The following is a 72,089-nucleotide window of genomic DNA, read 5'->3' on the forward strand; positions in this document are numbered from 1 at the left end:
GGCCAGCCATTTCGGATAGTATACGTCGCGGATCATGCTATTGGACAAAAGTTTATCCACCTCTTTCTCTAAGGCCTCGGCTTTCACCGAGTCGAGCGGGCGTCTCTTTTCAGACGGGGCATGTCCGGGTTGACATTGAGTACATGGGTGATGACATGAGGGCTGATGCCGGTCATGTCTTCTTGGCGCCATGCGAAAATGTCGATGGCGCCCTTCAGTGTTTTTATTATTTTATCTTTTTCCTCCGGATCTAGGCTTCTCCCTATCCGGAGTACTTTGGTGGAGTCGTCGTCGCACACTGGTATCTCTTCGACGTCCTCCATTGGTTCTACGACCCTTTCGGATCCTATGCGAGGATCCAGCTCGTCTTCTTCAGCCTTCTCTATTTCGGGGGGTCCCCGGACCATGAGTACTGGCAAGTGGGTGGCAACATTGTAACATTGCCTGGCCTCTCCTTGATTTCCCCTCACCGTTCCGACTCCGGCTTCCTGGGTAGGGAATTTTAGGCATAGGTGTCGGATTGAAGTTATTGCACCAAAGTCGACGAGGGCCGGTCGGCCTAAGATTGCGTTGTAGGCTGTTGGACAGTCTACCACCACAAAGGTGCAATACTTGAATGTGCTTTGGGGGGTATCCGGGCACAGGGTAACTGGGAGCCTGACTTTTCCCATCGGGATTAGCGTTGTCCCGTTAAACCCTGTGAGTTGCGATCCACTAGGAGAGAGGTCCCGGTCGGTCAATCCTATCGCAGTGAAGGCCTCTTTAAAGAGCAAGTTCACGGAACTTCCATTGTCAATCAGGACCCTAGCCACTACTTTATTTTCAATGGGGGTCTCTATGACCAGCGGGTCGTGATGAGGAAAACGCACCGCCTTGGCGTCTTCTTCCGTGAACGTTATGGGCTGGTCCATTAGCCGAGGCCTTTGAGCTGGGAGTTGAGTGACCTCCCACACCTCACTGTGTCTTGCGGCCTCGGCATATCTCTTCCGCTCCTTTCGAGTGTTTCCTCCGATATGGGGACCTCCGGAGATCATGGCTACCCGTCCATTAGGCCGGGCGGTAGTCCGGTATATGCCGGGCGTCACTGCGGAGCACGGAGGCAATACTCCCGCCGTACCCCCGGTGTTCCCGAAGGCATGCCCCCCGCCACCTCGCCCCGGTTAAGGTGGGGTAACCTATTTTTGATCCACTCATAGCAGGTGGCCCAAACGGATCGGCATTCTCAATCTCATCTTTGAGATTTTTACACTCATTGGTGCCGTGGCCAATGTCGTTGTGGTACTCGCACCTTTTACTCGGATCTCTCCGGGAGCTGTCTCTGTACAATGGCTGGGGTCTCCGGTAGTGCGTATTCTGCCTTGTGGCAAAATAGACACGTTCCTGAGAGTCCGTGAGCTCTGTGTACTGGGTGTATTGGGGTGTGTACCCCTTCTTTTGGCGCTTCTCTCCCGTTCGGGTGCTGCCCTTGGAAGACCTTTTGCTTCTCGACCCTTGGGTAGGGCCTGTCAAGCTAGCGGTTGGGGCAGCCTGTGAAGGAGCACGTCCATTCACCCCGGACGGGTTGCCGTAATGGGAAGATGCCGGGGGCAAAGCTTGGCCCTGGCTGTATCCGGGAGTAGCTAGAAAACTGTATGCCACTTACCGGAGGGGTCGCGGTCGGGACAGTACCCGAGGGCGACACTCCTGGCATGTATCCTGCTATCCCGGTGGGATAATAGCCTCCGTAAGCCACGATCTGGGCTTCTTCGAGGTTAATATATTTTTGGACTCGCTTCTGGAAGTCCTGAAGGCTAGCAGCGCGTTCTTGCTGTAATTCGTTCCAGAAGGGAGTCCCAGTGCGGATTCCTGCTTGGAGAAGCGCAAGCTGTTGTCCGTCGTCGACCTTCTTGGTCTTTGAGGCTTCCTCTCGGAACCTCTTGATATAATTCTTCAAGGTCTCGGTGGGTAGTTGCTTGATGTTGGTCAAGGCACTAACCTCCAAGTTGACCTTCCTGGCGGCAACAAATTGTCTCCGGAAGTTGGTTTGGAGTTTGTTCCAACATCCCACCGATCCTGGTTCCAATTTCTTGAACCATTCCTCTGCCGATCCGCTCAGAGTGAGGGGGAAGCATAGGCATTTGGCGTCATTGCTGACCCGCATGACCGTCATGACTCGCTGAATCGTGACAAGTGATCACCGGGCCTGAGTTCCCGCATATGCCGCCATCTCGGGCATCTTGAAGTTTTTAGGGAGCTCCGCCTCCAGGATATGCTTGGCACAAGGCTCCCGGTCCTCACTGTCCGAGTCGGAGTCATCTCCCTTCTGCCTCCGGGAGACTCGGGCAATATCTTTTCGAAGTATGGCAAGCTCTGCCATAATCCCTTCGTTTACAGTACCCGAGGAGACCGGCGGTCCGTATCTTTTGGTCAAGGTGATCCCGGAGGTCACCTTGATTCCCATTGATTTGATTTCTCGGTATCGGTGGGTGGACATCTCTCGTCCTCCTCTTCCTCTACCCCCGGTTCCCGGTGCACGGAAACGCTTTTCCGGTCCCCTCGATCCTGAGGGCCAAGACTCCCTCTTTGGGGCTTGCCCCTCTGCGGACCTTTCCCTTTAGGGAAATCCGAGCGGACCTTTCGCGGATCCTGCGCCTTTTTCTTTCGACCAGGGGCAGAAGTAGGGTTTTTTGCTTGGTTTTCCTCAGCATGGTGCCTTATAGGGCTAGGTTCCCTAGGCCTTTGCTGCTGGGAATTAGGCGAAGACGTCGCTGGCTCCCCGTCGAGTCCAGCGGCCATCGCCTTGGGATGCACGTGAATACCAGCTGCCTCCATGGCTTTCTGCATGGCTAGCATCACCTCATGCATCTTTTGATTTTGCACTTTCTGAGCTTCGATCTCAGCTTCGTGATCGATAGCTTTTTGTCTGAGGAGCACCAGCTCTTGGTAGCTTCCATCATCGTAAGCGTACTCGTCGAGGTGTTCCTCGTGGTTTTCATCTGGAACTTCTTCCTCGGACTCCTCTGCTGCCCTTGAGGCTACATCTTCCTCATTGGGATCTTGAGCGTCTTCTAGAGGGCGAGGATGACGTGTAGCTCTTGTCTCCACCATTATCGTGAAGTTAAATGCTTGTTGTGAAGCAGCTTTCCTCAGCTCTCAATGAAAGCACCAAAATGTTGACCGAGGTTTTCGGCAACTGTTAAAATATATTTATGATAATGAGCTGTAAGAAAGCGAGATGAAGACTTTTTACGTGGTTGGGGCGTTAATGAGCCTTAGTCCACGAGCCACTGCTATTAATGGATGTATTTAATACAGATTCTACACTTGAGAGAATGTTTTTCTCTTTAATACAGAGAATGTTCTTGGTGAGTTTTTGTTCTCTTCTTGCTCTTTTGCAACCAAGATCCTCCGACCCCATTAAATGAGCTTTGAGGGGGTATTTATAGTGTTTTGGTGGGGTAATCCCTAGAATTGTTCTTACACATGTGTCTGTAAGTATCCATAAAGTTGGGCATTTCCGATGAATATACCATGGGTGATGCATGGTCAAATCCCTAGGTGCTATAGGGCTTTTATGGAGAATGTCCTTTTTGTCTTATGATTGATGTGACTCTTCGCAGAATAGCCGTCGCTAGACTTAAATGATCATTACTGTAGCGCTGCTGTTTGGGGGTTGTGCCGTCAGACTTTATTGCGTGTTACAGTCCCAACACGCTTCCTCCCATGCAGCATTAAATGCGACTTGATTTCTCGGGAGAGACCTGACACATCCCGGAGAGCCTTCACGTCAGACGGCCTGTGAGTAACTTGTACTCCGGGTGTCTCCTCCGGGACCCATGTTAATAGCGCTTCCGGGTGGCATAAAGACTTAGCAAATCCTTCCAAGTTATCTGATCCACGTGTCCCCTCTTGACTGGTCCACGTATTTTGGGCGAATTTTGGAGCAACACTTTGAATTCCACTATCGAGTCAAGTTAACGGGCTTGACTAACCCTTACAACCGAGAATTTTTCACCAAGGTATTTCTAAACCTCTTACAATAGTTTTACACCGCCAAGGACTAACAACCTCAATCTCGAATTGTTAAAGTTCCAATCTCACTCTAACCGATTTATTTACAATATAGGTGCCAACTTCACCTCAATAATAATATAAATGTGTGTTTTTAATTAGAAGCCAACTCACTCTACAAAAGTGAAGAGCCTAGAGTGATTAGCAAGCACACTTAGATAAAATAAATACAAATTTTGGCTCAAAGTGTGTGAAAAATGTTTTGTTGGATTTTAAACATGGGAGCCTGTAAAATTACTTAAATATGTTTGGTATATGGATTAAATGCTCAATCAACCTCAACTTTTGAGTGAAAAATGAGTTTATATAGTGTTGGAGTGAAATATAATCGCTTATAGCTGTTAGCACAATTTTCTAGGTGTAATCTATCGTGATCCAAAATACCGGATGGGAATCGAAATTCTAGAGTGGTTACAACCAGAATTCCAGAAGGCTTATAGGGGCAAATTTTCCATTTTTTGCATATTTTTTTTCTCGTTTATCCAATTGCAAAAAGTCTAATTACATTATCTTATTTTAATGAAATGTGATCTTAAAAATCAATTTAAAAAATTTATATATCATTTTTATGAAATAACTTGTCGCACAAATTAGTGAGCCAAATTTATACTTAAAAAATGTTAAGTGTTGACATGTAAATCACTGTACGAGACTATGAAAGGTGAACAATGTTCATGGAGTCTTGTCTTGAGTTCCTTGAGTCTTAGAATCCACTTCGGGCCACTTTCAAGAATTTTAGTAAAATTACCATTTTGCCCTTGGAATTAATTTTGCCTTAAAAAGCTTAATTATCTTTAATTTTTGTTACAAAATCATCAACTCATTAGTGACAAATAATAATAATAATAATATATTTGTTAATCATTAAAATAAGGAGACTTAAGAGTTTGGGTCAACATTGGCCAGTCCAAAATTAATGTATCGCCTCTAGACAAATGTATAAAAGACCAAAGCTAAGATCAGAAAGGCCACTTGAAGCTTCAAATGATTTTCCAAATCTCAGAGCTGGTCTAGTGAGAGAGTAGAAAGCAGAGAGAGAGAGAGAGAGAGAAGTCCATTCAAGAGTTTCATTGGTGCATGTATAGAAAAAAAGAAAGAGAGGAAGTCATACAGAGAGAAAATCAAAAGAAAACAAAGAGAGAAAACGAAAAACATAACCAATCAACTTGTGATTTGGTATCTGTGGTGAATTTAAACATTGTAATACCTGGATTTGTTAGAAATGAAGACCAGACTACTATGAGGTAGCTTGACGGAGACGTAGCCATTGTTAGGTGAACTCTGAGATTATTGTGGACATTGTCCCACATGAAATAAATGGTAAAGTATTGAGCCATATATAAGAACATGGGCTACTCCTCCTATTACCAATTGGGTTTGAGATGGAACCTCATGATTTTCAACATGGTATCAGAGCAAAAACAAAAAAAAAAATCTCTAGCAACTATCCAACCCAAAAAAAAACCTGATTGAAATAGAACCAAAAAAAAAGAGCCACCAAAAATCCAAAAAAAAACTGATCCAAGAGGCAAAAGTAAAAAAAATGCCACTTGTGATTGGGGGATAGTGAGCGAAAAAAAAAAGAGCAACCAAAAATCCAAAAATACCAATCCAAAAAGTAGAGCAAAAGAGCTACTTGTGATCAGGGATAGTGAGCCAAAAAAGAATCGTTTATGATCGAGTTGTCCAAGATGGTGAGCATATAAAATAGCCACCATCTTGAGGGGGGATGTTAGATAGTCCCACATCGCTAATGTGTGGAAAGGTAATAGAATATATAAGAGGAATGAGCTACTCCTCACATTGCCCAATTGGTTTTGAGATAGAACCTCATTCATCTTATCCCAAATTCTAACATGGTACCAGAACCATATCCCTCGCGGGCAAGTGATCCTATCCAATCCGCACCTATACAGATAGTGACCTTGTCCACTCTGATACGGTTCAAGATTGATGAGAAAAAAAATAGTAAAGTATTGAGCCATATAAAAGAACATGGGCTACTCCTCCTATTACCAATTGGTTTTAAAATGGAACCTCATGATTCTCAACAGAGGTCAAATCTGGTGCCTTCTTCTCTTTTACTTGTTGTTTGTTTTCTGTAAACTCTAAATCTCATCTTTTCTAGTGTTGTGTGTGTGTTTGTGCTTAATCTGATAGATCATATAAAAACTTTGTGTTAGAAACCCTAGGTTGTGTTTCTTTGAGAGAGAAAGAGGAAGAGACGAAAGAGAAGACTCAAATAAGTCTAGATCCTGCTGATTAGGTTTCTTTTGGGATTAGTGTGAGAGTTGGGTTTGGCTTTGAGCTCCACTTAGGTTTAGTTTGGGCCTACCATTTACTCTCATGACGCATAGACTAAGTGAAATATTGCAAAAAGGCCAAAATCCCTATATTGGGTATTAATGAATTTTGAGTGGTGTTAGGCAGCTGCAGATTTCTAACAGTTTGTAAACAATTTATTCCTTTGCTAGGATACTGAGATACAGTTGTGATCGATATTCAAATATTAGAATTAGTCTTAGAGACAAAGGTATATACTTTTAGGCTCAATCCTGCGACGTACACTTTCATTAAATATATGTCCGGTATGTACAGAACGCAACATTCATGGCATAATTAACACGTCAGCCAAATAACATTCAATCATAATCAATTGCAGCATTGCATCTTTAGACAAATTACACATTGAAGTTGATACTTCTAGCTGAGCTAGGCTAGGCCGACTCGCAGCTAATATTTAATCAAATAAAAAGTACCTAAAATTGACAAAATTGTCACATTGTGACTAGCGTTAACCACCTGTACCTTTCATCATCAAAAATATCTCAAATGGAGGGATTAAAAAGCACCAAAAGGTTCGTACATTGCTATAAAAACATCATAGTAAAGTTAGTAACTAAGTAAGAAGAAATAGAAATATATATATGTGAGATATATCTCACAGAATTGCAGACAATCTCTCTTCATGGATGCACCATTCTACTACTACCTTTTCCTGTTCATTTCTCTTTATTTCCTAAAATTTTATTTGCTTCAGAAGAACAAGGGACTCCCACCAAGCCCTGCTTTTTCCTTACCGATTATAGGTCACCTCTACCTTTTAAAGAAACCTCTCCACCGAACACTTGCCAAGTTAAGCCACCAATACGGTCCCGTTATACACATCCAGTTCGGTTCCCGTCCCGTCGTGCTCATATCTTCCCCTTCAGCCGCAGAGGAATGCTTCACCAAAAACGACGTCACTTTCTCTAACCGTCCTACTTTGTTGGCAGGAAAACACCTCGGCTATAACTATTCTACACTGACCTGGGCCTCTTATGGTCCCCACTGGCGAAACTTGAGGCGCATAGCTTCCATCGAGTTATTGTCGTCGAACAGACTCAACATGTTTAGTGGGGTGCGCTTATCTGAGACAAGGTCGTCGGTTCGCCAACTCTTTCGAGGCTGTCAAGACGATAAATTTCAGAACATTGAAATGAAGTCAACATTTTTCGAGTTGACTCTTAATATTGTTATGAGAATGATTGCAGGAAAGAGATACTACGGGGAGAATGCAGCCGAAGTGGAAGGGAGTCAGTTCAAAGAAATTGTGACCGAGACGTTTCGCTTGAGCGGGGCCACTAACATTGGAGACTTTGTTCCTGTTTTGAACTATTTTGGATTAAGCGGACTGGATACGAAGTTGGTGTCGTTACAGAGTAAGAGGGATAAGTTCATGCAGGATTTGATTGAACATCATAGAAAAACAAATACAAATTCTGGTTCTGAAGAGAGAACCATGATTGATGTTTTATTATCACTACAAGAAACTGAACCCGGATATTACACTGACGAGTTCATAAGAGGCATGCTGCTAGTGAGTCTGTTTTATTTGGACTTTACTCTGTTTTTTTTCTTGTCCCTCTATTCTTGTAATCTTACTAATATCATTAGTGTCAGGTAATGCTATCGGCAGGTACAGATACTTCTGCCGGAACCATGGAATGGGCAATGAGCCTCTTGCTCAACAACCCAGAGGCCCTTCTCAAAGCCCATGCCGAAATTGAGGCGAATATCGGTCAAAACAGGTTGATAGAAGAGTCGGATCTTCTCAAACTTCCGTACCTCCGGGGCGTTATATATGAGACCCTTCGACTATGCCCAGCTGATCCACTTTTGGTTCCGCACGAGTCCTCGGAGGAGTGCACCGTTGGGGGATTTCGCGTCCTACGTGGCACGATGCTGTTGGTGAACATGTGGGCCATACAACATGACCCCAAAATTTGGGACGAGCCAGAAAAGTTTAAGCCGGAGAGATTCCAAGTTGAGGGAGTGGACGGGTTTCATTTCAAATTTCTGCCATTTGGAGCGGGAAGGAGGGGTTGTCCCGGCGAGAGCTTGGCGATGCGTGTAGTTGGTTTGGCAGTAGGATCGTTTATTCAGTGCTTTCAGTGGGAGAGAAGTGGCGAGGAGTTGGTTGATATGACTGAAGGAGCTGGGCTCACAATGCCTAAAGCGCAACCCTTATTCGCAAAGTACAGACCGCGCCCAACTATGATGGGCCTTCTTTTCAAGCTCTAGAGTCCAAGATAGACTCTCTTTCCAATATAATTTATAGGAATGAAAATGAGAATTAGAATAGAAATGGAATAGAATAAAATTTAAAATGCATAAAAAATTGATAAGAAAAATTATTAAATTTTTTAAATTCTTGCATTGGAATGGTCTTTCCTTTCATTTCAAAATGGTATAGTCATTCCACCAAAATGGTAGAAAGGCCAATCTGTTGGAATGATATTCCAATTCCTTAAATTGCAACCAAACAAAAGAATAGAATAAAAATTGTTTCCTTTCCTTTTTATTCCATTTTATTGCCTCCAACCAAACGCCACCTTAGGAAAATAAAGGGCATCAAAGTTACTTAAGATTTTGTGAGGTGTACTATTATTATTGCTGTAATTTAATATCAGGTCTCACTTATTTTAATTTAATAAAGATTATAAAAAACCGCTAACTAGTTATAGGGTGTCATCTTATAGTGGTACTAGGCACCTTAGTGCCCCATTAAGAGCATTAATATTAGGTACTAGTGGTGCCTAACGCCTTATAGAGTAGTGCTTTACGATTGATTAGCAATATCTCTTTAATGTTATTATATTATATTATATTATATATGATCCAATACTTAATTGCACCAATAGCTATTGGTGTAATTTAATATCAGGTTTCACTTATTTTTATTTAATAAAAATTATAGATAATTGTTAACCAATTATAGAGTGTCATCTCATAGGGGTACTAGGCACCTTGGTGCCCATAGCAATTGGGTATCAGTGATGCCTAGCACCTTCTACAGGTGGCGTTGTACGAGTAGTTAGCGATATCCCTTCAATGTTTTTATATTAAATTATATGTGATCTGATACTTAATTGCATCAATTTGATAGCAAGAACAGTACTAGGCAGCACTGGTGCTTTTTGACATTTCTCTTGCTAGTAGGTACTTTAAGGTGTCCAATACTATACCACTATAGTCTGTTAAAAGTGATTAACAATTTTTTATATTATTTATTTAATTAAAATATATGAGTTCTAATGATAAATTACATTAATAATAATATGTCACATCTTGTATACTTAATACCTTAAGGTACCTAGCATTCCAAAGCACCAAATGAATTTCAATACAAGTTTCCAACACAGTGGCGTGTAAAAAGTACAATTCAAGAAAGAGCATTGATATTAGGTACCAGTAATGCACATCACCTTCTATAGGTAGTACCCTATGATTGGTTAGCGATATTCTCTAAAAACTATTTTCTTAAAGTATATGTGAACAATACTTAATTATATCAATAACAGTATGATACTAATGAGAGTATTAAGTATCAGTGACGCCTTTTAGCAAATTCTCTTCAAGAAATCAACAAAACTAAGTTCAAATAAAGAATTTCTTTTTAAAAAATAAAATCTCCTACAAAGAGTTCCATTATTGTATAGGGTTTAATAATTTTATTGTGCCTCATGCCTTCTCTCAATTCAATAATTTAATGTATGCCCTTTTTGAAAAAAATATAATAATCAATAAACGTATGCTATGACAATTTCATTTTATATTACTTTTAAATAAGCAAATATTATTTTGGAGCATGTGTTTTATAAAAATTATTGATTGAGCTCTCTAATTTATTAAATGACAATTTATACCTTGTATTTTCAAAAGTGGTACATGTTGACCTCACTTCTAGCCAACGCTAATGAGTCTTAATTAAAACAATTAGATTGAATAAGTAGTAGAAAGAAAAGAATAATGAATAAAGAAAATACCAGGATTTGTAGAAGTTTGGCCCCGTGATAGTAGTAATAACCTACTCCCCTTTTAGTTGTATTAACTTGTGAGACAAAGAATGAAGTATTACTTCTCGAAAGCTCTTACAAAGATCTTTGAGTAATTTACTCTTAGATCGTAATTTTTCTCTTGAGTGTTTCGTCTGATTAGTTTCGTGTCCCTGAATAGTGCAATGAGACTACTATTTATAGGGTCTAATTACATAGAAATGGTTTTCCTTAATCTATAAGAAATAAAATAGGAAACTAGCATATTTTTATAATTACAATGAAGAAATTAGGCAAATCTAGGTTAATTGCCTTAATTCTCTGAAGATACAAATTAATCCCACAAAAGTATGGATTGCTTCATGATATGCAAGTTTGAAGCGTATCGATTACTGCTGGAATTAGCAACTCACATTTCATGACCGGTGCATGCAAGTTGATCACACGATCGAGCTAGTCGGATGTCCACCAACGACTCTGCTTGGACATCTTGCTATTTATGTACAACTTGGACTTTCATATCAATCTTTACAGGCTGCTAGGAGTAAAACCATCTGCCCAGGTTGAGAATTGTAAGACATGTGTCATCTAGTCAGGTGCCACGTCATAGTGTAAAAATTAGAATAACATTTGCCCCCAAGTCTACAGGACCTTCTTGGTCGCACGTGGACTTCATTTAGGTAGGAAGTTGTCTAGATGGGTGACGCGTGTCCTGGTTGTTGAAGTTGATCCGATGTGACTTGAATGAGAGTCTCTTCAGTGTTTGGGCATTAAATGCCTCTTGGAAGTTGTACCTTGAGTCACGCACTGACGGTTGAGGGGTACAACATGCATGACATCTGTCATTCATAATGAGTACTTAATGTACACTTTTGGGTGGAAAATATAAATTTTGAATATTGAATGAATCAATTTTCTCTTTTAGGTGCCTGTAAAAGGGGTTTAAACCTTCGTGGGAACCATTTTAGCTTTTTTTATTCTCGGAGAACTGGAGCAAGAATTTTTCTTCATATTTTACTCTCAAATCTTTAAAAAAAGTTGCTGGAAAGTATATTGATGTTACCCTCCAAGCATATCAAAAGAGCTTCGAACAGTGAATAAGTTACTTTCCCTTTACTTTATGCAATATTCATTTAATGTATGCATTATTTTCTAGATTTCTTGCTGCAAATTTATATGTTCTTGAACTGTTCTTGACTAATTATAGCATAGATGAAATTAAGGCTTGAAATTTTGACTAACCTTCGATTATAACTTCTGACTCTCTTAATGCATATCAATTTTGACCTAAAATCATTCATTTCCACCTATTCACGGAATTCTAAAGATTTCCAGGTATCTTTCAAGGGTTTGAACTGTTGGAATTATTTTACCAGGATCTTAGATCTACTCACAAGTATGTTTATTAACATCCTAAATAAGAACTTTCTAAAACGATGAAATTAAACACATATAAAGTTAAGAAACCTTACATTGGGTGCAGCGGAACATAATGACTCCTTCCGTTCAGATATCTAGCCCTTGATTCCTTTCTGTAGCAGAGCATTATCAATATCTGAACCTGGATCTCTTTCTCTAATTCTTTAGTGCTGAAACTCCTTCTTGCTGAAAGTCTTTCTTCACGATCTTCCTCACTATGGTTGAGGTATCACTTGCTGTGTGTGGGCACTACTCATACACTAATAATTTCGAAATCTCAATGAGGAAGAGAGAGAGAGAGTGGGTTCGGCCAAAGATAGGGAGAGAGAAGGCTCAGTTTTTTCTCTGAAGGAAAAATAGAAAATTTAAGTGTAATTTTCCTGAAGCCTTCACTATCTATTTATAGCATTCCACTAGGGTTAGGTTTGAATTATTTGGCATTAAAATAATGAAAATATCAAAGGTAAATTTCTATAAAAGTGGCCGGCCCTATACTAGTGGATTTGGGCCTCACTTTTTGCAATTTTGCAGTTTTATCTTTTCTGCATCTGATTTTCTCAAAAACGTCAATTTTCTAATTCAACCATTTAAATGTCAATTCTAACTATTTAATAACTATAAATAATTATTAAATAATATTGTCATTTATTTATTAATTGAACCATACAAAGTATCATAATTAACAAATATGCCCCTATTAACTCTTTCTTTAAAATTTCGCCCTTACTTAGTGAAAATTTCACAAATAGACGTAGTCTAAATTGAGAATTATAATTGATTAATCAAAACCAATTATATCAGTCTTACAAGCAATATTATCTCAACTAGTGCGGGGACCATGGGTCTATATAACCGAGCTTCCAATAAGTAGATCAAGAATTTAGCACTAAAATTCACTAACTTATTAATTCTTCGTTGAATCCACGCATAGAACTTAGAATTGCACTCTCAGTATATAGAATGCTCTATATGTTCCACCATATAGACGCATCATTAGTTATCCATTGTTATAATCCTAATGTGATCAATGATCCTCTATATGAATGATCTACACTGTAAAGGGATTAGATTACCGTTACACCCTACAATGTATTTAATCCTTAAAACACTTGACCCCGTATAAATGATATTTCAGCTTATGTGAAATGAGTACTCCACCATTTATGTTCGTTTGGTCAAGCTCGAAGGAGATCATCCTTTGCTTACTATTCGCCAGATAGAAGCTATAGATTCCATGTTTATGCTAGCGCTCCCACTCAATTGCACTACTGTGTTCCCAAAATGTACGTATCACCCTGACCTAAAAGTAGGCTTAACTAACAAATCAAAGAACACGAATAGCCTTTCAAGATTGAGCCTAATCATAACAGGATTAAGAACATTTGATCTAGGATCAACTAGGCGATATTGACTTGAATAGATATTACGGTAAATTTATTAAATTAAGTCAAAGTTCAATATCGGTCCCTTCCGATGCATACTCCATGCATCCAACCTAAGCTTTACTTTAACCAATGCTCTGGAAAGAACATAGCACTTCTCCAAATGCAAGTAAACTCTGTTGTAGATTATCATATCAGTAAAACCCTATGTCTGATAAATCTAGGAAACTTTATTCACATAGTCATGTTTACTTTCCAATGTGTTGACAACACAATAAACAGGATCAAGTATGTGAAAAGGGTTTCAGATGAATTTATACATTATGTACATATAATCATGAAATAAATCATGTGAACCATGCAACATTAAATGTTAGTTCTGATCTATATTAATAAGTAAATCTGATTATATTGAAATGAGTTTTATTTAGGGCATAAAACCCAATATGAACTTCTGGGTTTGGGAATTCTATTTTTAAATGAAATCCCTTCTTTTTGTCTTTAATCTTGCCTTGTCGGCATATAAAATCTATTTTTCATCTTTTGATCCGTCTAACTCTAACTTTCTTGTCTCCCATCTTTTTGTAGATGAATCCTGGTGATTTCTAGGGAGGCAAGCACCATATCGACCAAGACTTTCTCCAACTCTTGTACAAAGATCATCCTCAACTCCGTGCAAGTTCATCTTCATCTAGTGATAACCTTTTAAATTCTAGCTTTGAATATTGGGAAGTGAGTAGTGTGTACACACTGTCTCCAGAGCCCGAGGTGCAACATCACTAGTACCCAGACCAAATACGTGGAGAAGGGTATGAGCAATTCATCTGGGAGTTAAAGAAAGGTTGAAGGTGTTATCTGCTTGCTTCTTGGATGCACAGGGTCCAGCCCGCGGTTGCTGACACTCTACCCGAAGCCCGCCCAGATCTATCTACTAAGGGAACTACTGTTACTAAATTTTCCATAACTACTGCTAGGCATACAACTAAATTGAACTTGGATAAGTGTTGTGAAAATTACTCTATGCAAGTGCACACAATTGTCAACAAGTAATAAAGTGATAAGTTGAGTATCGTCTCCATAGGGATTGAAAATTAGAAATTAGTTTATAAAACTAATTACTCACAAATTGGTTTCAACAAAATAATAAAGTGATGAGAATATGTAAAAATTAACAAACACAAACTATGAGAAGAAAACAAGCTAGATTTATTAAATTAGACTAAAAATACAATGTTGATAAAATGGTGTAAATGAGTATTATTGTAAATTGATAATGTCAATTAGGAATTTAAAATGTCATAATTATTTTTTCAAAGTGTTTATGTTATGATTCTATAAATTAACTAACATATTCTTACGCCCATGTAATTTTAATAATACTAATTTAAGCACAATTCTTTCAAGTCATACAATGTAAATAACATATTCTTATGTCATTTACAAACCACATTTTTTTAAAGTGATATTCATGCATCATTCAAGTAATTTTACTAACTCTATTTTTTCCAAAATCAAGATCAGCTTGCAACTTACTAACGATGATCAAGTAAAAATAAGCTATTACACAATAAGCACTCTTAAATTAACAAAATCATTTCACTAAACATAGCAACAAATATCAAATCACAATTTCTAGTCAGTAAAATAATTTTAGCAAGAAAAAAAAATTAACTCATAATAGATTGTGCAAAAATTACAAAATTTAAAAGAAAAAAGATATAGAAATCAAAACTCATTTTAGAGTTGTCACAAGACTATTTTTTTTCTCCAAATTTCTCCTTTTCTTCCTCTTGATTTTGCCAATCCCAAAATTAAAATGCAAAACTAAAATCCTAAATAACACTCAAATATTCATTCATTATTTGAGTATTTAAGTATTTGAGTGTTATCACACATATTATCAAAAAAAATAAATAAATAAATAACACTCAAATAAACTTTTTCTTTTTTTCTTCTTCTTTTTTTTTTATTTTGATCTCTGTTTCTCAAGGTTTGAGTAGCAGCTGCCCCTTCTCTCCAAGTCACGCCTTCCTTTCCTAAAATCTTAGCATGCGTTTTTTCTCCAAATTCATTAAAAAATGTTCCATATATATATCTATTCTATATAAAGTGTGCCTATATAACTAAAATTTTTGGTTTTTGAGAAATTTATGGGTGACTTTTAATTTTTATTTAATAAAATAATAAAATATTATTTATATATAATAAAATAATAATAAAACAAATCCCATTAATATTTGAACTAATATTTGAGTGACTTTTAATTTTTATTGAATAAAATAATAAAATATTATTTATATATAATAAAATAATAATAAAACAAATTGTATTAATATTTGAACTGATATTTGATGCTAAATATTCGAGAATCACAACACATTTAAAAAAAAAAAAACAACTCGGGATTTGATACTCTGAGACTCTCAATTAAAAAAAGAAAAAAAAAAGTAATATGCTCATCAAATTTGTATTTATTTTTAAACATGGTGAAAAAATGAATTATCTTTCATATTATTCAACAGAGTAAAACAAGTTTTATATTGGTTTACTATTCAACAACCTTGTCAAGAATTCTTGTAAGTTGTAACCACAAAATTGCCAGGTCAAACCAACACTTTCATTGCAATATTCACAGACTAACTACAAAATTATTTCATAGCATTTACAGAACCGCACACCCCCAATCATCTTTAATATGGACATATCAGAAGCCAGATCATTAACCTAAATTGGTTAGTTCTATTATGTTTTGGAACAAATCGTCTATAATATAAAAAACCCATCATACTTGTATCTTGAAACATTCTTCAGGAACCACGATTTTAAAACACAATTGTTACCTCCTTAAGGTCAACCCACTCCCAAGTCTCATTTGTTGTATTTATATCATAGACCAAAGCATGCCGGCCCTGTAAATAATAAGAAAACCAAACGTGGTTTAAATCTCAAGGCAATAGAGCCTTTTTCGTTAAATCTCAAAGATACATAAATATACAAGATAAAAAAGTCAATCTAAGAAGTGGGTGCCACGTTAAAGCTAAGGAAACATTAAGCAACTGTTAGGCTTGTTTTACAATTTATGGTGTTTTAAAAGAACATATCGAAACAGAAACACATAAAAAAACCTCCACATCATTTAATTTTTTTTAAGGTAGTGTTCAACTAGGAGATTTAACGAGTTTCGCCCCTTCGCTAATGGCTTCTAAGAGTTCAAATTTCAGTATTGTATAAATCTTCAATTTGTTCTATTTCTTATATTAAATGAAATTTTGCTACTTTTTTTTTTTAATTTACAACTTTATTGTTTATATATTATTAGGGACATTCATGGAAATTAGGGTTTCTTTGAAATATACAATTAATGAGCATTACTTTTTGATCATAGTGTATTTTCCATGGCTGAAAACCTCAATAATCTCTATCATTTGATATCAAATAAAATAAAATTATCATGATGTATACATTATGGTTATTTAATGAGTAATTAGTGTGTTGAAATTGTCAAGCTGATATTTAAAATTGTTTATAATTGAATTGTTTCTTTGTCAAAATTAATATTAAGTATATTTATATGTTTATAAGTTTATCTATTTTCTCTTAGATCAATTATGCTCATATAGCAATAGAATCATACTCATATAGACATGTTATTTTCATTTTGTAATTTAGATCTTCTTAGTCATTATTTAGTTCACTTAAACCTTTTCCGATTATGCTAACTGAAGTTTTGTTTCTTTTAAGTACTTCATTACAAAGATCTCTATTACATATATTGTTTATTTTTGACTATGAGGAGGTGGATTTCTTTATTGGGAAACATATAGCGTGACAAATTATTGTTCATATATTTAATAATTCTTTTTGATTAATGAGATTCATATATATAAATGTGTATATTGAATTCTTTATTCAAATAATTATTTTTGATTTTTACGTGATTATTTATTGTTCTTTATTCAAATAATCTCACCTAATAACTAATAATGTTTTTTCTTTAATTTTTTATTGTATCACTTTCAAATAACATAGAAAAAAACTAGCATAAAATTTAGTATACGTGCCTCGCACGTAGTTTTTGCTAGTATATATATATATATAGGAGGTTTCAATGGTTATATTAAATATGTAACCATGATGGTTACATTTATTTTTAGTCATTGGATCATTATTAGACGGTTATGATTAATTTTAAAATTTACAAAAAATAATTAATAAATTTACTGTAACATGATATTAACCTGATTTGATTTATTTTTTTTAAAATAAAAAAAAATTATATTAATTTCTAAAAAAGTTTTATTAAATATTTTAATTAAAAAATTAATTTATTTAAGCCTAAAAATAGAAAGTTGACCTGCTAATGATGAGAGTAGGTTATAAAAAAAGTGTAACCATAATGGTTACATTAATCATTTATATATATATCTAATAATATTCACTACATGTTATAAATATTAATAATTATGTGGATGTCCAAATCTTTTATTTATTACCATGAATTGTAATCAACATTCCTCTTTTCCTTAGTTTCCCTTTTTCTTAGTTTCTTAATATCTCACTCTTGTATTTGTATAAATAGGGGTTCACCCCATTGGAATAAACAACTCAGAAATTCTCATTCACTTTCTCTTTCTCTCTTCATTTTCTTCTTCTTTCTTCTCATCTACTTTATATTATTTTATATTATTTTATAACACGTTATCAGCACGAGTCTCTGCCCAAGCTTCAAGCACGAGTCTCTGCCCAAGCTTCAAGCATGAGTCTCTGCCTAAGACCCAATGTAAGTATTTTGTTAAAATTCTTGAATTGTTTCAAAGTCACGATACACTAAATATATATTTATATATATACTTATCTGACTGAAACAATTTCAAGAATCCTTTGGTTTTCTTTTTTCTTTTTATCTATATATATCTATATATTATATATATGTATATGTTTTTATATATTTATTATTGATTCATATATATATACATATTATGTTCTTATCATTCATAATATTTACAATATATGTTTGTCTATGATATGATAAAGAAAATCTATATAAATTATACATATATCCTGAAGATTATGTATCCTCGATAAAATATTGCATATATCTTAAAGATTATGCATCATCGATAAAATATTGCATATATCCTGAAGATTATGCATCCTCGATAAAATATTGCATATATCCTGATGATTATGCGTCCTCAATAAAATCTTGCATATATCCTGAAGATTATGCAAACGTAATATCCATTATATAGTTGATGGATATATAATGAAAGAGATGAATACATATTTATATATATGTTCTTGTATTCTTTGAGGACAATGAAAAGTAATTTAATATCGATATAGATTTTGACAAACATTTCCAGAAGTAAATGTTTTATATTTGTCAAAAAAAAAATGATTGTATTTATGTGAATACAACTAAAGAATCATTAAAAATGATTATTATTGATGCAATTTTATAGTAGGTTTTGAATACCTAAAAAGAATATTAAGAAAATTGCATTGAAACATCAAAGTATAAGAATAACAGTGAGCATGACTAATGTTATTTAAATACATGAGACATGTATTTATTGTTCATCATTCCCTGCAGAGAATGATACGAATTGAAGTCAACTACTTTTAAAGATTGTTTGTATTAGTCATGTTATTATACACTGTTATTGCTTGCAATGTTGAAAATTATTGCATGTGACATATATTAAAGATCAAATTTTGCATACATCTTGGAGATTATGCAAAAATTGTATTCATATATTCTTTGAAATATTGTTAAAGAAATTGCTGAGTAATTTCTTTTTATATATGAACAAGTAATAAATTTTTAAGAAATTTATAATAATGTTCTACTTGTTCAACGTCATTCCCCGAAGTGAATGTAATGATTTTAAATAATCAATGGCATTGTTTGCTACTCAAATATTTCCAGAAGAAATTGGAAATAACCAAAAGATGAGATACCACACACAATCAAAGTGCATGAAATCTATATATCATGTGTGGAATTGAATAATAGTGGTCGCGTACCTGTAGTACGGACACACTTATAGTCAAGATAAAAGTATACTTGATTATTTAATAGAATGTGAATTGTACAAACTTATTGTACATTTAGAATATTTAAATATCATTACCTAAAGAGAATGAATAGACATAAAATTCTATTTCAAAGAATATAGATTTCACATATATTGGTAATGCCAGAAGCAAATTAATATATACATATTTTATTATTTCTTGAAATCAATAGTTTTAAACTATTGTTGGTACATGATATGTAAATATATAGTTACCATATAATTCAGTTTGCATATTCCCAAAAGTGGATATATAATTTACTAATATTTGTTAGTGATCCAATATAATCAAAGTGATAAAGAATCACAAAATGATTAGTTGAAAAGCTTCCTGAAGAAGTCTTACATACAATTGCTACTTTGAGCAGTAAAATGTCTTTGTATGTACCTAGATGTGTAACTTTTATCTAGTTATGAAAGTGATAATAAATAACTTATTATATGTACTTGTTGTACATTTAAATATATAATATATCAAGTCATGATAATTAGACTGATGAATAGTCTATTAATAAATTAGACGACTTGTTAAAAAGATATCAGGAAAAATGAATGATACGTTATGGTTATATCTATTTGACCATTACAATAACATGATGAAGTTGTCATGTATCTTTTAAATTATACACATCATTGAATTGATGATAGTGATTCCTGAAGAGTGTATATGTTTTGGAGAATAATATAATTATATTATTCGTGTATATAAAAATGAAACTTGTAATGATTATGTTGTAATGAATTTACATTACATTTTGAAAGTTTCATTGAAATACAAATTATAGTGAACCTGAAGTTCATGAATTGAATTATTTTGACATGATCAATCATATGCAATAAATTGTCAAAGAATTTGACTAAATTTTGTTGAAGAACCAGAAGATTCTTTTCATTGTTATTTATAAGGCTCAAAAGAAGAATGTGCATATATTTGCACATAGAAAATATTTAAATTATATTTTCTTAACAATCTTGAGCCATTGTTAGATTTTTATTGCATAGTTTCTTATCGATGTGATAAGATTATATAATCATGCATTTACAAAATGTGTAAATTTATGTATTTCTAATTATACACGTATGACTCATTCTTAGAAATGAATTAAGTTCACAAGGATTGAACTTGAAACTGAAGTTTATTGAACCTAAAGTTCAATGTCATATAGTATATATGAGTTTAAACAAATATTGATTCATTGTGATATACTGAAATCCCTACAGGTATATTAATATTATTAGATATCACAATTTTTAAAAATTCTCTCGATCAGGGGGAGAGAAGCAGTTGGGATGATGATAATTTTTGAAAAATGATCCTTGCACAAAGTATATAAGAACAATATAGTTCAAAATGATATATACCAACTGCAAATCAATATTATTCAAAGTTGAGATAGAATGAGTTGAAAACGCCTGAAGCGTAAATGAACAATGTAGAAATTATTAATAAATGTTCATTTGATTTGCCCTGAAGTTGTTAAATCTAGAGGTACTCATGGAGATACCTTAATGTTATAAAGTATTAAAATGATAACCGTGATGAAAAAGGTACTCGAAAAGACTCCCAAGAGAAGTTAGACATAACACATTTGATCATAATTGAATCCCTGAAGTGATTCTATATAGGTACCTATAAATGATAAACATATTTGAAAATATGTAATTTAAAGAGATCTCTATAAGTTATGTCAATATGGGAGGAAATTATCATATAATGAAATTTTTGTCGACAATAGATGTTGAATGTTTGCATATGCAATAAACTAACATGAGATAGCAAGGATCATGGTATTAGATTTGTCGAGAATTATCGACATACATTTTGATTTTTGGCCAAAATATTATGACGCAAATTGTGCAAGTTTACTCGCATAAAGTGAAGTAAGACCTGTAGGGTGTGCAAATAAATATTTCTAATGAGAAATTTGCATATATATATTTGTACATAATGAATTGCTGTACAAAGTTTGCATAGACATGAGATTGATTGAAGTAAGGCTTAAATATTGAGAAAATATAATCATGATTTGATTATAGCCTGGAATATATTTTATGAGGATTTATAAGCGTCACATAAATGTTGCAACAAAAGGTTATTTATTTGGAGCTCCTAATATAGTGAGAATTTTAAATAAGCCTTATCTAAAAATTCTAGAAGAATTTAATACATGTCTTAAGTGATATAAATTCAAAGTCGCGCGCACTATATGACAAAGATCTTTGTATGAAATAAAGACATGTAAGTAAATTATTATTTGAAAAATACCTATGGTTGTCTATGCAATATAAATACGTAAATTATACGTTGTGATAGACTCTTGAAGAGTTTTTGATTAATAAGAACAAACTTTTATTTCTTTTGTATTTCGAGAAATATTAATGTATAAAGTTTGTTCATTAGTATTGAAGTCCTGAAGTACTTCATATGTATCAAGAATTATAGATATATGATCATTTGATATGGAAATTAAGATCATAAAACAAGATGGAATAAATATGTGGTCTTGGAGTACCATCATTGTCACAAATGAAAATTTGTAGTACCATTAATGTGTTATGTTCATATCTACTTGAAATTTTAAATTTTCGTATGAACAAAGTTGTGTACACACATGAATGATACAATTAGTTGGATAAAGACTAATGTTCCACGAACCCCTCATCCATAATTTAGAAGTCCATACATACTCTGGAAGAGTTATAGAAAATATATGATCAAAGATTATACATGGTGATATTTTAAAAGTGATAACAATAATCTTATGAGATTTATTATCACCAAAAGAATTATGGATCATATGTGCATGAGTGGGAGACATATTTATATTGCACTCTTTTTCCCTTAGCTCAGGTTTTGTCCCACTGGGTTTTCCTGGCAAGGTTTTTAACGAGGCAACTTGCAAATAGTTATGAATATGAAATATATATTGTACTCTTTTTTCCCTTAGCTCAGATTTTGTCCCACTGGGTTTTTCTGGCAAGGTTTTTAACGAGGCAACTATAAATCATGTTAACATACTTGCATTTTATGAAGCAAGTAGAGAATGTGTGTGAGTGAGATCATTGGCATAGCATATTCGGGAAACATATGGATTGCACTCAATAAAGAAGTATCAACCCAAGCAATTCTCTATGGATAATACTGCTTGCATCGTTCAACTAAAAGGAGGTACATTGAAGGAGATAGAGTTAGAACACATTTCACGAAATTCTTCTTTATACGCTTCAAGAAAATGCATATTGGTGTTCAACATATTCAATCAAGTGTCAATCTTACAAACTTATTCACAAAGTTATTACCAACATCAACATTTGAGAAGATGGCAGACAAGATCGAAATTTGTCGATAAGAAGATCTCCACAAATGCCTAAATGAGGGGGAGGGAGTTAGTTTACACTATACTCTTTTTCCTTTGACCAAGTTTTTAGCAAGATTTTTAATAAGGCAGCTATTATGGACATCCAAGGGGGAGTGTTATAAATATTAATAATTATGTGGATGTCCAAATCTTTTATTTATTACCATGAATTGTAATCAACATTCCTCTTTTCCTTAGTTTTCCTTTTTCTTAGTTTCTTAATATCTCACTCTTGTATTTGTATAAATAGGGGTTCACCCCATTGGAATAAACAACTCAGAAATTCTCATTCACTTTCTCTTTCTCTCTTCATTTTCTTCTTCTTTCTTCTCATCTACTTTATATTATTTTATATTATTTTATAACACTACAAATATTTTATAGATCAACGCTGGCTTGTATTGACCAGGATAAGAAGCACCATCTAAATTCAGGCCGCAATATTGCTAAGTCAGTCGCCCTCTAAAATGTTTTATCCAAACAAATCAAATTAAACTGCAGCACTTACAACAATTATTTTGCGTTGACTTTTGAGATAGATAGAATGTTTTCACTGAAAATATAACACATAAAATATATTCTTATAAAAAAGAAAATATTTGTTTGACCATTTTCATGTCAAACCTTCTGATCAAATCAACATGGAATAATAATTGAGACGTACGATTTATTTGAAAATTTATTACGAAGATTTTCAAACCAAATTATTTTTATTGATCTCATGATATATCAACTGAGCTCCCATGTCTATAAATTCTTATATATTTACACAATTTTTCATATAAATCATAAGTTTAAGTAGTTGAATCTCGAGAGAAGAGAAGAAACAGAACAGTGATCTATTATCAAAATGATAATGTTTCTCTCCTGGATCGTGTTTATAGCCATATATGCCTTCACCAACAATTTCCTTGGCAAAATAAAGAACCTTCCACCAAGCCCTTTCCCAGTTCTCCCCATTATTGGCCATCTCTACCTTATCATAAAGAAACCCTTAGTCCATCGAGCTCTCTCCAAGATATCAGATCGATATGGTCCGGTACTTCTCCTCAAGTTCGGCTCTCGTCCAGTTCTCCTGATTTCTTCGCCTTCAGCAGCAGAGGAGTGTCTAGCTAAGAACGACGTCGTATTCGCTAACCGTCCACGTTTGCTGGCCGGCAAACACTTAGGATACAACTACACCAGCCTTGTCTGGGCTTCCTATGGAGATCACTGGCGAAACCTCCGAAGAATATCAAGCAACGAAATCCTGTCCTCCCATCGCCTCCAAATGTTATCTCACATACGATCCGAAGAGGTCTCCTCGCTCATCCGCCGCCTTGTGCGCTCAGCTCAACAAGATCCAAGGGTGGAAATAAAGTCGCTCTTGTTTGAGCTTATGCTTAACATAATGATGAGAATGATTGCCGGCAAGCGTTACTACGGCGATAATAATGTCGAAATGGTTGATGAAGAAGCTCATAAGTTTCAGGAGATAGTTAGGGAAACGCTACGTTTAGGGGGCACGACAAATGTCAGTGACTTTTTACCACTGTTCAGGTCAGTTTTGAGTAGAAAGTACGAAAAAGGCTTGATTGAGGTACAGAAGAAGAGAGATAGTTTCATGCAGAGTCTTATAGATGAGAATAGAACAAGTATAGCATTAGCAGCCTCTCGACAAACCTCTCTCCCTAAAGACCACAAGAAGAAGAACATGATCGAAGTTTTACTGTCGCTTCAAGAATCGGACCCTGAGTATTACACAGATGAAATAATCAGAGGACTCATGCTGGTACAATAATAATTAAAAATTATATTCTATAATTCCCATTTCCAGCATATTAACTTTTTAAAATAAAATAAAACAATGGAAACTATAATGAAATGATTTTGTAGGCTTTATTATCAGCGGGAACAGATACTACAGCTGGAATCATGGAGTGGGCCATGTCCCTAATGCTGAATCACCCGGAAGTGTTGAAAAAAGCCCGTAATGAATTGGAGTATTGTATTGGACATGATCGTCTAGTGGAAGAGTCAGATTTGGGGAAGCTTCCATATCTTCATCGTATCATAAAGGAGACACTACGACTGTATCCAGTGGGTGCATTACTACCCCATGAATCATCGGAGGAGTGCATAATAGGTGGATATCGTGTACCACGTGGCACCATGTTATTGGTAAATTTATGGGCCATCCAACATGACCCCAAAGTATGGGATGAGCCCACAAAATTTAAGCCGGACAGATTTGAAGAAGGTGATCAGGGAGTGAGAGAGGGGTTCAAATTAGTACCTTTTGGGTCAGGGAGGAGGGGCTGCCCTGGTGAGACCTTAGCCATGCGTATGGTTGCACTAACTTTGGCTTCCCTCATTCAGTGTTTTGATTGGGAGATGGTTGATCATGAGGCCAAGATTGATATGACAGAAAAGCTAGGTCTCAGCTTGTCAAAAGCTCATTCCTCACTACTCAACTGCCGACCACGTCCTACCATGTCCAACATTCTTTCTCATATATAGATTGATTGTTCTTTACTTGTTAATCTTCTATATAGATATAGATATAAATAATAATAAAAGAAAAAACAAATAATGTCTATTTTGAAGTTAAGAAAACTCAAAAATAAATTATATTGGCCAGTTTGGCACAGCTGTGCTGTGGGAAAAAATAACTGTAGTTGTGTTGTAAGAAAAAACTTTTAAAGTACTGTGAGTTGTTAAGATCTATTATAATGATAATGATAATGTTATAGTTCATTATACTCACAAATATATAAAAACTTATTTTATATAATGTTTTATTCTTTTATATATTTTTAATTTTTTTAAATATAAATTTATATGAATTTGATAAAAATAATTTATAGTATTTGTTTATTATGTTTTATCAAATGTAAAAAAAAAAAATAGAAATTCAAATATATAAGAAAAATTCTAGGTTGATGTTGTTTGTTAATATTAAAATAAAATATAAATTATTTTTTTTTAAAAAAAATAAGAGATTTAATAATTATTTATTTTATTATAATGTTTACTTTAATCTTTTTTATTTTTTTAATATGTAATAAATAAGTAAATATGATTTTAGTACAAAAAAAATTATTATAGTCTTTTAATTAAAACAACTTTTTTTAAAAGTTGGGTTGGAGCAATTTCAGTTTTTAGTTGTAGCTTCTCTAAAAATTCTTCAAAAAGCTATTTTTTGACTGTTTGCCAAACACATTTTTTCATAGCTTTCTCAAAAAGCAGCTTTTAACTTTTTCAAAAGCTCTGCCAAACGGGTCGTCTTATAATAATAACTAATAAATAATCGTCGTTTTACGGCAGATATTTATTTATTTTTATTAAATTATATATATGATATAAATTGTGTATTTTATTAAATAATAACTATACAATAAAAGTTGTATCAAATTTTAACATTATTGATAGGGCTGAGCATGGGTTGGGTTGGCCGGATTGAGAGTATTTTAAGGGAAATTTACAAAAATACTCAAATTTGGGTTAACTTTTACAAAAATACTGTCACACAAAAAAGTTTTAAAAATATTGTGTTTTTATAAAACATCAGTAGAACACAAAACAGAACAACTAAAAAATACCAGTAGAATACCAGTAAAAACTTAACACAGTATACTACAGAATGAAACTTATTAAAAAACACAGTAAAAAGTAAAAAATACCGTCTGGCAGTATTTTTGTAAAAAAATGGCAAAAGTTAGTATACTATGTAAATTTTCCTATTTTAATGACCCAACCCAATGACATCGGCCTAGAAATTTTCAACTCATTCACATCCTAAATTTTTTATAACCCAACCCATTTTTTCTTTTACGGGTTGGGTTGGGTTGGGTTATAACCCTTATCCCATAATTAAAAAAAATCAGATTTCAACATTATCAAAATCATATATAAATTAAAAGAAAAATTAAAAATTCTAACATAAACATATCCATCCAAAATTACAAATCATTCAAGATCAAATATTACAGTTATCTATCATCTAAAATCTGAAAACTATTAAGATTGTCCAAAACAAACTCAAACAAAATAAAATCAGTTTAGATATCAGCCTCACTCAATAATCTCATTGTCAATTGTTGATGATTTCTTGACCTTAGATTTTTTGTTCTGCAATTATAAGAACACAGTGTTAGTCAAATTATTATGAATAAAAAAACATAATAATTATTATAAATAAATAAAGAAAAACATAATAATTAAAAAAAAAAAAAACATATTCAATATTCATCAAGGAAATGAAAAAAAAAAAACAGATTATAATAATAATAGCAACTAATAAAAAATTTGTTTGCTATATACTAAAGATCATAGTAAAAAATAATAGTATAAAAAATAACCAAATCCATGAAATCACAAATAGAAAAAAACAGTACAAAAGAAAAAATTATAATACATTTATTTGCAACTACCAAAATTTTTACGCTAATTGCTATATGCTCAAAATCATAGCAAAAAATAACCAACGAACTCCAATGTCTGGCCAACCATGAAGATTCTTACCAAATAGAAAGAAATGAGCTCCGGTTCCTTCAACACGAAAAAAAAAGAAAGAAAAGAGAAGACAAAAGAAAACTTACTTGCTGTTATCTCCGACAAGGCAAGCAACGATGTGGTCGTTTGTGTGTGCGAATAGGGCCACTAGAGATGGCGGAAGGGTGGAGGATCGGAGCCGTTTGGGAATGGAATCACAATCACAACTAGTTTCTTTTTTTTTTTGTAAGAAAGAATAGGGGGCAGCAGTGTGCTAGGGTTTTCTCATGTATGTATGACATATGAATATTAGAGAGGGGAGATAGTAGTGCTTATTTAGGCCTTAGGGTTTGAACTGATTTTGTTAATTCCATTTTTGGCATATTCAATTGACAAAAATATTTTATTATTCTTTGTATATTTCGGCTGGCATATATTGATATAGTTTCCCTATTTGTGTAAATCTAAACTTGGAAGGAAAGTTGACTAGCTTTCCTATTTATGGAAATTGAGGTAAAAATGGTAAGTTTTGATTACACATTGATTCTTTGCTAACCAGCTGTTATTCTGATCTTGTGTTGAGTTTCCCATTTTCTAAGATCAGGTTTCTTGAAGAGAAAACCGGAGCTAAACTTTCCTTTTCTATAAAAGGAAAGTTGTAATTACTGCCCACGATTCTGTAGGTACAGAAACGGAAATTCCTGGACTGATTGAAGAATTATTTTAGAGAAGTTTCTAGTGGATTGAGGTCTTGTTCAGACCGAATGTAAGCTGTCTATGAGATGTATATTCATTATAAATACATCTTATAGCTGCTAGGTTTTGTATCTCTTTCATACACTTAGAATTGCTTTCATATCTTAAGGAAAGAGTGTCTTTGTTTAGTACCTCTCTTGGTACCTCTCTTGTATCTTTTGAATTCCATTCATATCTTTAAAAAAGAGAGTCTTTGATTTGTAGAGAAGAGTTGTTCTACTCTTACTCTGTTTATTTGTTGTTTGTATTGTCTTGAGTCTGTATTCAAGTCTACAACGAAGAAGAACATCAGTGCACCTTCGGGAGAAGGGTATTTACAAGCTTTCGGGAGATTGCTTTTGAAGTCTTGCATCAGGAGGATACAAGCACACAACCTTCGGGAGATGGTTGTATAGGCTTTCGGGAGATAGCCTTTAAGCCTTGAATCGGGAGGATTCAAGCACTCTTCAAGGTGATCGAAGGGAGTTCGAGCACTTGGAGTTTTATCAAGATTCGGTTAGTAGGTGGAATACATCAAGCTTACGGCATACAATAAGAGGGAGTCTATTTATGCATAAGTCAATTACTTTGTATTTTTGATACCGATCTAATGAATCTTATCTCTGGGCGTGGTCCCGTGGACTAGTAACAATCTGAAAGGATTGTTGAAACCACGTACAAAAATCTTGTGTGTTTTTACTTTTATGCACTGTTTGTTTTTCTGGGTTTCTCTGGAGTTACAGAGTTGCATTCTGTAACTACTGAAAACTGTTTTCAGTACCAGTTTTATTATTCCGCATTTAATTAAATAATCAAACTGGGAATATTAAAATACGGAATTTCAATTGGTATCAGAGAAAGTCACTAAATTCTTAGTGAGATCTTGAGGTTATTCCGTTTAACTTGTTTTGTGTGAGATGTCTTTGTTTGCAGAAGGAAGTTCCATCTCTAGACCTCCTCTATTGAATGAGTCGAATTATCCTTATTGGAAGGTCAGGATGAGAGCTTTCATCAAATCTCAAGATGAGAAAGCATGGAGAGCTATTCTTACAGGGTGGTCTCAACCTACTGAAAATGATGAAAAAGGTAATACTCAGGTAAAATCTGAACTCAGTTGGACCACTGAAGATGAAAAACTGTCTGGTTATAATAATAAGGCTTTACATGCTATTTTTAATGGTGTTGGTGAAGGTTTTATTAAATTAATCTCATCTTGTGAATCTGCAAAAGAAGCATGGGAAATCCTTCAAATTCAATTTGAAGGTACTGCTGATGTAAAGAGATCACGATTTACCATGCTTCAAACTAGATTTGATGAATTGAGAATGTCGAATACTTGAAACTTTAAATGATTTCTATGAAAGATTATACGACATCTCTAATGAGTTTTTTGCCTTGGGAGAAAAACTAGATGAATCTGTCTTGGTTCGAAAAATTGTTCGAGTTCTTCCCGACGGAGTTTGATACAAAATTGCTTGCAATGGAAGAGGCGAAAGATTTTGGCAAAATGAAGGTTGAGGAACTCATGGGATCTTTAAGAACCTTTGAGTTGAATCAACAAATCAAGAAAAAGAGTAAGCAAAATCTCTCGAATGAGAAAAGCAAAGGTATTGCCTTTAATGCTTCTGAAAATATTGTTTCTGATGATGAAAATGATGATGAAATGGTTCTATTGGCAAAAAATTTCCAAAAATTCATGAAATCTGGTGGAAATAAAAAGTTCTTTTCAAAGAACCCAAAAGGTAACATTTCTGGTAACATTCCCTCTAAACCTTTTCCATCTAACAATAAAAAAGGTATTAAATGCAGAGAATGTGAAGGTTTTGGTCACACTCAATCTGAATGTGCTAATACCTTAAAGAAAAATAAAAAGGGATTGAATGTTACTTGGAGTGATGATTCTGAGAGTAGTGAGGATGAAAAAGAAAAAGTTGTCCTAACAAGTGTTTTGTCAAGAAATTTGCAGGAAAAAGGAAAAAGCATTTGCTTGAACATCCTGATCAATGACAACAAGGAAGAATCCAGATCCGAATCAGATGAGTCAGAAATTGATGAGGATTCCATGATTGAATCCTACAAGGTAATGTTTGGTAAGTGGTTGGAAACTAATGCTGAAAATCGCTCCCTGGTTAAAGATAATAAAATTTTGTGTAACAACATTAATGAGTTGGAAGATAAACTCAAATGTTGTGAATCTGAATTGTCTTTAAAAGAGTCAAAAATTATTTCTTTAACCAAGGAAATTGATAACATTAAAAAGAATGTTAAAATGTTAAATCCAGGTTCCACCATCTTTGAAAAAATTCAAAAATCTGGCCAAACCAATCATGCTGGGCTGGGTTATGTTCCAAATCAACCTGTGTCTAATACCACTAACCAGGTTCCACCATCTTTGAAAAAATTCAAAAATCTGGCCAAACCAATCATGCTGGGCTGGGTTATGTTCCAAATCAACCTGTGTCTAATACCACTAATAGTTTTGTTTCTGGAAGAACTGTTTCTACCTCGCAGGTTTCTGTCTCGACAGCAAAGCACTCTGTTGTTACAGAAAAGAAGCAGCACGGTAAGTTTGACAATTTCAAAGGGAAAGGAAGACGTTTCATTCCTATTTGCCATTTTTGTGGAGTAAAAGGTCACATTCGACCTAAATGCATAACCATGCATAACATGTTTAAATCTAATTACATTGGAAATAAACATGTTTTACAAAAACAAAAATGGGTTGTCAAAAACAAATGCTTGGTAGGTTCTACTTGTTTTAAAACTGTTGCTTCTAACATGTGGTATTTTGATAGTGGTTGTTCCAAACACATGACAGGTGAAAAAGAATTTCTTGTGAACATAAGACCAATGCACTGTGGAGAAGTTACATTTGGTAACGGTCTTACTGGTAAAGTCATAGGAATGGGAACTCTCAAGTTCGAAGGGCTTCCTAAACTAAAAAATGTCATGTTGGTTGAAGGACTAAAAGCTAATCTACTTAGCATTAGTCAGATTTGTGATCAGGGTTATACTGTGAGCTTTGATAGCAATCATTGCTATGTATATAATATTCTTGATGAAATTGTGTTACAAGGGCTGCGATCTAGTGATAATTGTTATACTTTCACTACGCATGCCACTTGTCATTCTGTCATTGAAAATGTTACTGACCTATGGCATGAAAAACTTGGTCACATTCACTTTAAAAATCTGAAAAAATTATCTGTTTCAGGGATTGTTCGAGGATTACCTAAATTAGGTAAAGAGTCATTGGGAAAATGTGGTCCATGCCAGTTAGGTAAGCAACTGAAAATTTCTCACAAGAGTGTCCCAGATGTGAATACTTCTAGAGTTCTCGAACTCTTGCACATGGACTTAATGGGTCCAATCCAGGTAGAAAGCTTAAATGGTAAAAGGTATATTTTTGTTTGTGTTGATGATTTTTCTCGATTCTCATGGGTGGATTTTTTGAGAGAAAAATCTTATACTTTTGAAGCTTTCCAAACTCTGTGTTTGAAATTACGAGTTGAAAAAGATTGTAACATTGGCAAAATTGTTAGGATTAGGAGTGATCATGGTAAGGAATTTGAAAATACCATATATGATGAATTTTGTAAAGCTAACGGTATTTCTCATGAATTTTCTGCTCCTAAAACTCCTCCACAAAATGGAGTGGTTGAAAGAAAGAATCGTACTCTAACAGAAATGGCTAGAGTAATGTTGAATAGCAAGAAGCTCACAAAGCGCCTTTGGGCCGAAGCCATTAACACTGCTTGCTATACCATCAACAGAGTATTCTTGCGCCCATGTACTCACAAAACACCATATGAAATCTGGAAAGGTAAGAAACCAAATGTAAGTCACTTTCATGTGTTCGGATGTAAGTGTTATATTTTACGAGATCGTGATTACATTGGTAAATTTGATTCTAAAAGTGATGAAGGTGTTTTCTTAGGATATTCCACAAATAGTAGGGCATATCGTGTGTATAACATGCGAACCCAAACTGTTATGGAATCTGCTAATGTTGTTGTTGATGATCTAAAAGATTTTTCTGAGTTTTCCACAGAAGAACAGATTGAAGATTTGCTTGAAAAGCTCGTCTTGAGGAAAAGGAACCCGACGAAGTTTCGAAGCGATCGTCGAGGTTACTTGTGCGGGGAATGCATTGCTACGTAAAATCCAACAACAAAAGAATCCGAGTATCCTTTAAATTCAATCAACGATCCAATACAGAGGGAACCATCCTCCGGGGTTAAAAAGAATCATCCTTCGCATCTCATCCTTGGAAACTTGGATGAGAGCATGGTTACAAGAAGAAAATATGCCAATATAATTCAATTTTTATGTTTTATTTCTTCTTTAGAACCTAAATCTGTAAAAGAAGCTTTAATGGATGAAGATTGGTTTTTAGCTATGCAGGATGAGCTTCATCAGTTTGTTCGAAACAAAGTTTGGAAAATGATTCCAAGACCACCGTTTGTGAACATCATTGGAACCAAGTGGATCTTCAAAAATAAGAGTGATGAGTTTGGCACTATCATTCGAAACAAGGCAAGGTTGGTTGCCCAAGAAGGATACACTCAAGTTGAGGGTGTTGACTTTGATGAAACATTTGCTCCAGTAGCTAGACTGGAATCAATCAGGTTACTTCTTTCCATAGCTTGCATTCTTGGTATTAAATTGTATCAAATGGATGTCAAATCCGCTTTTTTGAATGGGTACATTAAAAGAAGAAGTGTATGTGGAACAACCTAAAGGGTTTGAGGATCCACATTTTCTGATCATGTTTATAAGTTAGACAAGGCATTGTATGGTCTAAAACAAGCACCACGTGCTTGGTATGAGCGTCTAACTGAATTCTTGCTTTCTCATGATTACAAGAGAGGAAATGTTGATAAAACACTTTTCATCAAAAACATTAATTCTGATGTGATTGTTTCTCAAATATATGTTGATGATATTGTGTTTGGCTCTACCTCTAACTCTGAAGTGCAGGTTTTTGTTTCCCAAATGCAAAAGGAGTTCGAAATGAGTATGGTAGGTGAACTCACTTATTTTCTCGGTCTTCAAGTGAAGCAATCAGATGAGGGAACTTTTGTCACTCAAAGCAAGTATGCAAAGAATTTGGTGAAAAAGTTTGGGCTTGAGAAAGCCAAACATACCAACACTCCCATGAGCACAACTTTGAAATTAAGCAAAGATGAACAAGGAGTAAAGGTAGATCAAACTTTGTATCGAAGTATGATAGGAAGTTTGCTTTATCTTACTGCTAGTCGTCCTGATATTTGCTATAGTGTTGGTGTTTGTGCACGTTATCAGGCTAATCCCATGGAATCCCATCTTTCTGCTGTGAAAAGAATCATTCGCTATGTAAATAGCACTATTGATTTTGGGATTTGGTTTTCAAAAGACACTAATTCTAACCTTGTTTGCTTTAGTGATGCTGATTGGGCGAGTAATGCCGATGATAGAAAAAGTACTAGTGGTGGATGTTTCTATCTTGGAAACAATTTGGTTTCATGGCATAGCAAGAAGCAAAACTCAATCTCTCCGTCCACAAAGCAGGCTGAGTACATTGCTGCGGGTAGTTGTTGTACCCAATTGTTGTGGATGAAACAAATGATGGCAGATTATGGGTTTGATTTGAAAACTTTAACCATTTTTTGTGATAACACTAGTGCTATAAACATTTCTAAGAATCCTGTTCAACACTCTCGCACTAAGCACATAGACATTCGTCATCACTTTATTAGAGAGCTTGTGGAAAATAAAATTCTTGTCTTAGAATATGTTGAAACTAGCAAACAAATTGCAGATATTTTTACTAAAGCTCTTGACTCGGTCCGATTTATTTCTCTAAGGAAATCCTTAGGGGTTTGTACTGTTTAATGCTTTTATTTTTCCATAGTCCTTGATATTTGAGTTGTCTTAGAGTTCATAATGTCTTGTCTTTGTCCTAGAAGAAAATTTCAACCTTATAAGAATTTCAGTCATTATTTTATTGCTAATGTTGTAATATTATGATGTCATACAGGTTTGTCAGGAAAATTGTCCACTCCTCACAGGAATATTCAGGTTCATCAAACAGTGTTATGTAAGCTACCATTTTCGAATGTTGTTGTTCAAAAACTGTGTGTTCAAGCTCCATCGGGTGAATAGAGCTACCTATCTCAATGTGTGAAAGCCATCTCTGAGTAAGTTGGAACTATGTAATTAGGAGTTATGTAGAAGATACGCTACCATTGAAAAGGGCTACCATTGAGGTAGTGTGACAGCGTCTCCTATGGGTACAATTTATCAGAAAAAGTCTTTTTGACAAATTGGGCAATGTTCCCTGCTTACACTTTCACACACTAATGCTTGACACAGTTTGTGGTAAAATTTGTTTATTCTCGAAAATGGTGTTATAAAGCTATTACATACTGTTTGATGTGCTTTAATATTCTTGGTGATGGAGTCAATTTTTCCTGTGAACCGGTATGACCTCATTCTATTACTTCATTAGTTTGATAAAATAATTTCTGATTATTCTTATGAGTTTGATTTTTTTCATCAGGGACAAAGACAAATGGACATTGTGAATTCTAGTTGCAAAAATATCAAGGTTATTTTATTTTTCTGTCTTTTAATAAAAAAAATAAAAAAAAATAAATAAATAATAATAAAAAAAAAGGGTTCGTGATCGAGTTGTCAAGTGAGCTTTGTTAAAAATTTTTGTTATTTTTTGTTATGTTTCATTATGTTCTTAGACACAATTTTTGCTCTTAAGTGGTGATTAGTGCTTTTTGTGTCTTGGTGTGTTCTCTTGTTCATTATTTGCATTTTTTCTTTGGGGGGCATTTTTTGAAAAAATAAAAGAAAAAGGGGGGCATATTGTTTTTTCGAATTCATTTTCGAATCCTTGTATATATTTTTTCATTTATTTTTTTTTTATTTTATGGAAACATGTTTTAATTGTATTTATTTATTTAGAATGTTTCCTTTATTTGTGGAGATTTGGTCTTATTTTGGAGTTTTTAGGAAACTTGTACTTAAATAATTAAATATTTTTTGTTTCCTTTTTGGTGGCAATTTCGGATTTGGTGGGGTTTTTATTTCTTAGATTTTGTGGGGATATTTGGTTTCCTTTTTCCATTTAAGGAAACATTGACCATTTTTTGAAAAACCTTTTTTGGTTTCTTTTTTTCTTTCCACACGTGAGTCAAAGGTAAGGAAGTTACTTTTCTTTTCAGTTTTTTTCTGATTTTGGGTAAGTAAAATCAAATGTTATATATGCTCAACTACCCACTCACCCACGATCACCACTCACTCTTCTCTTTCCATTTTTTTTCTCTCAAAGGTCTAACATTTTTCAAAGTGTAAGAGTGTTTGTGTTCTAGGGTTTCAGAGAAAAAATGGCCAAAACTAAGAATGCCCAACCGTCCAAGAAGCCCTCTCGTGGCTTTGCCTCTGCATCTCCGATCTCCCCTCCTGCGTCGCCTGCACCAGCAACCGGAGTTCCTAGTTCGTCATCTGCTCCGATGAAATCTGCCAGAAAGTCGAAGACCAAAGCTTGAAAGTCGACTTACAACCTTGCTTCCCTTGGTGTTACTGTTGAACCTGCTGCTGCTTCTGCTTCTACAGAAATGGGTGAATTCAACTTGTGTTTGGGGAGAATAGCGACAAGCCAAGCCTTGCTTCTCAGGAAGATGGACAACATCATGAAATACTTCCGACCCAATGATGATGAATAAGTGGTTCAATTCTCTATCTCTTGCTTTTTATTTGTGAATGCTTAAACTACTATGACCTTGTTCATGGTTTTTTCTATCTTTGGCTCCTTGATAGACAAAAAGGGGGAGTAGTACTTATTTTTTTGGATTATGTGTTACAACTCTGGATCCTTGTATTTAGGGGGAGTTGTATTGTTTGTGGTTTTGCACTTTTCCGTTTAAAAAGTTGCTGTGTTCTTCGGTTTGCAAGCTTTTCCGTCCAAAAAAAAAGTTCTATGTTTTATGTGTTAGAGAGCTTTCATGCAGGGGGAGTATTTTATATACTCTTGTATCTTTAAAAAGCTATTTGCTTTGGTTTCTAACACTTGATGCAGGTTTTCTCATAATAAAATGTTTTGTCAATCAAAGTGCCAAAGGGGGAGATTGTTAATTCCATTTTTGGCATATTCAATTGACAAAAATATTTTATTATTCTTTGTATATTTCGGCTGGCATATATTGATATAGTTTCCCTATTTGTGTAAATCTAAACTTGGAAGGAAAGTTGACTAGCTTTCCTATTTATGGAAATTGAGGTAAAAATGGTAAGTTTTGATTACACATTGATTCTTTGCTAACCAGCTGTTATTCTGATCTTGTGTTGAGTTTCCCATTTTCTAAGATCAGGTTTCTTGAAGAGAAAACCGGAGCTAAACTTTCCTTTTCTATAAAAGGAAAGTTGTAATTACTGCCCACGATTCTGTAGGTACAGAAACGGAAATTCTTGGACTGATTGAAGAATTATTTTAGGGAAGTTTCTAGTGGGTTGAGGTCTTGTTCAGACCGAATGTAAGCTGTCTATGAGATGTATATTCATTATAAATACATCTTATAGCTGCTAGGTTTTGTATCTCTTTCATACACTTAGAATTGCTTTCATATCTTAAGGAAAGAGTGTCTTTGTTTAGTACCTCTCTTGGTACCTCTCTTGTATCTTTTGAATTCCATTCATATCTTTAGAAAAGAGAGTCTTTGATTTGTAGAGAAGAGTTCTTCTACTCTTACTCTGTTTATTTGTTGTTTGTATTGTCTTGAGTCTGTATTCAAGTCTACAACGAAGAAGAACATCAGTGCACCTTCGGGAGAAGGGTATTTACAAGCTTTCGGGAGATTGCTTTTGAAGTCTTGCATCGGGAGGATACAAGCACACAACCTTCGGGAGATGGTTGTATAGGCTTTTGGGAGATAGCCTTTAAGCCTTGAATCGGGAGGATTCAAGCACTCTTCAAGGTGATCGAAGGGAGTTCGAGCACTTGGAGTTTTATCAAGATTCGGTTAGTAGGTGGAATACATCAAGCTTACGGCATACAATAAGAGGGAGTCTATTTATGCATAAGTCAATTACTTTGTATTTTTGATACCGATCTAATGAATCTTATCTCTGGGCGTGGCCCCGTGGACTAGTAACAATCTGAAAGGATTGTTGAAACCACGTACAAAAATCTTGTGTGTTTTTACTTTTATGCACTGTTTGTTTTTCTGGGTTTCTCTGGAGTTACAGAGTTGCATTCTGTAACTACTGAAAACTGTTTTCAGTACCAGTTTTATTATTCCGCATTTAATTAATCATTTAATTAAATAATCAAACTGGGAATATTAAAATACGGAATTTCAGATTTATTTTTCTAAAAACCTTATTGGGCCGGCCCGGGTTGAGTTGTTTGGGTTACATTGTATACAGCCTATTACCAACCCAAGTAACACGGGTTAAGAAACTTTTGACCCATTTAATTTATGCCCAAGAAAAATAAGGTTGTTTCGGCCCAAATTCGAGTTGGATCGGCCGGTTTGGTCAGCCCAACGGGTTAAATGCTCACCCATTAATTTTTCATGGATTAATTGCGGCAAAACCTCTAATATTTTCATTTTACTTACACTTAACCCCAAAAATTCAATTTTTGGCGGTAAAACCCTCAATACTTGTATTATGTTAGCAATTTAACAATTCTATCTATTTTAAGTGTTAAGTGCCATGTTGGACTGTCCACGTGTATATATACGTGGAAACAATGTACACATGACACAATTTAATTGATCCATATAAAAAACTAGTCAACAGGTTGCGCTTCGCGTGCGGTTGTATTTGTTTAGTGATTATTTTTTTGTAAAAATATTTGTTTTAAAAGATAATAAATTTATATAGAGAAATCTAAAGAATTCTAAAAAAAATTATTATACAATTTCTTATATAAAAAAAATACAAAGAAATATCTTCAAATGTACTATAAAAAAATTTGAAATTAAACAATTCTCACACAAAAATAGAGATCTAAAACAAAAAGAAGATAATAAATCTATAGAAAACGCATTATATAATTTCTAAACAATTATTATTTCTGGATTTCACTTGTATTCACTACTATATTTAAAATTGATGTCATCATCGTATCACTTGTAGTCATCATTAATATCATAAGTTCGCTCTACATAAATTATTCTTTATGTATTTTTGGATAATTAGTTAATATTAATTGTATATATTTCCTCTGATTAGGTAGATTAATATTTTTTTTAATATATATAATTATTTATTAGTTATTATGATTATGCAAAAAAATTTAAAATTTTTAATTAATTGGTGATCTTTTAATTAAATAAAATAGAATGAAAAAATAAAAAAAAATATGAGAATTAATAAGGAAATAATTTAAAGTTAAAAAATAAAGAGAAATAAGGAGACAGTTGATAGAAGATATATATATATATATAAAAAAAAAGATAATTAAAGAGAGAATTTAAAGTAAAATAAAAATAAATAAAAAGAATAAATATATAAATAAATGAAAATATTGGAAGCAAATTTAAATAGATAGCTATATAAATATCTAAGGAATTCAAATGATATATTTATTAAAAATGAGAAAATAGATTAAATCAGTAAACTTGATCATGAAACTATAGAATAAATATAATTATATTTATATAATTTTATTATATATAGTTATGAAAAAAATTGTTATAAACAAATTACATGTATATTTAAATTAATATTATTGATAAATAATTAAGTTTATTACTATATAAACTTTTAATTCATATCTAGTGTACTTGTAAATTTAAGTTAAAAAATTCTATATAATTCTTATTTTATTCTTAAAAAATTAGATATTATATACATTATTATTTTTTAATTGTTAATTGTATAATATCAATTTATATATCATTAACTTATTGTTATGTTTTTTGAATAACTTATTATTATCTTTTGATCAATAAATATTTTACTGAAATTTAAATGAAGATATTTTTATTTTAAATTTAAAATAACAAAAAAGTAAAATAATTGAAGCTAAATCAATCATGTAATCATAAATTGAATGCATATAAAAATTTCTCATTAGAAATAAAAGAATAATAAAAGGAGATTTATATATAATACATGGTTATGTTAAAATACACATTACTCATAGATAAAACAATAATGATATCTTATGATAACATTATCATAAAATTATATTGAGAGGGAAGAAAAAAATTCATATGCCCACCCATCAATGAAAATTAGTTTGTAGAAAGAAATGTATATTTGAATTTATATATATATATATATATTTATATATATAAATGATAGTAATTATGTATGGTAATATATGTGTGATAAAGTAAAACTTACAATATATTTATATGTATAATTTTTTGAATAATTAATTTATGCTAGATATTTTTGTATTTTGTAAGATATTTATTAAAAAAATAGTAAAATACGAATTGATAATTTATGCTTTAATAAAAAATTTAAAAAAAATAAAACCTACCATATATATATATAACGTTTTTAGTTTAATTATAACTTTATTTTAATATTTATAAACTTAATAAAAAATTAAAAAATAAAAAATAAAAAAAAATAAGTTGAGAACAAATGCTAGATATTTTAGTATTTTATAAAATATTTATTAAAAAATAGTAATGTACATATTGATAATTTATGTTTTAATAATAAGAAATTTACCATCAGCATATATATATATATACTAGTATATTGTTACGTGTGATGCACGTATACTATGTTTTATATTAAATATTATATTATGAGTTCGGAAGGAAATAAATGAATCAAAAATAAATAATATTTAATTTAGAGAGATTTAAATAATAAATTTAAATTAAACTTTTATGTCCAGTAAAAACATATTGGAAACAATAATAATAAGGTTATAATATATGTTGCATTTGTTCCAGTTCTTAAAATAATAGCAGCAAGAACATCTTTGATCTGGAAAAACAAATATTACAAAATTAATAATAATAATAAGGTTATAATATATGTTGCATTTGTTAATTGATAATTGCATTCTGTTTTAGGTGAAATTGAGAGAGAGAGACTTTTGTTGTGTTTACTGTATGGGTGATGAATGGGTTAATCGTAAAGATTGTTTAATTTTTTTGGGTTTAATTATTGGGTTTATTTTTTGAAATTTCAAAAATTGTAGTTTGTTAGAGAGATATGTAAGTTAATCGTAAATATTATTTAATTTTTTGAGTTTAATTATTGGGTTTATTTTTTGAAATTTGAATTTAGCCGTGTAAAAAAATTTCAAAAATAGTTGTTAGAGAGATATGTGGGTAAGATATTTTTTTAATTTAAAAAAAGATTGTTTAATTTTTTGGGTTTATTTATTTGTTAACGTTTAACGTTAACAGTCTGTTAAGTTAATCGTGTAAGGCTAAATAAAAAAGAATCGTTAAACCAAAAATCGTTAAACCAAGAATTACCGCTAGATAGACACTTTTAATATATAAAGATACACATATAAATAAATTAATTTAGTGTTTTCAAAATTAAAATATATTATACGATTTTAGTTTAATTATAATTTTAATTTAAAATTAATAAATTTAATAAAAATTTAAAACTAAAAAAATAAGAAAATTAATGAGAGAAAAAATAATGCTATTTAAAAAATTAAAAAAATTAAAAATTAAAAATTAATTTTAGATTGCAAATGTATACTCTAATAAAATATTAAAAATGAGATAACTAAAGAGAGTAGAAAAAAATAACTTTAGAAGATTTATTAAAATGATAATAAAATATCAATTTATAGATTTATGCTCTAATAAAATATTAAAAATGAGAGAATTAAGGAGAGTAGAGAAAAATAACTTTAGAGCGATTTTAGAGTGACACATCACCGTCTTATACTTCTCCTTTATATAGATATATAAATTATTTAAAAAATAAAAATATTAAAACAAAATTAATTTAAAATTTAAAAAATTGTAAATTATAAAAAAAATAAAAATATTAATTGAAAATTAATACATGAACCCTAGTTTCCTTTTCTCTTCAACTTTCTCTCTCTTAAACTCTCTCCAACCCGTGCGGTGCCCCTGCGATTTTTGGAGTGGCTATCTCCTGTCATCGATCAACGGAATCAACACCACCATGGTGCTCGTAGATCTTAAAAACCTGTTGACCTCGCTTTTAGCCAACGACAACGAGTCTAATTTAATAAGCGATAAATGATTTACAACAATCGATATATAATAAAGCAATATAAAGACACAAGAATTTTATAGAGGTTCAGCCCCGAGCAGTTCGATAATAGCCTAATCCTCGTTACTTGTATTGACTTAAGAACAAGGAGAATGGTTCTTTTTCTTATAGCTCTTACAACAGCATCTCTGAATATATAATTCTTAGATAATATCTTTAGGGTATAGTCTCAACTGAACTGTTTCCGACCTTTTGCCCAGTGAACATGCATCACTATATATAGGGCTAGTAAGCTTGGAGAGGAAGAGTTTCCCCTCTCGTTACAATGTGTATAAACAGAAAGATCGTGGGATCAATGCTCAGTGCAAAGATCGTAAGATTGATGCTGAATACACTGATCATGGGATCGTGTGTATGCCATATCCCTGAAGTCTGATCCCTAAGTTATAGGGATTTCATTGATGACTCACAATGCGAAAGCTGAATTCGCTAAGTGTTGGTTGCTCTGCGCGGATTGTTGAAAACTTTGCTCTGGGCATGCTAGCGAGGCATCCTTCTCGGACTATGCTTCCCGAGCAGATGCTCCAAGTGGATTCCACGTGTCACCATTTATGCAATGCCACGTCAGAGTGCAAAACTTGGAATAACATTTGCCCCCCAAGTCTATACGGGACTTCCAAAGTTACGTGTAGACTTCATCCGAGCTGCTTCTGCCTTTGGATGGGGACACGTGTCAAGCGTGACCGTCCGAGACTCGATGTGAGGCTGACTTGGCGTCCCTTCGGTTTTTGGCTAATAAATGCTCTGACAATTAATATTTGGAAATCCGTTTTTCTCTCTCCACGGCTTACGGCTACACTTGATTATTTTTTATTTCCCATATTCACTTTTAAGGAGGGAAACTGAGGCGTCTGAGGTTCCTTTGAAATGATTACCTCTTTTCGTGACTTGCCTATAAATATCAACCAGCATTGGCACATAAACTCATTTTCACCATCCTTCTTCGCTAAATGAGTTCAGAGCGAAAAGAGAGGTTCTTGGCTTTATGTTTGCTGAAGTGCCTTCATCAAAGCTGCTTGTTGGATTGACGTTGCTCGAACCCAAACATCTGACTTTTGAGTAAGTCCTGATTTCCTTTATGCTTATTTTTGCATGTTTACATTTCGAATGCCCATTCGACTTTGCTGTAGAAAATATCTAGGAAACCCTAGGTCCAGAAACTTTTGCGATTCTTTTATGTCATGGCTTCATGCAATTTTACAAGTATAATGCTTGTTTTTTGAACTGCGTAACGTCTGTCTTTCATCTTGCTTATTCTAAGCTTCATGCACTTTTTTGCCCTAACTCGAGAAAATTTCAAACTTCTTGAGCTCTGACTTCTCATTGAACATTCTTGTTCTTGAATCTGTTGAGTACTCCTAGTCGGCATATTTGCTTATCTATCGTTCGATATTCTGACCAAACACTCATCTTGTGTGATGTCTTCTTGTAGATGAACTCAGGTGAGTTTTGGGGGAACGGACATCGGGTTGATCAGGACTTGCTTCAACTCTTGCACGAGGAGCATCCTCGTCTTCATTCTAGCCCTCCTTCCTCTAGTGAAGGGCATTCTCCAAACCTTGTACCCAGCCATAGAATGATGGTTCATACAAAGAAAACAACGCGTCTGGCTGACGCATCTGATCCTCAAGTGGCTCGGCACGCCACTTTGCCCAGCGCCGAACAAGATCCAGCCGTCCAGATGGAGGGGGATCATGAAGGGGACGCTGAGGTCCAGCAGATCGAGGAGCAGGACGATTTACGTCCTGGCAGTTCCTCCGAGGCGGAGGAAGAGGCAGAGGTTGAACCCCCAAACTACGGGGAGTACAACGAGTCTGGAGAGCTAGTCGATGCTGACGGAGACGTCCTGGTAGAGTGCGTGGACTACGTTAGTGAGGAACTTGCTGCTACAGTTCCTCATAGAAGGCAAGGTGCCTTGTGCGCCAGGTGGGTAAGCCCTCCGTCCAGGGTTACCGAGGCGCGCCTTCGAACTCTCGACCAGGGTGGATAGCTAGGCGAACTGGATTGCTACATTCCCGTCCACAACAATCGTGCCACAAACCTTGAAAAGGGGATGTGCGCCTGGTCGGGTGCCCATGGTCAGCAAGGGGCATTGATGCCTTTGCATCAATACTTCAAGAATGTGGCGGACTTCTTCGGCCTCTGCCCGGCCCAATTCACTCCTAAGGGCATTAAATATCTGTCTGCCCTCTTCGTCCTCTACGCTTCCCAGGAGTGGGGGTACGCCTTCTCCTCACGATGTTGCCCGGTTCTTTCATTTGAAGTCCACCCCCAAGCAAGGGAGGTCGGGGTATTTCTATTTATCTCAACCATGCTTCAAGTGGTTGACGGGCACGGACGACTCGGCCATCATCAAGATTGGGCGTTTTGCTGATGAGTACTTTATGGTGGATGGCACGGGCATCAGTCGCACTCGGTTCCAGCAGATTTCGACATATCACCGTCCTCCCCTCACTCTAGCTCTTAGGCATAGAGCTCAAAAACTTGCCCGACTGCCGGGGAAAGGCCAGAATATTATCCATTTGACCTCCGAGGATAATTTTGTGAGGTATAGGCTCTATCCCAAGGACTTCATTCCTAAGTCTGTGACGGGGAATAAGAGGAAATCTGGTGCTGGACGGACCGAACGAGCTCATCAGGAAATGAACTCATTCAACTCAAGCGTGAAGCTAAGTTGAAGGGAGGTGCAAGGGCCAAGCATTATGCCCAGAAGCCCTTGAATCCTAAAGATGAGGTTGAGGAAAAGCAGGTGACTCCGCTCAAGAGGAAGAAGAAACTTCCGTCCCCGCCCAGGCCAGTTGAACATGCCATTCGCATAAGGGAGCCCATTTCACCTACTCGGCCATCCCCTCCCGTGTTTGGTAAAGGGAAAGTTGTTATGTCTGAAATAAGAACGATGCCAGGTGATAATGGACTTTTGAGTCTTGTTTGGGCAGTCACCTTACATACTACTTTGTCTTGTTTTTGAGCTTCTTAACTATTATGCCTCATGTTTCTGATGTCTGTTTTCTCTAACCATGTTGTTTTTCGTTCTGTACAGACATGTCTCGGCAGATGCTTGACGCTTTGAAGAGGAGAATAGACGGAAGCTCTAGCGCCTCTCCTCCGGCCAAGAAGTCTAAAGGCGGTGAGGGGTCCTCTTCAAAGGAAAAGAGGCTTGCTGGTGAGGTCATTGATCTTTCCAAGGAGCTAACTCCTGCAAACCCCTCTACCCCAAAAGCTGCTTAGTCCAAGGAGTCTCGGGGAGGAAGCTTGGACAAGTCTGAACCACTGAAGGGTGGGTCTGAGCTGGTCAGAAGTGAACCTGAACAGGTGCGGGCACCTACTCCACCTTTTCCGGTGCTTCCAGAGGCCAAGAAGGGCAAGGAGATGCTGACCCACTACATGAACCGGCTGGTTCCTGAGGTCAGTGAGCAACTGGCTGGTGCTGACAATGACTCTTCTTTGGAGCTGCTGGTGGGCGGAGTTTTGAAGGAGTTGACCAGGGTAAGTCTTTCTTGATATTCTTCTTTAAGTCTCTTTACTTGGCTCAAATACTCAAGTTTTTTCTTTGTGTAAACTGGTCAAAAGTTGGCCTACACTTACTCCCAGGCTAAGTCGGCCGCTTCCAGGAACACGGCTCTGTCCAACACCATGAGGGCGGAGGTGGACTTGGCCAAGAAGGATGCTGACGACGCCAGGGCAGAACTTGGAGCTGTTCAGATGGAGCTGGGTGAAGCCAACAAGAAACTTTTCATCGCCCAGAAGAAGATAACTGAGCTGACTAAGGATCTCGAGGTTTCTGACCGTCTTGAAGAGACCATCGACACCTTGTCTGCTGAAGTGAACAGTCTTCAGGATGAGAGGACTTCTCTTCGAGCAGTTCTTCATCGGGTGAAGGAGGAGAAGGAAGCTAAGGAGGAGGAGCTGACGGCCGAGGTGACGAAGCTGAAAGAGAAGGTTAATGCCTTGGAGACAGCCGGTCTTGAGCTCTTCTTTGACTTTTGGAAGGCTAATTCTCAGGTCAACTTTGACTACTTGGGTGATGCTAAGGACATGTATCTCGAGTTCTGCGCTTCCCAAGTTGCCTATGGTGAAACTAAGGCAGCTGCTTCTACCTCCGGCCAGACTGCTGATATACCTCCCGTTCAAACAACAGATCCTCCAGCTCCTGCCGACCCAGAAGACCCGAACCAAGAGCCTGGGACTCCAGCTGCTTAAACACTTCTTCTTTTATCTTTTTATTTTTATATATCTTATTCGGCCTCAGGGCCTTTTCTAAGACATCATGACCGGCCAAGCGGTCTTTAAACTTGGAATTATTTTTCATTTTTCGGACAACAGGCTGACCGGGCAGCTTTTAATCCCGGTACTACGTGCTTTTGTTATCCTTTATGAATTTCATTCTCTGTTTATAATCATCGTGCAATTGTGATTGTTTTATTTTTACCAAATGCTTTGTACAGGTATAGGTGCCCCCCAAATGACCGAGCAGACGTATGACTCTTGGTCACTTGTCTTTTACAAATATATTGTTTATCTGTTCGGTATTTTGGGTTTGACCAAACCTTTTGTATACATTGTATGGTAAATTAGAAACATGTTGATGATTTTGACTCCATCTAAATTTTGAAATAACTATCTTTATTCATTTATTGATCGAAAAGTGTATTTGTTACCATAGTAACTTACATCAGAGCTATTTGATTTAGCTTAACATGAAATAAAACAAATTGGAGAAATAAGAAACTGTACTTTAAAATGGTCACCTGACCTGAGTACTTTGTTTCTTTTATCGAAATCTTTGAGCGTAGTCCGCCCAACAGGCCACTCACTTAAAAGTAAATGTTCATTCAGTACTTAAAGTGGTCACCCGACCTGGTACTTTATTGGTAGTATTTTCTTAAATGTTCCCCATTCCAATACCGTGGTACTAAAACGAGTTGCATTTTTTCGTCATACTTACCTAATTTGTATGTTGCGGAGTCGAGAACTTCGACCACTTGATATGGTCCTTCCCAGTTAGGTCCAAGTACACCTGCTGTACTGTCTTTGGTGCTTAGGAATACCCTTCTTAGAACCATATCTCGCACGAAGAATTTCCGAGCCTTCACTTGTTTGTTGAAATATCGAGCTACTTTTTGTTGATGGGCTATCAACTTTAAGTTTGCAGTGGCTCGTTTTTCTTCGATTTCATCAAGTGATTCTACTAGGAGTATGTGATTGGTACCTTGATTATACATCAATCTTCTTTGGGAGGGTGGCTCGAGTTCGACGGGCAGCATATCTTCATATCTGTACGCCATTGCGAATGGTGTCTGTCCGGTTGCCATTTTTTCGGTTGTACAATATGACCATAGAACTTCAGGAAGTTCTTCTGTCCAGTTTCCTTTGGCATCTTCAAGTTTTTTCTTTAGTGTATCCTTTAAGGTCTTGTTGATTGCTTCAACTTGACCATTTGCTTGAGGATGCGCCACTGCGGAGAAACTTTTGATGATGCCATGGTTCGCACAGAATCAATAAAGGATTGACTGTCGAACTGCTTGCCATTGTCTGAAACTATCTTGTACGGTAGTCCGAACCGGCAGATTATGTTCTTCACAATAAAGTCTTGAACTTTCTTTGATGTAATGGTTGCGAGTGGTTCGGCTTCAGTCCACTTAGTAAAGTAGTCAACTGCCACCACTGCGTACTGCACTCCTCCTTTGCCCTTGGGTAATTGTCCAATCAGGTCAATTCCCTAAATGGCGAAGGGCCATGGACTTTGCATCTGAGTCAACTCGTTGGGTGGAGCTCGTGGTATCTTTGAAAATCTCTGGCACTTGTCACACTTCTTAACATAGGCTTTTGAATCTTCAATCATCGTTGGCTAGAAGTAACCTTGCCTTAGAATTTTCTTGGATAAGCTTTGCCCGGTGGCATGATTTCCACAGAATCTGTCGTGAACCTCAGATAGGAGCTGTGCAGCTTCTTCTTGAGTGACACATCTGAGCAATGGCATCGAGAATCCTCTTCTGTACATAATTCCCTCTACTATGATATATCGTGCAGCTTTCCTTCTCATTTTTCGAGCTTCATTTCGGTTATCTGTGAGTTTCCCAGAGTCGAGGCAGGCTGCTATTGGTGTCATCCAGTTTGGGGATGTATCAATCATTTCGATTTCTTCCGTGCCAATGATGCTAGGCTCTTCGAGGAAATGAATAGGAACCAATTTCACCTTGTCACTTACATTGCTGCTTGCCAATCGAGCTAACGCGTCTGCAGTTGTATTTTCTTCTCTTGGAATTTGTCTGAGACCGTAGCTTTTGAATTGTGCGAGCAGATCATGTATTTTGCTCAGATATGCTATCATCTTTTCTCCCCGAGCCTTGTATTCTCCGGATACACGATTTACCACCAGCTGTGAATCACTACAGATTTCAATGTGTTCGGCCTTCATCTCCTGGGCTAGTCTTAGCCCAGCAATTAGAGCTTCGTACTCGGCTTCGTTGTTAGATGCTTTGAATCTGAACTTGACTGCAGCGTGCAGGTGTTGCCCCGAGGCGTGATAAGGGCAACTCCTGCACCAGATAGTTGATCTGTAGCTGACCCATCTACATGTAGTTTCTAGGTTGGCTTGTCTTCATTGTTACTTGGCTGAGGTGTTTGTACCGGCTCGGGGTTGCTTTCTGGTATGCTTTCTTTCTTGCATGTGCATTCTACCACAAAGTGTGCCAAGGCTTGGCCTTTGATTGCTATTCGGGGTTGGAAAGTGATTTCATACTAGCCCAACTCTACTGCCCACTTTAGTAGCCCTCCAGAAGCATCTGGTTTTTGCAGTATTTGGCGTAGTGGCTCGTCGGTGTATACCCGAACAGGATGAGCTTGGAAATAGGGCATCAACTTCCTTGTTGCTAGAATAAGGCAGTAGGCGCGTTTCTCTATTAACGGGTATCAGCTCTCGGCCTTAATGAGTCTTTTACTGATATAATAGACTAGGTGTTGTATGTTATTCTCTTCTCTGATTAGTACGACACTCACGGCATGTTCCGTGACAACTAAGTATATTCCCAGTTCCTCTCCATCCAGAGGTTTTGAGAGTACGGGAGGTTTTGCAAGTTGTACTTTTAGCTCTTGGAAAGCTTTTTCACACTACTCTGTCCACTCAAACTGCTTGTTTCCTCGCATGATGTTGAAGAATGGGACACACTAATCTGTTGATTTTGAAACGAATCTGCTGAGCGCGGCGATCTGACCAGTTAAGCTTTACACTTCTTTGGTTTTTGTTGGCGAATTCATATCCAGGAGGGCTTGAATCTTCTCTGGATTAGCTTCAATTCCTCGGGCATTGACGATGAAGCCTAGAAACTTTCCCGAGCTGACTCCAAAGGAACACTTTAAGGGATTTAGTTTCATATTTTACTTTCTGAGGACTTTAAAGCATTCGTCCAGGTCGTCTATGTGCCCCCCAGCCTTTTTGGATTTGACGAGCATATCATCCACGTAAACTTCCATATTTTGCCGGATCTGGCCTTTAAACATTTTGTTTACCAATCTTTGGTACGTAGCTCCAACATTTTTTTAGACCAAACGACATTACTTTGTAGCAATATAGACCCATATCTGTTCGGAAACTTGTATGTTCTAGTCTGGTGGCTGCATTTTGATTTGATTGTAGCCTGAGTAAGCGTCCATGAAGCTTAATATTTCATGCCCTGTTGTTGCATCTACGAGCTGATCGATCCTTGGAAGTGGAAAACAGTCATTAGGACATGCTTTGTTGAGGTCTGTGAAATCAATACAGACTCGCCATTTCTTGTTCGGCTTGGGCACTAATACGGGATTCGCGACCCAAGCCGGGTAAAAAGCTTCAATTATGAAGTTGTTGTTGCGCAGCTTTTCAACTTCTTCCTTCAGAGCTACTTCTCGTTCTTTGTCCAAAAGCCTTCGTTTTTGTTGAATTGGCCGAAAGTTGGGATCAATATTTAGAACATGTGAAATAATAGAAGGATCAATTCCAACCATATCCGCATGTGACCATGCAAAAACGTTTAGGTTTGCTCTCAGAAATTTTATCAATTCTGATTTTACTTCGAGCAACAAACCTTTTCCAATCTTTAGCTTTCTAGTCGGGATATCTGGATCAATCTCGATCTCTTCTAATTCTTCTACAGGTCCAACATTGCTGCTTGGGTCCCCAAGTCGAGGATCCACATCTTCATCCCCGCCTTGGGAAGTTCCCTACTTGGAAATGTTTTTTCCCTTGTCTGTGCTCTGGCTGGAGGATACTTCCTTCTTAGCCTTGGCCACTGCAAGGTTGTAACATTCCCGAGCAGACTGCTAGTTTCCTCTTAGACACCCTACCCCATTTTTTGTTGGAAACTTCAGGCACGAGTGAAATATCGATGTGACAACTTTTAAGTCATACAAAGCCAGTCGACCTAGCATTACGTTAAAATTTGAAGGAACATCTAGTATCAGGAACTGTGCCATGACAGTCATGCTCGTCGGAGCTTGTCCAACAGTGAGGGGTAGACGAATTTGTCCTAGAGGTGTCACTCCTTGATCGGAGAAACCATAGACAGGCTGGAGGCATGGGGTTAGATCCTTGAGTTGGAGTCCCATCTTTTCATAAGCAGTTTTGAATAAGATATTGGAAGAGGCTCCATTATCGATCATAGTTCTGGCGACCATTTTATTAGCTATCTGGACTTCCAGGACCAGCGGGTCGTTGTGTGGAAATTTAATTTTGACAACGTCTTCATCGTTGAAGGTTATGGTCGGCTCTCCTGCTCGTGGAACTTTGGGCTTCCTTTCTTTCACGGCCAGGATAACTTCTTCTTGCTCGTGCTGCGCTGTTCGGGCATACCTCTCCCAAGATTTGCCCGAATCTCCAGCAATGTGCGGGCCTCCAACAATGACTTGCAGATGTCCATCTACCGGTGGAGGTAGCAAATCTTGGTTTTTGTCGTTCCTCTGACCTTGATCGGTCTTAACATATTTTTGAAGGTGTGGATTGTTTTTCCTTATTAGGAATTCAATTTCTCGCTTCAAGTTGTAGCATTCATTAGTGTCGTGGTCGTAGTCTCCGTGGAACCGACAAAACTTTGTCATGTCCCTCTTGCTGGCATCTTTCTTCATGGGCCCAGGCTTCTTATATGGGGTCAGCGACTGAGTTGCCATGTAAACACTTTCTATATCTTCAGTCAGAATAGTGAATGCGGTGTACTTGGCATGATTCTCCCAAGGAGCTTGTTCGGATTTACAGGTGAACTTTCCTTTTTTCCCATTCCCTTGCTTGTGGTTGTTGTTGGAATGTTTACCACTTGAGCTTGAATTACTTGGGTAGTGGGGAAGTTGGACGGATGTTCCAATAGAAGGAGCCTTTGACTTGCCAGGCTTTTGCTCACCTTCCGCTCGTTGAATGGCTTCTTCGAGCTTGATGAAGCCTTCGGCTCGGTCCAGAAAATTACTCATTAACTCTATCGGCTCGTTCTTCCTTATATCCTTCCAGAGTTTGCCGAGAACTTCGATGACCCCTAGTATCGCGGATTACTTTCCATCTTCAGTTACCCGTGAAACTTTGGTCGCCTCCGTCATGAATCGGCTGATGTATGCCTGGAGAGGCTCACCTGGTCGTTGCTTAACTTCGACCAAGTCTCCCAAATGCAATGGAAGTTGGCGTGAGGAGGAGAATTGTGCAAGGAATTCTGAAGAGAAGGTTTTCCGTGAACTAAACTTTCTAGGAGCCAACTTGAAATACCATTGCTGAGCGGCTTCCGACAGAGTAGCAGGAAAAATTCTACAACATACGTCTCCTCGTACCCCTTGCAAATCCATTTGCATTTCGAAGTACTTGAGATGGGAAAGCGCATCTTCTCTCCCGGTGTACATCTTCCATGTTGGCATTTTAAACTTGTGGGGCAACGACAGGAGATTGATCTCGGGCGAGAAAGGAGTTCCACGTGCTCGGTCCAGCTCAAGATCATTATTTCTTTGTCCAGCCATGTCGTGAAACATATTTTTCAGTTCGTCTAGCTGTACGGCTGGGCTAACCTGCTCGGCATTCTGGTCAATTTGAATTACATCAGCATCTTTCTGAGCGAGAATTTGAGTACGGGTTCCGGGCTGCAGGATTGTCGTAACATTCTGATCGTCTACTCCCCTCCTTCTGTTCAGATCATTCCTTAGGTCATGGGTCGTCCCCAACCTTTCGAATACAGAAGTGCCTGGCTGCCTCAGCGATTGATTCGCTTGGTTGATGAGTGGACTGGTACCATTGATCTGGTTAGAACCATCAGGTATGACTTCTCCTGATGAATTACTAGACAAGGTCTGCCCGCCTACCGCTAGGCCCACGAGTGGAACTCGTGATCGGGGATTGGGCGGCTGACCATTTGTAGTCTGAGAAGTATTCATTGCTGGATCTTCGTCCGTCTCACCCAGGGGAATGACATTTGGAGGTTGCTGATCTACAGTTTGGTAGGCTTTCCGTATCAGCACGGTAGCCTGCCGACTACGATTTTCAATCTCTTCATGGTGAGCCCTTAATGCCTCCATCTCTCTATCCCTCCACTCGGTAAACATACGTCTTTGTTCTTCGAACGCGAGATTTACCGCAGTGCGGAATTTGTCCTGATCATGATCTAGGGTATTGTTGTGACCCTGCATGAGTCCAAGAGCGTCGCAGAGATTTTGTAACTGAGTAGCATCTCCGATGGTCGTTTGGGAATTGGTTCCAGGCGGAACAGTTGTGTTATGAATGCCCTGGTTGGGTGCGGAACTGTTATTCCCAGTCTCTTGTACACCAGGCGCGATTTAATTTATAGGAGTTGTTACACCATTCCCCACATTCGCTGGCTGTCTAGGATTAACAGCTGGCGGAACCCTTGTGTTTCCTGGGTTCTGTAATGCAGGATCCACCGTCTATGAATTTGCTGGATCAGTCAGGCCTCTACGAGTTTGCACCATCGTTTTTGTGGTTAGATATTGAATAAAGAGCGATTCGTGATCCTTCTCTCAATGAAAGCACCAAAATGTTGACCTCGCTTTTAGCCAACGACAACGAGTCTAATTTAATAAGCGATAAGTGATTTACAACAATCGATATATAATAAAGCAATATAAAGACACAAGAATTTTATAGAGGTTCAGCCCCAAGCAGTTCGGTAATAGCCTAATCCTCGTTACTTGTATTGACGTAAGAACAAGGAGAATGGTTCCTTTTCTTATAGCTCTTACAACAGTATCTCTGAATATATAATTCTTAGATAATATCTTTAGGGTATAGTCTCAACTGAACTGTTTCCGACCTTTTGCCTAGTGAACATGCATAACTATTTATAGGGCTAGTAAGCTTGGAGAGGAAGAGTTTCCCCTCTCGTTACAACGTGTATAAATAGAAAGATCGTGGGATCAATGCTCAGTACAAAGATCGTAAGATTGATGCTGAATACACTGATCATGGGATCGTGTGTATGCCATATCCCTGAAGTTTGATCCCTAAGTTATAGGGATTTCGTTGATGACTCACTATGCGAAAGCTGAATTCGCTAAGTGTTGGTTGCTCTGCGCGAATTGTTGAAAACTTTGCTCTGGGCATGCTAGCAAGGCATCCTGCTCGGACTATGCTTCCCGAGCAGATGCTCCAAGTGGATTCTACGTGTCACCATTTATGCGATGCCACGTCAGAGTGCAAAAATTGGGATAACGAAACCCAAACTTCATCTATCTCCCTCTCTTCCTCTTTTTTCGTCTCTCTCCCTCTCTCGTTCATCTCGTTCTGGTTCGAGATGCCACCATTGGTCCAACTGGAGGCCATGGATGGCCTTGCTGCTCTTAAATCCAAATTTCCATCTTCGTCATCATCACCATCCAAACAATACTGATCAAATCGCCTTAGAGTCGCTGGCCACGTCACTGGGGTGGCGGAGGAGAAGGTGGAATGGTGGTCCTTTCAAGGCCTCGGAGTTCGCAGAAGGCTGGACCAAAGCTTTCTGCTCCACCCCCTTGAACCTTCCTTCATTGCAAGGAACATGAAAAATTTGGTTCTTTGGGCTCTAGTGGTGGGCCGACTGGAGATTTTATGGTAGGATTTCAAAATAATAAATAAAATAATGAAAATATATATAGATTTATATATATATGATGAGAAATAGGAGATTTTCTACTATTGGATTTTTGGCATTCTTTCTCCTATTCTACTTTCCCCATCCAGCTTCTCACAAATATTGGGGATGGATTTGATTTAATTTTTTTGTTTGTTGTTATGGAACTTGGTAGGTTTGATTTATATCTTGGCATGTTTGGGTTTGTTTGATTATGTTGTTGTGCTTGAGTTAGGGTGGAGTTGGCGATAGTTGTGGTTGTTTTAGATTTAAAAAAGAGGTTACAGTGGTGGTTGTGGTGGACATTTGTGGTGGATGGTGGCGGTGTCGCATCCGTGGTGGTGATGAATGGTGAAGAAAAAAAAAATGCATTCAGAAAAATAAAGATTAAGGAGGATGAGAAAAAAAAAATTATGATTTTTTTAATTAATAGTTTTTTTTAATAACTGAAAAGAAAAAAAAAATGAAAAAAAAAATGTTTTTTTTTTTAATTTATAATTTTTTTAATTTCAAATTAATTATGTTTTAATTTTTCTATATACTTTTTTACATAAACTAATAAAATTGTGACATGTGAACATTGTGTCCACGTAGATATACACGCAGACAGTCCAACATGACACTTAGCACCTAAAATGTATGGAAATATTATATTGCTAGCAAAACGTGAGTATTGAGAGTTTTACCGTCAAAAATTAAGTTTTGGGGTTAAGTGCAAGCAAAATAAAAATATTGAAGGTTTTGCCGCAATTAACCCTTATAAAAAAGAATCTTAAAAAAAATTTAAAAATTATAATATACCTTTTAATAATAATGTAATAAAACACTAATCATAAGATAACAATGTATTTATACTAATAATTTATTTACTGGTGACTATTCAATGGTTATATTTTTATGGTAACCATCATGGTTACATTTTTTTTCTATCTGTAATAGCAGGTTACTAATAGGTAAATATTCATATTTTAGAATTAATTAATTAATATTAACTATTTTCTTAAAATAATTAATTAAATATTTAACAAGACTTCTTTTAGCAATTAATATTTATGAATAATTTTTTTTATTTATATTTAAATCGTTATTCTAATTATTTTAACAATTAAGCCATTTAATTATAATATTTTCAATAAAATTTATTTTTTTACAAAAATTAAACTTCTTTTTACACAAATTAAAATTCTCTTTTTATAATAAATATTTAAATAATTAATTATTTTGTTACAATTAGATGAACTAAGTATGAAGCATCAAGCTAGTCAATCGATAACAAGTGTAGCCATTTTTTTTTCTAAAAAATTCTTCAACTTATTTCACTTTTTACTTTTTAAATATTTAAATAAAAAATTAAATAATTAAGTGTAATAATTTAAAATTAAGATTACAAGTTTAATTAAATTTAAATTATGAAATTATATGTGTGTAATTTTAAATTATAAAAAGTTTTACTATAAAATTTTAAATAATTTAAGTGCAAAAAAATAAATTGCTAAAAGATCCTTATATAGTAATAAATTGTTAAAAATTAATTAATAATTATAATTAATTTAATTTTAAAATATAATTAATCTTAATTAAAGTTTTATAAGGAAATAAATTATTAGATTACTTTCACGTTACAAGTTATTTATTATATATTTTTATTTAATTTTCAAATTAATCACAACCATTTAATAGTAACCAGTGGCTTAAAAAAATATAACCATGATGGTTATAATAAAAATGTAACCATTAAAACCTCTTCCTATATTTACATAAAAAAGCGTGACAATTTTTATTTCTAAAGTATTATAATTTATTTTAATATAATACTTGTTTTGTAATAAAACTTGCAAGCTCAAATTATTATATAAAAAGTTCAAAATGTACGAAATGTCCATTCTAAAAAAAATACTATATACATTATAAGAGTTATATTCTAGATGAAATGAATATCTACATGGAAGAGTGTATGAATCTTTATTCCAATTTGCCCTACACACAGCAAAGACAACTCAGCAACCTAAGGTTAAAACTGACATTTACTTAGTCAAAAGAAAGTTTTGTTTGACTCTGATTTAAACCCCAAGAAAAACGACAACCACCATTTATTTGCTACAGGTCGTTTTATTGTTAATTAGAAACCCTAAAAACATATCACACTCATATATATATATTATCTTTTATTTGTTGCACACATAAACAGCTACAAATGAAAACTCAGAGAAAACCTAAGAAAACCCAGCAACCTTCTTCCTTCAATGTTCTTCTTTGAAGAACATGAAGAACATCATCAACCCAGAAATTTCCCAACCCGAAGAACAAAACCCAGCAACACCCCCTTTCTAAACCGATTCAATACCTAGAAAATACCAAACCGAAAATAGCATAAACACAATAGAAAAATAAGAAAAGAAAAGGAGAAGAAAACCCCAGATTTTTATAGAGGTTCCCCAAAATATGTGATGGGTACATCCTCTTCGAGCTCGCCTTGTTCCACTATGGATCTTCAATGATCAAGAGATTACAATGGTGGGATTCCAAAACACACAGGTATTATTTTGGTAATCCCTAATAATTTTACAGTGTTTGAAACTCTCTCTTTCTCTCTGTTTTTCTCTAATTTTAGTACTAACTATTGTGCTTCTTTTTCTTGCATGAACAACCCTCCACTGAGTTGAATATCCGAACCCAAGTCCCAGGATTCCAAGGATACCCACTGTAAACCTCCTTCAACTCAGTCTCTGTCTGTATTTTCTCTCTGAAAAACAGCCCTTGGTTTTGTTGTTCAGTTCTGATTTTGTTGCTGTATTTTTCTAGTGTACTGATCTGATCTTATCTCTGTTGTTGTACTGATCTGATCTTATCTCTGTTGTTGTACTGATCTGGTATTTATATGTATTATAGAGGAATGCAGAAAAACATGAGAGTTAGTTACAAAGTGGTTAAAAAAGTGTTCTGCCTAGGTATATTAGAGGCCGAAGGCCACCTAGGAAATATTTTTTTACTGTCTGTAATCTCTTTTAAAATTCTGGTTTTTACAGTGAACATGGAATGAGGGGGTTTATACCAACAATTTCCACCTAAACTCCCTTGTGAACTGTGCACTGTAATCTTTGTTGTTGTTGAGTGTAACTGAGGGTCTTAGCTCAAACCCATTAAGGGTTTTACCAACCTGTGTCAATCCCCAATAAGCTTAACCAAAGCTTAAACTTATTGAGGGACACAACCTTTGTGCCCATGTTTGCTGGATTCACTTCAGTAAGCACTTTGTCTATCCCGATCTGTCCTTTTGAAACTTTATCTCTGATAAAGTGATATTTTATTTCAATGTGTTTTGTCCTATCATGAAAAACTGGGTTTTTACGCAAATAGATGCTGCTCTGACTATTGGAGTAGATTATAGGAGCCTTTTCCATCAACTTCAGCTCCTCCATAAGTCCTTTTAACCATAAGGCCTCTTTAATAGCTTCAGTAATAGCTATATATTCAGATTCAGTAGTGGACAACGCCACTACTGGTTGTAATTGTACTTTCCAACTAATACAATTTCCCCCTATTAAGAAAAAGTAGGCCGAAGTAGATCTTCTAGTGTCCCTGTCTCCCGCATAATCTCCATCTGTGAACCCTTCAATGTTCTGATGTGTTTGGTGACCCTGATAGACCAATCCCAACTTAGATGTACCTTTTTAGTATCTCATAAGCCATTTCATGGCTTTCCAATGCTCTTTTCCAAGACTAGACATGAACCTGCTTGGCACACTGATTGCATAAGCAAGGTCAGGTCTAGTACTAACCATCAAGTACATTATGGACCCTACTGCATTAGAGTAGGGAACATTAGCCATTTCTTCTTGCTCTAACTTGGTCTTCCGACACATAGATTTAGACATAAGGTATTGGTTGGTAATCGACTCTGAAACAGCCTTTGAATCTTTCATAGAAAACTTTTTTATGATCTTGTTGATATAGTCTTCCTGATGTAGCATGAGTTTCCCTTTGCCTCTGTCCCTTAGAATGTTGATCCCCAAAATCTTAGTAGCCACACCTATTTCCTTCATTTCAAATTCCGACTTGAGCAAATCCTTGACCTTGTTGACATTTGACCTCTCCTTGCTAATTATTAACATATGATCCACATAAAGTAGCAAGTAAATGACTTTAGCAATTTCCGAACCTTTAAAGTACAAACAGTGGTCATAATAGCTTATATTGAACCCCTGTTTGGTCGTAAAAGTATCAAACTGTTTGTTCCATTGTCTCGGGGATTGCTTCAATCCATATAGAGACTTGTCAAGCTTGCAAACATGGTCTTTTTAACAACAAACCCCTTTGGCTGCTCCATATAGATGTCTTCTTCTAGATCCCCATGTAGAAAAGCCAGGGTCACATCCATTTGGTCAATCTCCATGTCAAATTGAGTAGCAAGTGAGAGCATCAACCTTATAGTCTTATATTTCACCACTAGTGAGAATATTTCTGTGAAGTCTACCCCTTCTTTCTATGTGAACCCCTTTGCCACCAATCTCGCTTTGAACCTTACTGGTTCATCCTTGGTCCTCCTTTCCTTAACTTTGAAAAGCCATTAGCAAGATACCACACTCTTGCCATCGGGTCTAAGTACAACTCTCCAAGTCTTATTCTTTATGAGAAAGTACATTTCCTCCTTCATTGCTTTCAACCAAGTCTTGTAATTTCTGTCTTTAAGTGCTTCTTCATAAGATTGAGGCTCATAGATCTCAGTTTTAAGTTTGCACATATAGGCAGAGGCAATACTCTCATCCCACACATTGTAATTGTACTTCTGGTTCGGTTTAGGGATTCTTCTAGCTCTATCTCTTGTAAGTTGATATTCTATGAGGTCTTCTTGATTCCTGTCTTCTTCATCTTGAACTTCATGTTCCACCTGAACTGGTTCCACCTGATTTGGTGCTTCTTGAGGTTCCATTTGAATTGGTTCCACCTGATCTGGATTCGGCTCCACTTCAGTTGGGTCGGTTTGAGAGACTCCAATAGATGTACCTGCAGGGTTAGTTTCTGTGGAACCTGCATCAAGCTCATTAGTATTTTTACAAGGAAAATCATTTTCTTGAAAAATCACATCTCTACTAATGAGAGTTTTGAAACCTCATTTCCCTTTTACCCACAATCTATAGCCCTTTACACCCTCGGGGTAACCCAGAAACACACATTTTAGAGCCCTAGGCTCTAACTTGCCTACACTTTGATGTGCATAAGCTGCACATCCAAAAACTTTCAAATTAGACAAGTAAGGTGGTTTACCAGTCCACCTTTCTTCAGGGGTTTTACCTTCAATTGCACTAGAGGGACTTTTGTTGATTAGGTATGTAGCAGTGACAATTGCTTCTCCCCAAAATCCATTTGCGAGCCCGACATTGAAAAGCATGAACCTTGCTTTGTTCAATATGGTTCTATTCATTCTTTCAGCAACACTATTTTGTTGAGGGGTTTTCCTCACCGTCTTGTGCCTTTGGATTCCATTGTCTTGACAGTAACCTGTAAACTCATCATTACAAAATTCTAGGCCATTATCTGTCCTTGGGGTTTTCAATTTCCTGTTAGTCAGGTTTTCAACAAGTAATTTCCAATGTACAAATTTTGGAAAAGCCTCATTTTTATGCTTTAAAAGATAAACCAAAACTTTCCTAGAATAATCATCAACAATAGATAAGAAATAGGCCCTACCCCAAAAAGTTAGGGTTTTCTCAGGACCCCACAAATCTGAATGAACATAATCTAAGATGCCTTGTGATTTGTGTGTGCCAGTTTGAAATTTAAGTCTATGATGCTTTCCTAGTACACAAAATTCACAAAAATCTACCTTGGTTACCTTGTCCTTACCAAGTAGCTTTTATTCCCTCATAAGTTGTAGCCCTCTTTCACTAATGTGTCCCAACCTTTTATGCCATAGGACAACTTTAGTGTCTTTTATAACATGCTCCTTGGTGTTGTGACAGCAAGCTACGGGGCTTCCTTGCAAGTAGTATAGACCACCATTTTTGTGTTCTTTGATGATAGTCATTGACCCCTTTGTCAATTTGATTGTACCTGCCTCAATTTTGCTAACAACACCAAGATCATCAAGTACACTAATAGAAATTAAGTTTCTAGATAAATTAGGAACATATCTAAGATTAGTTAAGGTTCTAATAATGCCATCAAACATTTTAAAGTTAATAGAACCTGAACCTTCAATGTTGCATGTTTGGTCATTCCCATGAATGATTTTGCCTCCTCTAGATTTCCTGTAATAAAAAAAATAAGACTTATTGTTAGTCATGTGAAAAGTGCAACCCGAATCAATAATCCAATCATCTTTAAAAGATGATGCAGCCACATAGACATCTCCACTATCATAACCATCACTTAGGTTTGCATTTTGATAGTCATTCTTAGTCTTGTTTGATTTGTTTGATTCCTCTTGATGATCTGAATTTTGTTTCCCATTGCTTCTCTTGTAAAAGTACCATTCTCTCTTGAAATGCCCTAGCTTTCCACAATGATAACACCCATTAGGGTATTTAGAACCCTTTGAATTTGACCTTCCTTTGTGATGATGATTGCTGCCCTTTTGTGAACCCCTACTAGTGCTTGAACCTCTACTAGTGCTTCTGCCCCTGTTTTGCCATGATTTCTTTTGTTCAGGCCTTCCCCTACTTAGGTTAACATCCCCATTAGTATGCCCCAATCTTTCAACCTTCAATTCTAAATCTTTTGATTGCAAAGCTGAGATTACTTCTTCAAGAGTGATCTCATTTCTCCCATACTTAATGGCTGTCTTAACCTCCCTGTAGGATTCCAGTAGTGAATTGAGAATGATAATTGCTTGATTCTCATCACTTAAGGCCTCATTTTCCCCCGAGTTTGCTAACTCAATGTGCAATCTCAAGAACTCATCCAAGTTTTGTTCTAGAGATTTAGATGGACTCATTTTAAAACCAAAGATTCTCTCCTTCAAGTAAATCTTGTTGATCAATGATTTCTTTTGAAATTGCTCTTCCAACTTGTTCCAAATCTGTTAGGTTTTGTGCCCTAAATAAAACACATACAATCTGATTAGTTATCAATTTAAGAGATTTGAAGTGATTTATGTTAACATGTATTTGGTTTAATATATATTTAATATATGCACAAAATCAGTTAAGTCCAGAACATATAATTATTCACAATTACAGTATTGTCAACACAGTGGAAAGTGATTGTGATTATATGATTCAAAAGACTAAGTCCCTGTTTCATCAGTGTTTTGGATTTACACTGATGTGACGATCAGCGATGAAGTATACTTACACTTGGAGTAAGTGTTATGTTCTTTCCAGGACATTGGTAAAGTATACTAGTTTCGAATGTATGGAGTATACATTGGACTGGACCGATATTGAACTTAGTCAAGATATTATAAACTTACCGTTGTATCTTTCCAAGTCAATATCAGTAGTTGATCTTAGATTAAAAGAATCTAAATCCTGATATGCTTAGGCTCAATCTCAGGAGTACTATTCATGTTCTTTGATTTATTAGTGAAGCCTACTTTTGGGTCAGGGTGATACGTATATTTTGGGAACATGATAGTATGACTGAGTGGGAGCACTGAACATAAATATGGAATCTATAGCTTCTACTGGTGTATAGAAGTCAAGTGATGATTCTCTTCGAGCTTAGCTAAATAGAAGTAAATGGATGAGCTCTTGTTTCAGTGACTATATCTTAGATCACTAAAACATCATTTACAGGTAGCTAAGTGTTTTAAGGGGCCAAATACATTGAGGGGTGAAACGGTAAATTTATCCCTTCTCGGTGTAAATCATCTATATAGAGGACCTTTGATCACATTAAGATTATAACGATGGTTAAATGAGATAGCGTTATATCGTGGAACATATAGAACGCTCTATATAAGTCTGAGAGTGCAATTCCAAGTTCTAAGAGTGGATTCAACAAGGAATTAATAAGTTAGGGAATTTACTTGGTAAATTCGGTTCGACTTATTGGAAGCTCAGAAATATAGATCCATGGTCCCCATTCTAGTTGAGACCATACTGCTTGTAAGACTCAATAATTGATTTATGTTTAATCAATTATAATTCTAAACTTAGACTATGTCTAGTTTGTGAATTTTCACTAAGCAGGGGTGAAATTGTAAAGAAAAGAGATTCTAAGTTTATTTATTAATTAAGAGACTCTATATGTCTGATTAATAATTATGATAAATGACAATATTTTTTAATAATCTATTTTAGTTATTAAATAATTAGTTTTGGCATTTAAATGGTTAGAATTAGAAAATTGGCATTTTTGAGAAAATAGAAATAAAAATTGTGAAAACTGCAAAATCCAAGTGAGACCCATTAACACCATGGCCGACCACTTGTTCAAGCTTTTTCCAATTATTATTTTCATTATTTTAATGTCAATTAATTACTAACCTAAACCTAGTAGTTGCCTATAAATAGAAAGTGATGGCTCACACCAAAATAAGTAATTATTCAGTTATTCAGGAAACTGCCTTTTTAGAAAATTGAGCCATCTTCTTTTCTCTCTATAGCCGACCCTCCTCTCCTTCTTCTCATCAATACAATTTCGAGATACCCTAGTGAAAGAGTAGTGCCCACACACAGCAAGTGGTACCTCAATCATAGTTTGGAAGATCGTGAAGAATCCAAATCAAAGAGAAGGACATTCGGACTCAAATCTTGATAATACTCTGCGACAGAAAGGATACAAGGGTTAGAGATCTGAGTGGAAGGAGACACATTATTCCGCTACAACCAATGTGAGGTTTTCTTAACTTTATATGTGTTTATTATCGTTTTAGAAAGTTCATATTTAGGATGTTAAATAACATACTTGTGAGTAGATCTAAGATCGTGGTAAAATAATTTCCAAAAACTGGCCTCAGAGCCATGGTAATTGATTTGCTTGCAAGAAATTTGGACTTAAAACGATTTGTATGTGATTTGGATGGTTTCATGTTGATCTATGTGTTATATGATGATTGATTGATGTTTGTAAATTTTTGTAAAAAATAATTGAATTTTTGTTTCTGAAATTATTTTTATTGGGTAGTTTGGGAAAAATTAAGCAATTTACTTTTTTACAGAACTCAATTTCGATTTTATTTGAATTAGTTATGATTTTTTGAAGATTTGAAAAAAGATAGGTGGATCACTCAAGGCCACGCACGCGGAACCGAGTGTCCCTCGGTCAGGTGCGTGTTCGGACATGTCATTGTCCGAGCGACATGCCCAGGGGTGTCTTAAACCCCTCATCCGCGTGCGAAAATCATGCCAGGAAAGGCATGCGCCGAGATCTCTCGGCAGATCACCATCCCTGCGCGCGCGGACAGTATGCATTGCATACTGTCCGTACCACTTGCAATTTTTTTTTTCGTTTTCTTTGATTTTTCATGCTATTTCATGGAATTAACTTCCGATTTTTTGTGTAGTTTTGTATTTTGATTTTTACTTTTCATATTTCAAATCTAATTATTAGAAATAAACTAATTTGAATTTTTAAAATTAATTTTAAATATTAGTGTAATTTGAATTTGAAAATAGGTAAAAATCTATCTATATTTTTTTAAATTTGATTATTTTATCTTATTTTTAAATTTAAGGTCAGATATTAAATTTTTTAAAATTATTTTTTTTTAAATAATTTGACCTTATTTAAATTTAAAATAAGGTTACTATAATCATGATATTTTGAATAGAAATAAGATATTTTTGCTAACTTTTAAATTTTGTTATTTTTTTTGTTTAAATTAAATTATAAAATCAGAAAAGGATGTTTATTTATCATTTTTTTATTTTATTGAATATTTAATTTATAAAATAACATGAAATTTAAAAGGTGGTTAGCAATTTTTTTTTAATGATATTTAGGTTAGTTGAAACCTAATTTTTCAAAATTGTAGGTTTAATTTTAAATATTATTTTATTTCATTTAAAAATCTGAATTTTTTTTATTATTTAATTATTTTCGAAATTTAATTAATTATTTAAAAATTAAATAAATCCTACATCCAACTATCAAATTCAACCTGCGGCAGGAGTTTGTGTTTTAGCTTATGTGTAAGTTTTATAAAATCTATTATTGCTTGATCTAAATTGCCATGGTTAACTTGTTGACAGATCCAATGATCTGATTTTAACCAATGGTTCAATTGTCAATAGGTCAAGTAAATAATTTGTAACAGGTAAATTTTACATACTTCTTTCATCTGTGTATGACCTAGTAACATGATAGGGTCCATCCAAATCTGTGTGCCTATGTGAGCCTATATGTTTATTTTATTATAGATGCATATAAGTTGTTGCTAAATAAAATGTCACACCCTGATAGATTTTATTTAGGTCCATTTTGTTTTTGGACCTATTCAATTAATAACAGTTATTTATTTTAAGGTTAAATTTCTCTCTTTTGGGCCTTGTGTGAGAGATGGGGGCCAATAGAAGTGGGTACGACATACTGAACCCAGCTCCCCCTCACATGAACTACCCCAATTGTGAAGGCCCATTTGCTTGATTTGAATAACTGTACTAGGTTAATTAAATTAGTTTAACCTAATAAAATTGATTAGCAACATAATTAACTTTTAAAATATATGAAATTTATTTTCATTTTAATATTTTAAAGTTAATTTTAAGAAAAACACTCTTAGTTTAAGATATTATTTCTTGATAAACTACTTGTATTTTTCTTGTATTTAATTAAATAAAGAATTTTAACTAACTAGATTCTTTCTGAAGCTTATTTTAATTATTTCATTAAATATTCCTATTTAAGTTATAAATTAGTTATTACTAACTAATTTTTCTTATCAACTTAAATTTGAATATCTTTTGAATTTAAAATTAAGTTGAGGAATTCTAAGAATTGGTTATTGATGATTCTGGAGATATTTTTTAAGTTGTTAAACTTAAAATGGAATATTCTTAAATTAGGTAGTTACAACTTAATTTTGATATTTAATTAAATTTTATTTAGAAATTTTTAAGTTGGTTATTTTAGATTCTTTCTATAACAACTTAAATTAGATATTTTCTAAATTTTGAAAAGATACTTAGTTAAATTGAGATATTTTCTAGATAGTTATTTCTATACTAGTTATTATTTCTAATATTAAAATAGGAAAATATCATTGATTGTAAAATTAATTGTTTAATAATTAATTTTGGTACAATTCAAATTAAGAATATTTTTCCTAGTATTAAACTAGAAATTAATAATTAAGCCTTCTCTATACTTAATTATTTATTTCTTGAATTTAATACATTTAATTAAATTAAAAATTAAATATCTAAGTTGATTTTCATCATGATACTTAAATATTGTTATTTTCATGACATTTAATTAAATAGAAAATTATTTTAAGTTGGAATTTTTTTATAACAACTTAAATTTGAATAATTTTCAAAATATATTTTATTTATTTTATTAATCAATTTTTTGAAATTGTATTTGATTATGCAAGATGATTTTGAATTTATCTTGAAAAATAGATTAAAGTTGTAAATTAATTATTTATTTTAATTAATTTTTGAACCAACTTAAATCAATGATTTTTTTCATTTAATGATTAATTTAAAATAAATGAGCTAAAATATATTATTATTAGAAATTAAATTAATTAGTTAAAGAAAAATCTAGATAGATAATATTTTTGGTTGAAGTATTTTTTCTAGTAAAGATTAATTTATTTTTAAGTATTTCGAAAATTGTATAATTTTATACTTTAATTTTTCGAAATACGATATATACTCTTATAGAAAATTTAAATTTGAGTTGCAAATTAATTTAAATTAATACAACTTAAATTAAATAATTTTCTTAATATTTATTGAAAAATTAATACTAAGATGGAAATAATTCATTTTATTTTCATAACCATCTAAGTATAATTTTATAAATATTAAATTAAATTTTATTTAGAATTTTATTCTAAATCTAAAATTTAATTAAATAAATATATATTTAAAATAAATAAATAATAGAAGAAAATACATTTTAAATAATGAGCTTTATTATTATTAAGATATTCGAATCTCCATTGTTGGTTTTACATAGCTATTGTTTTAGTGAGTAATCCTCCCTAATGGAGGAACGTTCATTAGCAAGTTAGCGTTGTAGAATCTCGAAAGATAAGTATATTTGTAAGTTTTTTTATATTAGTATTGATCACCCTAATGGTGGCGACTGTATAAGACTTACAAACGTATGAAATAATGGTGGAAGCTCATAAAATAGGAATGACCTTGACTCTCGCCTAAACGGGACAACGTCGGATTCTCTTTTCGATCGAATAAAAGGTTGCTAGAATGTTTATTATTTTAGATCAGCTGACAACTCTATTCAATGGATGATAGCTTTGACTCTCGCCTAAACAGGACACTGATATCAGTTTGTTGAAAACCTTAGAAATTGTTTAGGATTGTATGTTTTAGTATTTTCTATTTTCATTCCTACTTGCTATGTGCTAATAATTTCTGAATAAGATTTTGTGTTAAACCATAATTGATTTCTATTTATTATTTTGTAGTATCCTGTATTGCCATGTCAAATCCCATGTTATCACTATTGACTGAAAATAAGCTAAGTGGATCTAACTTCCCTAAATGGAAAGAGAACATTAATATTGCTCTCATAGATGAAAGTGCCATGTTTGTGTTGACTGAGCCGTCTCCTGAACAGTCGGCTGACAATGCAACTAAAGCTGTTAAAGAGAAGGTCGAGCGTTGGCAGAATGCTAACAACAAAGCTCGATACTTCATGCTTTTCAGCATGGTTGACACCTTGAAAACAAGGTTTGCTAACACTGTCACGGCTGCAGAAATAATGACGCAGTTAACTGAGCTATTCGGAATGGCATCTATCCAGTCTCGCTTTGACGCGACTAAGAAATTTATCAATGCACGGATGGAACCCCATTAGAATGTGCGTGATCACCTTCTCCAAATGGCAAGTTATTTCGAGGAAGCCCAGAATCATGGTGCTGAAATGGATCAGACAACTCAAGTGAGTCTTATCTTGAATAGTCTAACTCTAGTTTTTCTGCCCTATACATCAAATTATGTCATGAATAAGAAGGAAAAAGACTTTCACACGTTAGTCAAAGACCTTCAGACATATGAAAATTTGATTGGAGGACCCAAGAAGAAAGGGAGTAAATCTCAGAATTCTGGAAATGGTAATGGGCCGATTAAACTTGCGGCACACGTTGCCTCTACTTCCAGACCCAAGACAAAGAAGAAGTGGAAAAACACCAAGAAGCGAGCTCGAGCTGTGAAAACAGCTAAGAACAAAAAGGCTGCTGCTCCTGGTGATACACTAAAACGAAAGTGTTTCTACTGCAATGAGAAAGGCCATTGGAAACCCCAATGTCCTAAACTTCTTGCAAAGAAACAAGGTATTTCTTTCTATAAACTGATTTGTTTTAGTGAATTATTATCCATTTGGATTATTAATTCTGGACTACTAACCTTGTTTATTTGTTTTTCTTCTTACAGCCCAAGATGCTTGAACTCAGGTGATATCTTAGCGAGTTGAATCGGAAAGCTGGACAAAGGGGTGTAGTTCGTCCAAGATAAAGATGAAGCTCGTTTATTTATTTTTTTAATTAATTGTTTTAGTTTTAGAACAATTTGGATTTCAATTATTAGTTTGGGATTTTATTCCCTGTTCTTTTCTCATTATGTTGCAAATAATTTCTTTTATGATTTTATAATTAAGTTTTTTATTTTACAAATAAACTGCAATCTATGAGTTGAGCTTCATTACTTTATCTTATATATAAATTACCAAACTATTATGTTTGTATGTGTATGTGTTTTTTATTATTGATACAAATTCTATAGTTATTTAAACTCTTTATAGAGTTATTACTGCATAAACACTAGAAATTATTCTCTATGTTTATGAATAATTGTTAATTCTAAAACAATTATTAAGAATTTGTTTAATAAAAAGATCTTTTGATCTGATAGGGGTGGAGAAAAAGTTAAGAATAATATGCAGTTCAACGATCTTTTATATCTAATGAACTTTGGATTATATTCGAAACTCCACATAATCTCTATAACACTTAGAGAATCATGATCTCTACAACCTTTAGGGGTGGATCATAATCTCTATATACTTAGGGGTGGACCATATTCCACAGTACTCTTTGTGACACATAACTTATAAACATGGAAGTAATATAATGAATTAGCTATTATCAGAATAAATCCTTGATCTTGATTATATGTTCCAGTTTAGATTTATTGTTGTAATAGATAATGATACCATTTGATAATGTATCACACTACCTTAATTGGGTGGGAGAATTTTAAAATTCTTTATCCGTCTTCTTTTGGTTGACACTTGTGATAGGAACTTAAGAACACTACTGAGAAAGCAAATCTAACCATTCATGTGGATAGAAATAACTTATCAGAATTATGAGAATAAGATAAAAGAATTCTTGCATAGTCTATTCGAATGACTTGAGTTAAGATTTCTAATCCTCATAACATTTTATGGTATCTTAATTTGATTGCTTAATCTCTAGCAAGTATTTTACACTTCAAATACTAGACTGCTATGTTGATGACTTAGTCTTAAAGAAACTTACAGTTTCAGACTAAGATAATAAGTCACAACTAGATATCCCTCAAAACAATAGTAAGAGGTTAAAAGTATTATTTAACCAGACATCTACTATTGAGTGGGAGCTATCTGAGATGTAATCAAATGAGGAACATTAGGGGACAGTCAAGAAAGATTTATGAAAGTGACCTATATGTTAGATATTAAGGAACTATATATCCTAATATCTACACCAACTCATTAAGATTTTGAGATGGTGGTTACTCTGGGGGTGGAGGAGTTATTCTAGAAGAGTGTAAAAACCCATCTATAATAATTCAAGCTCCATCAGAGAAGATATATATATATAACTTTGTAAATTCAAAATTACCAGAAAGTTATTCTACTGAAGAAAATTCTACACTGTATTATCTCAGTTCCAAATTTTAAAGTATGAGAGATATGTCTTCTGTTTGTTCAGATGTACATAATAAGCAGTAAGGATTTCAGTATACCTTGATGAGTAAAGCATATAGTAAAGGATGTTTCATAATGATTTATGAACCTGGTTCCAGATGTTTGGGTGGATTCAAATATACTACACTTGATCTGAAGATCAAGACAACAAATTGATTGGAATGCACGACTTGTTTTATGTTAGTGCAAGTGGGAGTTTGTTGGGTTTTGTGCCCTAAATAAAACCCATTACAATCTGATTAGTTATCAATTTAAGAGATTTGAAGTGATTTATGTTAACATGTATTTGGTTTAATATATATATATATTTAATATATGCACAAAATCAGTTAAGTCCAGAACATATATTTATTCACAATTACAGTATTGTCAACACAGTGGAATGTGATTGTGATTATATGATTCAAAAGACTAAGTCCCTGTTTCATCAGTGTTTTGGATTTACAGTGATGTGATAATCAGCGATGAAGTATACTTACACTTGGAGTAAGTGTTATGTTCTTTCTAGGACATTGGTAAAGTATACTAGTTTCAAATGTATGGAGTATACATTAGACTGGACCGATATTGAACTTTGTCAAGATCTTATAAACTTATCGTTGTATCTTTCCAAGTCAATATCACTAGTTGATCTTAGATTAAAATAATCTAAATCTTGATATGCTTAGGCTCAATCTCAGGAGTACTATTCATGTTCTTTAATTTATTAGTTAAGCTTACTTTTGGGTCAGGGTGATACGTATATTTTGGGAACATGATAGTATGACTAAGTGGGAGCGCTGAACATAAATATGGAATCTATAGCTTCTATTGGTAGGGATGAACATTTGGACCCGGAAACCCGAAAATCCGACCGCCCGCCCCGACCCGCTGCCGAAAAAACCAAAAAAAAAAAACAAAACTCGGATTGTCGGGTCGGGTCTAACCCGAAAATGTATAAATCGGGTATCGGGTTCGGGTTTTGAGAATACTGCTATATAGGATTCGGGTGTGAATCCGAGACCCGAATACTATATAAACTAAAGAACAAAATATATATATATAATTTGATGGTGACGTAGGTGTGAATTAATTTTTAGGTAATGTTTTTGAAAATTTATTTATTTATTATTGGCTTTAAGAAAAACGTGATACGTGATCAGAATGGGAATTGGGAAGTAGAAACTCATGTGGACAGCAGACCCATACTGAAGTACAAACATTAATACTTATAATATTATATATTTTTTAAATATTATTTTATTTTTACTACTTTATCAGTTAAAAGTTAAAACCAAAAAACAAAAACTTTAAAACCTAAATCCTATCGTATCCCTATTCTCTCCCTTTCTCGTTTCTTCCAAATCCCAGTAAGTCGTATCCCTCATTCCCTCGTCGACCCTCATCTCCTCTCTCTTTCTCAGTTGCCGGCGAGTTCATCACAGCAGGCGGCTCAATCCGACGAGTTCTTCTTCTCCTTGTTTCTTGCTTTGATGGTTGTAATTGTAAAAGGTTTTTATTTCTTTCATTAAAACTTTTAATGAAATTTTCTTCTAAAAAAAGATTTTATATGCATTGTATATATATACTGAAAGTTTAAAAGGGCCAAAACTTATTTTCAAGGTGGTCTTCCTGGGCAATTTTTCCCATTTTATTATGAGCCAATTTTATTTAGTAGGTCTTTTGATGTTCTATTATCATCACACAACTTTAATTTTTGTGTATTTAATTTCAGGTAAATCCTAATGGAATGAAATTAAATGGTATTTTTAAAAACAAAATATTATTTGGGTCCAAAAATTCTTCAATCGGATCTGGTCCATTAAAATCCGAACCCGCCCTACAAAACCCGGTGCACCCGACCCGTAACCTGTATGAACCCAAAAACCGAGAAATCGGGTTCGGTTAGGCATTTTAAACACCCGATACCCGAAAACCCGAACCCGACCACCTGAAAACCCGAAAATCCGACCCGTGTGTAGCCCTATCTATTGGTGTATAGAAGTCAAGTGATGATTCCCTTCGAGCTTAGCTAAATGGAAGTAAATGGATGAGCTCTTGTTTCAGTGACTATATCTTAAATCACTAAAACATCATTTACAGGTAGCTAAGTGTTTTAAGGGGCCAAATACATTGAGGGGTGAAACGGTAAATTTACCCATTCTCGGTGTAAATCATCTATATAGAGGATCTTTGAACACATTAAAATTATAACGATGGTTAAATGAGATAGCGTATCTATATCATGGAACATATAGAACGCTCTATATAAGTCTGAGAGTGCAATTCTAAGTTCTAAGAGTGGATTCAATAAGGAATTAATAAGTAAGGGAATTTACTTGGTAAATTCGGTTCGGCTTATTGGAAGCTCAGTAATATAAATTCATGGTCCCCATTCTAGTTGAGACCATACTGCTTGTAAGACTCAATAATTGATTTATATTTAATCAATTATAATTCTAAACTTAGACTATGTCTAGTTTGTGAATTTTCACTAAGCAATGACGAAATTGTAAAGAAAAGAGATTCTAGGTTTATTTATTAATTAAGAGACTCTATATGTCTAATTAATAATTATGATAAATGATAATATTATTTAATAATCTATTTTAGTTATTAAATAATTAGTTTCGGCATTTAAATGGTTAGAATTGGAAAATTGGCGTTTTTTAGAAAATAGAAATAAAAATTGTGAAAACTGCAAAATCCAAGTGAGGCCCATTAACACCATGGCCGCCCACTTGTTCAAGCTTTTTCCAATTATTATTTTCATTATTTTAATACCAATTAATTACTAACCTAAACCTAGTAGTTGCCTATAAATAGAAAGTGATGGCTCACACCAAAATAAGTAATTATTCAGTTATTCAGGAAACTGCCTTTTTCAGAAAATTGAGCCATCTTCTTTTCTCTCTATAGTCGACCCTCCTCTCCTTCTCATCAACACAATTTCAAGATACCCTAGTGAAAGAGTAGTGCCCACACACAGCAAGTGGTACCTCAATCATAGTTTGGAAGATCGTGAAGAATCCAAATCAAAGAGAAGGACATTCGGACTTAGATCTTGATAATACTCTGCGACAGAAAGGATACAAGGGTTAGAGATCTGAGTGGAAGGAGACACATTATTCTGCTGTAACCAATGTGAGGTATTCTTAACTTTATATGTGTTTATTATCGTTTTAGAAAGTTCATATTTAGGATGTTAAATAACATACTTGTGAGTTGATCTAAGATCGTGGTAAAATAATTTCCAACAATCTTGTTGATCAATGATTTCTTTTGAAATTGCTCTTCCAACTTGTTCCAAATCTTGGTAGGTGTATCTTCCTTGTCAACCAATCTGATTATAGCATCAGAGAGGTTGAAGATGATTAAACCAGTTGCTGTTTCCAGCAACTCTTCTTGCTGATCTTTGGTTGTATTAGCTAACCAGTCCACAGGATCTTTAAGAACCTTCAAGAGCTTGTGTTGAGCCAATAGAGCCCTAATCTTCTTCCTTCAAATACGATAATCACCTGAACCATCAAACTTATCTATATCAACTTTCGTGGAACTCATAATTGTATATGTATAAAATTATTTCAAAGAAATTATATAGATTATGAGTTTAGAATAATCCTGTTGTTATTCTTTGCAATCTGGTTTTGAGTATTTGAATTCTTGCTGGTATGAATGTGTTTCTTGATGCTTTCTTGATTAATCTTTGCTGCAGATTGTGCCTTGTTTGGCTCTGACACCACTGTAGGAATCTTTATTCCCAATTTGCCCTACACACAGAAAAGACAACTCAGCAACCTAAGGTTAAAACTGACATTTACTTAGTCAAAAGAAAGCTTTGTTTGACTCTGATTTAAACCCCAAGAAAAACGACAGCCACCATTTATTTGCTACAAGTCGTTTTATTGTTAATTAGAAACCCTAAAAACATATCACACTCATATAT

The 72,089-nt window shown here is 34.7% G+C and overlaps 2 protein-coding genes across 2 annotated transcripts; both read left to right on the forward strand.

Moving 5' to 3' along the window:
* The first annotated feature begins 6,828 nt into the window (after positions 1–6,828).
* LOC115714431 (cytochrome P450 81Q32) lies at positions 6,829–8,893 on the forward strand. The gene is made up of 2 exons (XM_030643149.2): positions 6,829–7,909; positions 7,993–8,893. Exons 1-2 carry the CDS (start codon positions 7,019–7,021, stop codon positions 8,611–8,613), a joined length of 1,512 nt encoding a protein of 503 aa, XP_030499009.1. The 5' UTR covers positions 6,829–7,018; the 3' UTR covers positions 8,614–8,893.
* A 14,344-nt stretch (positions 8,894–23,237) lies between these two features.
* Positions 23,238–25,313, forward strand: LOC115702565 (cytochrome P450 81Q32). The gene is made up of 2 exons (XM_030629981.2): positions 23,238–24,378; positions 24,483–25,313. The coding sequence occupies exons 1-2, from the start codon at positions 23,458–23,460 to the stop codon at positions 25,104–25,106; spliced, it is 1,545 nt and encodes a 514-aa protein (XP_030485841.1). The 5' UTR covers positions 23,238–23,457; the 3' UTR covers positions 25,107–25,313.
* The last annotated feature ends 46,776 nt before the right edge of the window (positions 25,314–72,089 follow it).

Source organism: Cannabis sativa, chromosome X, assembly GCF_029168945.1.
Source record: "Cannabis sativa cultivar Pink pepper isolate KNU-18-1 chromosome X, ASM2916894v1, whole genome shotgun sequence".
In the NCBI taxonomy this organism is placed as follows: Eukaryota; Viridiplantae; Streptophyta; class Magnoliopsida; order Rosales; family Cannabaceae; genus Cannabis; species Cannabis sativa.

Bases quoted from the DNA above. Each gene is read 5' to 3' on its own strand.
- LOC115714431 (XM_030643149.2), top strand. From the start codon at position 7,019: ATGGATGCACCATTCTACTACTACCTTTTCCTGTTCATTTCTCTTTAT. The intron at 7,910-7,992 runs GTGAGTCTGTTT...CATTAGTGTCAG, and splicing joins TCATAAGAGGCATGCTGCTA to GTAATGCTATCGGCAGGTAC.
- LOC115702565 (XM_030629981.2), top strand. From the start codon at position 23,458: ATGATAATGTTTCTCTCCTGGATCGTGTTTATAGCCATATATGCCTTC. The intron at 24,379-24,482 runs GTACAATAATAA...ATGATTTTGTAG, and splicing joins TAATCAGAGGACTCATGCTG to GCTTTATTATCAGCGGGAAC.